At 52.3% G+C, this 70,267-nt stretch overlaps 1 protein-coding gene across 1 annotated transcript; it reads left to right on the forward strand.

The window, feature by feature from the left end:
- Positions 1–16,305: 16,305 nt before the first annotated feature.
- Positions 16,306–54,462, forward strand: MUC5AC (mucin 5AC, oligomeric mucus/gel-forming). Its single transcript, XM_043970575.1, has 51 exons — positions 16,306–16,390; positions 16,707–16,853; positions 17,739–17,802; positions 17,953–18,031; positions 18,900–19,047; positions 19,500–19,615; positions 19,742–19,934; positions 19,985–20,249; positions 20,563–20,677; positions 21,309–21,399; positions 21,632–21,741; positions 21,846–22,059; positions 22,162–22,287; positions 22,965–23,082; positions 23,604–23,742; positions 24,563–24,673; positions 25,076–25,145; positions 25,282–25,419; positions 25,508–25,672; positions 27,140–27,234; positions 28,581–28,707; positions 29,079–29,334; positions 29,442–29,494; positions 29,983–30,083; positions 30,834–30,985; positions 31,369–31,507; positions 32,063–32,176; positions 32,387–32,569; positions 33,473–33,712; positions 34,016–34,172; positions 34,642–34,770; positions 35,641–35,785; positions 36,439–36,482; positions 36,567–36,758; positions 37,397–42,832; positions 43,194–43,358; positions 43,440–43,468; positions 44,159–44,336; positions 45,386–45,636; positions 46,245–46,428; positions 47,202–47,406; positions 47,939–48,117; positions 48,832–48,928; positions 49,192–49,304; positions 49,607–49,641; positions 50,859–50,981; positions 51,059–51,157; positions 52,008–52,127; positions 52,726–52,777; positions 53,025–53,139; positions 54,150–54,462. The coding sequence occupies exons 1-51, from the start codon at positions 16,306–16,308 to the stop codon at positions 54,421–54,423; spliced, it is 12,276 nt and encodes a 4,091-aa protein (XP_043826510.1). The 3' UTR covers positions 54,424–54,462.
- The last annotated feature ends 15,805 nt before the right edge of the window (positions 54,463–70,267 follow it).

Consider the following 70,267-nt stretch of genomic DNA (forward strand, 5'->3'; position numbering starts at 1 on the left):
GTCTGCTCATGAGGTCTGGGCTTTCCCCGTCCAAGCCCAGGCACCCGCTCTAATCAGCTTAGTGCTAGGAAGCAGCTTGGAGGTCAGCTGACCCCAATTGTTCCAGTTGTAGCTGCATCTGTCCCTCCCGCCCAGGCTGCTATGAGCAAGTGCGCATCGGGCGAAGGCCATGGGCTGGCTGGGCGAGCCCTGATAAGTCTGGGTCCTGGTTGCTTAGTGACCTGGGTCTGCTTGCAAAGCAGACAGCCCCATGCCTTGTCCCCTACTTCTCTATCATGTCCCAGGGGGTCACACCCAGAAAATGCAGTGACATTCGATGTCCCCACCAAGGAAGTCTGATTCACTACAGCCTCGGCAGCTTGAAGACTGACGTGAGCTTTTCATCCCTTTGATTAGCTCCAGCCCCAAGTGATTTTTGCAGGTCTGGTAACCGGGAGACTATTCCCCCTCCCCCAGGTTTCATTGTCTGTAGAGGCAGCTAGGGGTCTATAGTTCTCCAGGAAGAGAAGGTGAAGTGGGTGAGAGAGGGCGTGGCAACCTGGCTGGCTTCATTTGGTGGCCTTGTTGGGACAGTGGATGACACTGGGAGGAAGGGCCGTATGTGGCAAGTGTGTAGGTACGGAGTTGAGGTGTTCTCCAGCTCTCCTAGGCTGAATTTCTGAGTCTCTGAGTACCAAGGCTGGGCAGGGCACAGACTCGGTGTGTGCACACATGTGTGTCACATGTGTGCATACATACAAACATGTATTAGCACGTATGTATGCATTGTGTGTACATATGTGTGAGTGTGCGTGTACATATGAGTGTGCAATGCAGGTGTGTATAATGCATGTGTGTATGGCTATAGGCATGCATTCATGTATGTATGTGCATGTGTATGTGTGTATGAGAGTATTAGTGCCAAAATTTGATATACGGAGCGTTATTTGGGTGACTCGCCTTAATATTGGGTTCCTGGAAATAATGAGGGACCTTTTAGGTTTACCCTCCCCTCTGAACTGCCCTTTTTAGATATTTCTCCCAGGCCAATAAGAAAGGAGGCTTTAAGCTTTAATTCACAAAAGGATCAGATTTTATTACTTGGGAATTAATTAAACAACAAAGGTAAAACTAATAAAAATCAAAGATAAGGAAATAGGAAAAAAAAAGAAATACAGATAAATACTCTTAACTCTAAACTTTACCTATGCAATCTCCAGATTGTTTCCAATTAAGCTAATTCAAAGGAATTTAGGGTTTTCTGTAATTAACTCACCAAAACCTGGATAGTCTACTGTCCAGTTGCTTGCGCCACCGAAACAGCAGTTGCCAGAGAGAGAGAGAGCATTCCGGAAGCACCTCTGCTTCCCTTCAGGGAGCGTTCAATCTTTTCTCCCCCAAAAGAGGAGGTCCTTCAAAAACTGCCTATGGAGAGCTCTCCTTCTGACCTCAGTAGTATATGTGACATCAGGGAGGGCCAGGTGTGGCCCCTCCTAAATGAGTCAGTTAAAAACTGCAATAATAATTTTATCACAAATAATTTTTACCACAGTATGTATACATGTGTCTATGTGCCTGTGCATGTGTATCTGTATGCACACATGTGTATGTATGTGTGAGAGTGTGTATATGTACGTGTCTGTGGGTGTGTGTATGGGGTGCGGTGGGGGTCCCCAGATAAATCAGAGAAGAAGCAGAGTGCTCATTTGGAGGAAGAGGAGCTGGGCTTGGGTCCTGCTCTGTTGTGTTCCTTACCCTCTCCATGACAGGAGTGGGTCTGAGGAAGGACCTCAAAGGTTCTTTCCAGCCTGGAGATTCTGAGACTGTGATTGTGGAACTGGGGTGCAGGACTAGGGAGCACGAGAGACTCTGCTGCTTCCTTCAGGCTTGGAGTTAGCCCTGACTTGCATGGACGGCAAATCCAGTGTAGACGGCTGATGATCTGGACCTGGGTGCACACGCACAAACGTGTGCACATATGCACATGTAGACACAAGTGTGCACACACCACACACGTGTGTGAAGCACACACAATGCAGTGCACACACACAAGTACATGTGCGTACAACACACACATGTGCACATATGCATATAGGCATACTTATGTAACGATTGGAATGATGCCACCTGCTGGAGACTTACTGTAGAAAAGTTTCGCCATGAAGAGAAGGCCTCTGAGGGCAAGCCATGCGGTCAAGGTCCTTGGTGTCAGGAAGTGATGTTTTCTAGTGGGTACTGTCTATCAAGGCTACCAACCAATCAACTTGAGGAGCCTCCCATTTCTGGGAGGGGGACACGAAGTAGGAAGTGGATGCTGGCAGAGGGGTTCTTTCTCTTTTGGTTCCTGACCTCGCCATGGTGGGTCGGATAATAGGGTCTCTTAGAAATAGATTTTTACCTTTCTCTCTCATCCTAATGCTCTTTAATAAATACTTAAACACTTAAATACTCTTGCTAACGCTTATAATATATTGGCGACCACTCATTAGATTTTAGATAGTATAGCTAGAATTTTAGTCCCTTACACTTATACACAATACAGACACATGTGTACACATTTGCACACACATGCCCATACCCACTGCCCTATATCAATACTGAAAATCCTGGCAGTGAGTGGTTCTCGGGGTTGGCTCAGGTTCAGGGGTGTCCCAGCGCTGGACTTGGGTTCACATAGCAGGTGATGGAGAGAAGGAAGCGGGGTGGGAGATGGTGTGTGTCTCAGGGAGGTCTCTGGAGAGCCACAGGACCTCAGGACATGGGGTCTGGCCTCTGTCTGAAGAGCGAGTAGGAGGGTGGTGGGTGTGGCATGGGGCCCTCCCACCTCCATCCAGCCGGTCCCATTTCAGGATACCTCGACTGTCAGCAAACGTGTGAACTGGAAAGAAATTAAGAGGATGCCTGCATTGGGCAGAAATCTGCCTCCCCGGCTCCCTGGGCGCCAGAAGAAGGAAGCTGGCCTCCCCTCCCCAGGTCAGATCTTGGACACTCGCAGAGGCCCTCCCCCCCCAACCAAAGTCTTCTCTTCTCCAGGGGTAACACCCCAGGTTCCTCAAGTCTTGCCTCAGGTTTTGTCTTATTTTAGGCAATATGGATAATGTAGAAATAGGTTTTGTAGGACTTCACAGGCATAATGGGGATGTCTCCGTGGTGGAAGAGGGTCTGGAGGCTAAAAAAAGAAGAGTGGCCTTGTGATGAGAGCTGTCCTGAAGCTGAACAGGTAGTGAGCTCCCTGGCAGTGGAAGTTTTCAAGTCAAATTTGACCAACCATTTGTCCATAATATCATTTTGTTGTTCAGTTGCCTCAGTCGTGTCTGACTCTTCATGGCCCCATTTGGGGTTTTCTTGGCAAAGATCCTGAAGTTGTTGTCATTTCCTTTTCCTGCTCATTTTACAGATGAGGAAACTGAGTCACACAAGGTGAAGTGACTTGCCCAGGCTCACCCAGCTAGTGAGTGTCTGAGGCCAGGTTTGAACTCAGGAAGATGAATCTCCCTGACTCCAGGTCCAGTGCTCTTCCCACTGCACCATCCAACTGCCATTCAATAATATTGAAGAGGCCACATGGCCTCCGAGGTCTCTTGAGACTCCAGCCTCTTTTCTTCTTTGGGCCTCAGTTTCCCTAACTGCACCTCCCTTTTGAAATCCCAGTGTCTGCCTCCTGTTCCCCTCCAAAGCAAGGACTGTTATGGATGGAACCCCGCAGCTGCCATGTCTCACCTTCTTCCACTTGAGTTTTCTTGTACAAAATGACCAAGAAGGCAATGTTTTACCTGATTGCACATGTATGACCCATATCTGCTTGCTTACTGCCTTGGGGGAGGGGGGAGGGATGGAAGGAAGGACTGAATTTGGAACTCAAAACTATAAATAAAAATGTCTATTATAAAAAAGAAAAGACATCTTAGCGTCCTCTGCTGCCTGTGTTCCATCGAGCCTGACTGGCGCTAGGGTGTCTGAGTCAATGCATCTGGGCGTCGAGAGGAGTCTCTGGGGCCCCATGCAGCTCAGAGATGCTGCTGATTCCTGGAGTTTACATTAACCACTCAGGCCACTACTTCCCAGAGCTGGGTGGGCGATTAAGACTTTCCCCGGTTGTGGTCAGCTAATCTCCTCTGTAGAGACTGAGTAGTGAGATCCTGGGTGAGAGGATGACGGAGGGGAGGGGTGGAGCCCTGGGCCCCTTTGTTTGCTCACACATTCCATTTCCAGCTTTCTCAGGGCTGTTCGAGCATGTGTGAGAGAGTGGCATGGGTTGGGGGGGGAGTTCTGTTTGCCAGGGTGGGGCTCGTGTCACTCACTCTTCCTTTAAAACCTCAGCTTCCTGAAGCTGCTGTGTACTTACTCCTCCCCCCCCCCCCAACTGGGACTTGGGGAAAACGATCAGAGAAAGGCTTAGGGGCTCTCAGAACCATGCCCTTGAGTGTGCATTCAGACATGTGGCAGGGGAGGGAGGCCAGCCACCAAGCTGGGTTCTGGGTTCGGGTTCTTACCACCTCTGCCCAGATTCCCATAATAGCCCCCTATCTGCCCTCCTGGCTTTTCCAATCACAAGCACCAGCACTTTCTGCTTAAAGCACAGGTCTAACTGTGTCACTCCTCTGCTCAAAAGCCTTTCCTGGTTCCCTTTGCCTCCAGAATAAAACGCATCTTCCTCCATGATCTGCTTGTAGCCTGCCCTTCCAGGAAGGTTCCACAGGACCCCCCTTCATGAATACTGCATTCCATTTCAGCTGGCTGATTTGCTGTTTTCTGATCTCAGCATTCCAGGAGGGGCTCCACATTCCACCTCCCACCTGACCCTGCAGCTCCCATTCTAAGGTTCTACTCTCCTGACTGGTGGGAGTTTCCCAATCTAACCAGCCCTGGACCCACCAGGCTTCCCCTAAGCCACCTTCCTGCCATGCCTCGCCCCTTTCTCTGAGAGTAGTAATAAAATCCACATTTCCATGGCTCCTGGGAAAGGCATCATGACAATCAGGTGTCCCTAGACTCCACTCACATCTTAGTGATCTCGCAGACCAGAATACCCATCCCTGGAAATTCATCCATCCATCCATCCATCCATCCATCCATCCATCCATCCATCCATCCATCCATCCATCCATCCATCCATCCATCCATCCATTCTTCATCCTTCATCCATCCATCCACCTACCCATCCATCCACCCATTTTTTCTTCCCCACATCCCCATAGGCTGTCCTTCATATCTGGAATGCATTTCCTCCTCAATTTGACACCTCTCAGAATTCCTAGCTCCTTTCAAGCTCAGCTCAAATGTCCCATCCTCCCTGAGATTTTCGTCTCAGGGTCCATACCTCACTTCAGCACTGAATTACCTTCTTTATCAGTGTTAGTCTCCCTTTCCCCACCTGGGCTATGAGCTCATCTCCTGCCTCTGATCCTTTCTTTCACCCAACCCCCAGCACCAGTCTGGGCACAGAGGATCAGGGGAGGTCAGTAACAACACTTTGAGTCATTGATGACAAGGTCTGCTTCAGGGGAAGAGAGCTGATCTGTGTAGCTAGGATGTAATGTTCTTTGCCATGGTCAGACCACTGCTTTAGCCATGAGCTCAGTTCTAGGCTGGCTGTGTTGTGATCATTCCAAGCAACTAGGGGGTGCCACAGTACCCAGAGCACTGTACCAGGAGTCAGGAAGACCTGAGTTCAAATTTGACCTCAGACACCTACTAGCTGTGTGTGACCTTGGACAAATCACTTCACTGTCTGCCTCAGTTTTCTCATCTGTAAAATAGTGATGATAATAGTACATATTTCCAGGGCTGTTGTGAGGATCAAATGAAATAATAATTGCAAAGTATTTAGCACAGTGCCTGGCACATGGCAAGTATTTGTAATAAATGCTTGTTCCTTTCTCATCTGGTAATGTGAGCACTAGATTAGACAGACTCTAGAGTCTTGAGTCTATCACTGAGGAATCAGAAGAGTTCAGTAAGTGAACAACATTCATTAGGCAGCCTATTTTGTGCCTAGAGTTGGGCTAGACATTTTGGAAAAGGACGGATATTTATCGTCTAGTTGGGGTGGTGTCTTCAACATGTGAAGTCAAAAAGCCACATGAGACTTATTGGCGGAATTAGGGTTCAAGACAAGGACAGATAAGTGCTTTGGTCAGTGCCTTGGAATCAGTTATCAGTAAAGAGAATAGATGTAAGGGCCAGAGGACTGGAGACAAGTGAATAAGGAGAGGTCTGTCAATATAAGCACCTACTGTCATGCCGGGTGGGAGTGGGGAGAAGCTCCCACTCTATAAAATGCTCCAATAGTGTGCGTCTCAAATAGCCTCTGACAACTGAAGCCCAACTCCTGGCCTTCTTGTGGCAGAACTGTTTCCACTAACAGGAGAAGGGGGCGAAGGTGAGTCACTGGCTCCTTAAAACCAGTCTCTTCGGGCAGGTGGGGCTCATTAGCCTTGGTAGGCAACCAGACTAGGGGAAGGAAACCCTGATTTTAAACCTCAGATGCCTTGCAGCTATACCCACATATGGGAAAGGCTTCGGGAGTTAACCCTGAGGAAAAATCAGGAGTCAGAGTCCCTTAGGCAGTTGGATGTTGGACATCACATCTCTCTGGCAAGTCCTGTGGTGGCACTGGTGCCAAACTGTACTGGCTGTGCCTCTCCTTTGGATCCACCAATGTTGGGGAGAGGGAAAACCTGCTGCATGGGCAACAGCTTGTTTTCCATATTGATCCGCCCAGGCCAGCACCCTGGAGAGGACACTCCGGCTCCTCCTCATGGGGTAGATACAACAGGGGATGCAGCAGTTACCGGTTACAAGTCACTCAGGAGCTGCGGCTCCCGTATCGGACTGCACAGTCACACTGTGGCCCGTGGCTCTTCAAGGCGCTGATCCATGGTTGTCTGAGACTGGTGGAGGCCTACTACTGTGTGTGCTGAGGACACAAAGAAAGGCAAAAAGACATTCCCTGCTCTTAAGAACTTCCAGTCTGATGGGGAGACAACATTAAAACAACCATGTGCATGTGAGTTCTAGACAGGATAAATTAAAGATAATCCATGGGGGAAGGAGGCACTAAAATTAAGAAAGGCATGGGAAAGGTTTCTTGCAGAAGGAGAGATCTAGAAGAAGCCAGGGAAACCAGGAGGCAGAGATGAGGAGGGATCGCATGTTAGCCATGGGAAATAGACAGAAAATGCCTGGAGTTGGGAGAGTGAGAGTTGTGTTTAAGGAACAGCAAAACAGCAGGTGGAACTGGATTCCTGCAAGGGGGGGGGGAAGGGGGTTGAGGAAAAGCGTGGAGCAGTACAATAAGGTACTGTAAAATATGGTAAGAAAGCTAAAAACATAAGAAGGGGTGGGTTATGAAGGGTTTTAAAAGTCAAGTAGAAGGGGCAGCTAGGTGGTGCAGTGGACAGAGCACCAGCCCTGGAGCCAGGAGTACCTGAGTTCAAATCCAGCCTCAGACACTTAACACTAGCTGTGTGACCCTGGGCAAGTCACTTAACCCCAATTGCCTCACTTAAAAAAAAAAGTGAAAAGTCAAGTAGGGGGCAGCTAGGCAGTGCAGTGCATAAAACACCAGCCCTGCAGAGATGAAATCAACCAGAGATGCTTGCAGAGGTGAAATAGACCAGATGCTACAGAGGTGAAATCAACAAGACACGGGACAGATGGACAAGCCTTGGCACCATATTGGATCTGGGGATGGGAATGAAGAGTCAAGGATGATACTGATATTGGGAACTTGAGTGACTGGGAAAATGGTAGTGTCCTTGACAGTGACTGGAAAATTCATCAGAGAGACAGATTGGGAAGAAAGATAATGAGTTCAGTTTAAGATGTCTATATGACAACCAGTTTGAGATGTCCGTTGAGTCAAAGATTATTTGAGGAAGGTTTCATGGTCTTGCAGCTGCCTTAGACTGGGGAGAAAGAAGGGGAAGACATTGCAAGCAGGGCTTTGAGATGTAGCCCTCCATTCTAAAGGCTCATGGTCCAGTTGAGGTTAGATGCCCATATGGGGAATGATCAGAAGATAGTGACAGGAGGGCTTTAATTAAAGGCTGTGTGATATGGGGAGGGTGAGGAGTACCGGGATGTGCTGGGGCCAGACGACCAGCAAGTAGCTGGGTAGGGTAAGTGGTCAGTAAAGCAGAGCAAGGACAGGAAGGGTCATTGTCTGGGTACTCCTTAGGGAAGAGGACAAGAGGGAAGCCGGACACACCACAATTCATAGTCCAGAGAAGAACGGGAGCTTCCTGGCCACTTGGAAGTTCTTGATCCTCTCCCATGAAGATGACACAGGCTGCCCCCTTCACTGTGGGGCTCACTGATCTCTGGACAAGGGACTTACACAGGCCAAGCCAGGCCCCAAAGGCAGCTGATGGGAAGACTGGTCAGTCCATCCACCTCCCAGGATGACTCACTGAAGATATTTCAGGAGATAGACGACCCCAGCATAACTGTATGCAAAGAAAAGTGTTCACCATAGAGTTTAGAGAGGAGGGGAGTGGGTTTCCCAGGGTCTCATGGCTTGTAGGGCTCTAGAAAGTCACACCTCCAGGATCCAATTTCTGAATCCATTCCAGGCCTTGGAAGGAATTCTGTTTGCTGTATGATTCAGAGAAAATGCATACGTATACAAGGGTGTTTCAAATCAGTGAGACCCCACCAGAAAGTCAAATTTACTCTCCATTTGTTCTCCCTGCACTGAAGCAAAGGGCCCAGCATTTTGGGGTATTCTGCACCATTCACCACACCTCCCTCCCTGTAGCTCATGGGTCAAGGTTCTGTGTTGTCTTGGACAGAGGGTGCTCTCCCCCTCCCTGGGCCCTGACCCCCTGATCCCTCAGTGACTCCCAGTAACCCTCTAGTGAACAATGGGGAAATCTGAGCCACCTGCGTGTTTATCAAGGAAGTGGGTGAGTGATAAGATCCACAGACCAGCCCTGCCCCTTCTGTCAATATTAATCCGTGATAATTCCTGCGGGACTTGTCAGCCAAAGAGCGCTGCTGTCCCGTGGGACTTCATCTCCAGCCTCCAGCCATTTCCTTCTTCAGAGCTGAGGAAGGTAGCATGACTTCATGTGATGTTCAAATGTACAAAACCACGGTCCTTTTCCTAAGTAAAAACCTAGGCATCCCAAGTGTGGATTGGCTGCCCGATGGCTACAGGGAAGTGTGCTGCTCCTTGACAGACATACGGTGTAAATGGAGTGTTCTGCATGGGCAGAGGTCTTCCTGAGGAGGCTGGAGGGGCTCCTTGGACAGCTGTAGGTTGAGTAGGAGGTCCCTGTCCTTAGAGCCTGGGCCAAGCTTCCTTCTTTTTTTTTTTTTTAAGTGAGGCAATTGGGGTTAAGTGACTTGCCCAGGGTCACACAGCTAGTAAGTGTTAAGGTCGGAGGCTGGATTTGAACTCAGGTCCTCCTGACTCCAGGGCCGGTGCTTTATCTACTGTGCCACCTAGCTGCCCCAAAGCTTCCTTCTTTTAAAAGATGGCGTGGGGGTGGATGACTCCTGCCCTACTCCACTCTGTGCCAGGGCTGCCTGAAGGCCGCAGGCTTCCCTTCTCCTCTGGACACGCTGTCAGAGACCCAGGATGGGGCCGGGCTCCCGCTGTGTTCCCATTTACATTGTCTACACCAAAGTTAGCACTGAAAGTTCAGCCAACAAGGGTGGGCCTCCAGACATTTGGGTCAAACGTCTCTCCTTCCAGCTCCCACGAGATGACATGAAGCCAGGCTCCAGTGCAATCCCCACATTTGCATGTAAATGCACCACCGACTCCTCTGAGGGATCTGGGATAAAAATGGTGGCCACACCTGGCGGGTTGTCCTCAGGCTCCCTGGCCTGGCATTCAGCGCCACAGGAGGAGACCTGTTCAGCCAGGGATCAGGACACCAAGAGCCTCGCCTGGCCTTGGCTCGGGTCAGAAGGCCTCGCTCAGGCCTTTGCCCAGTAACTCATTTCCACTCCACAGCAGAGGAAAAGAAGGGGCCACAATCTGAGAGCCCCAAAGGCTGATAGCTCTTCCCACAGCTTCCTGAACCATGCCCAGAGCTGGCCCGACCTGCTCTTCTCCCTTGTCCCAAAGCCACACATACTCATCCCTGCTCACACAAACTACACATGCTTACACTTGTCCATCCACACACATGCAGACCCCTTCACATGTACACACAGTTATTCACTCCCACACATGTGCCCTAATCCATTCTTCTGTTAAGAAGGCCCAGCCCTTGAATGATTTTCAGAGGAAGTGTAGACAGAAATCTCTCAGCCTCTGAGCATGAACAGCAGAGCAGAGAAGGCCCTGAGCACATGCCCCAGTGGATGGGTTCCTCTTTCCCCACCCTGGTGTGGCCAAGGTAGGACAGCTTGCCTGTGGCCCATAGCCCTGGGAGGGACAGCTGCTTTGCAGAAGGTCTGGCCTAGTTCTGTTTCCAGAGGGAGCTGTGAGAAGGAGTCAGGGCCCAAAGCTTCTACCAGCCCTCCCCAGAACGCCCCAGCCCTGCCACGGTGTCCAACACATCCCTCTTCCTGTCCCCAGACATACATCTCCACAGCCCCCCATTAGGTGGGCTGGACATTAATCCCCGATGTGGAAATGCACCAGGCTCAGGGGCGGTGCTCCAATAAGCCTCGGGAGCAGTTGGTGCTCTCTCAGCTGCTAGGCCAGTTTGGAGGCACTGGGAAGCAGGAGGAGGGTAGTGGTCAGCAGAAATAGATGGCCTCACCCCTGCCCTTTAGGCAGATTTCCAGTGAGTGCCACCCAGGAGCACTGGGGACATGGAGCGTGCAGACTGGGACGGGTTAAAAAGAAGCCAGCGTCCAGAGTGAGAAGAGCTGAGCTCAGACTCCACGCTTGCTCTCTGAGCCCCAGGGGCCCCCTCTGCACCAGAGGCATCTGGAGCCCCTTCCAGCCTCCGGCCAATCTCGGATCTCAGATCCTGTTGCTTTCTTTCCTTTGGGGTCCTAGTGCCTGCCAGGCACTTGGTGGTTTTTCCAGATCATCCTCAAGCTCCAAGATATGCCAGGCCCAGATAGGGATGAACTCATTCCTCAGCAGATAGGGAGTCAAGGCACAGGACAGGCCATTTTCAGAGGAGAAAATGCAGGCCATCGACAGCCATAGGAAGGATGATTACAGGCCACCAGGGAGTAGACAAGTGCACATTAAAGAAGCTCCGAGGGAGGGTCCACCCTTCGCTCACGCAACTGGCAAAGATTACGGAAGAGGAAATGACAAATGTTGGAAGGGCTGCTGGAAGACAGGCACACTACGGAGCTGTGAAGTGGTTCAGCTTTCTAGAAAGCCATTCAGAACTATGCCCCCAAAGGCAGTAATACTGCTAGGCACATACCTCGCTCAAACTCCTCCTTCTTCAGAGGGGGAAACTGAGGCTGGAGCGAAGGGCAGGGGCTTGCCTGGGTCATCAAGGTGATAAATATGAAGGATAGTTGGAGAGACTCAGCCTAGTTAGGCTGGAGAAGAGGAGATGAGAAAAGAGGAGGGGAGGAAGGGACTGAGAGATAGAGATACACAGAGAGAGAGAGAGATGGAAAGAGGATGTGTGTGTGTGTGTGTGTGTGTGTGTATGTGTGTGAGAGTGAGAGAGAGAGAGAGAGAGAGAGAGAGAGAGAGAGAGAGAAAGAGGGAGGGAGAGAGAGATGGAAAGAGGATGTGTGTGTGTGTGTGTGTGTGTGTGTGTGAGAGAGAGAGAGAGAGAGAGAGAGAGAGAGAGAGAGAGAGAGAGAGAGAGAGAGAGGAGAAATTAAGCTTATTTTGCTTGGTTCTTGGAGAAGAATTTTGAAGAGGTGAATTCAGATTTGATATTAGGCTTGTCTCAGAGTGGGAAGAGCTGCCCACGGATGCCCCTCTCGGGCTTAAGCAGAGACCGGAGGAGCCCTTGTCAGGGATGTCTGGGCTCCCCTGCAGGCCTTCAAGGTCCCTTCCTGTTCAGAAAATTCAGAAAAGAAGGGGCCACCATTAGAAGGTTGGCCTTCCAGCCCTCAGACTACTGCTTGGCTCCTCGCCCACTTCCTGATTCCAGGGGCCGATTGTGAGCCCCGCCAGCTCAGTCTGCCCACCCAGTTATCACAGGTGAACTGCTCAGGGGCTCCCAGAAGCCCAGGACACCTTCCCTTTGCCACAGGGATGGTGCTCTTCGGTCAGGGGATTGGTTTGCTGTGTGAGAAGTGATTCGTGGAGGTTCCCAAAAGACCAGGGAGACTGTGTTCCCTGGGACCCTCCCCCCTTCGCCCCTCTAGCTCTGCCTGGAAGTCAGACTCCAGCCCCTGTGGCCCCGGGCTGTGACTGAGGAGCTGGTCTGGTCTCGTCCACTTCCCAGCTGGCTCCAGGCTGGACTCTCTCGCCCCACCTCGTCCCTCTCTGGCTCTACGCAGTGTCTTCTACCAGACGCTCACTCACTCATCCCCTCTGAGCTCTGTTCCCGCTTAGGGCGGTCTGCAGACTTTAGCTAAGCATCAAGGAGAGCCTCACTCCTCAGCACTTTCTCCTGGGGAGCTCTTCTTCCCAAGCGAATGCTGAGCCATCGGCCATGATGCAAGTCTAGCTAAGCGGGCCATCACCCAGCCCACATTTCTCTGACCTTTTCACAAGCAGACTATTCAAAAAGCGCCTGCTGTGTGCAAGGCATCTTGCTGTGTACTATGGACACAGAGAAAAAGGAAACCTAAACTTTATGAAATACTTGGCTAGAAATCGATGTCCGCCTTAGCCAGGAGATCAATCCATCAAGAAACACTGACCAAGCATTGACTAGGCACTTGCTGTGTTCTAGGCACAGTGCTAAGTGCTGGGGGTAAAAAGAGAATGTGAAAGCCGTCCCTGCCCGCACGGAGCTTCTGATGCAGTGGGGAGACAACACGCAAGCAAGAGGGACAAATTAGGTAGAGGAAGGCACCAGCCGTTGGGGGATGATGGGGCTCCTCGTTCTGTGACCTGGACAAGTCACTTTGGGACAAATGGTTCCCTCCAATACAGAGATTCTCATCGTGAAGCCCTGATCTCACCACTTGGTGAGTGCCTGGTGAGGTCTGGAGACCTGCAGGGAGGACACAAGAGGCATCTGGCCTTCTGATTTCGTGAAGAAGCCCCAAGCCTGGATTTTCTGGGAAAGTCTCCCTTTGAGACCTCGATGTAAAATGATTTATAAAACTCATGAGCCACCACGGGGATGGTCATTCCCCATGTCCCAGGCCACGAGCCAAGGACTCACTTCAAAAGGAATGTGGCTTCAGGGGAGGGGGCTGTTCTGGCTCAAAGTGCCTCCTTTCCCTGGCCCTGGTCCTTCAGAGGAGAAGGCATGTTCAGCCACGCCTCGGAGACTGGGGCTGAGGGCTGGAAGGAACTGAATACGGGTCCGACTTCTCTCTATTGCTGAGGACGCTGAAGTCGCCCAGTAAGAATCAAAGGCACACAGGAAGTGGCAGACTCCGTGGCCATTTCGTGTCCTTTGGCAGCATTGGCCCACCCACAGGCACACGGGGCTACCCTGGGCCACTCTTTGTGCCTCCCCCAAGGTAGCTCATGGTCACCCAGCCTAGGTCTCTATTTGCCCATCCTGAAATGCTCGGGCAGAAGCATCTGGGCTCTTTTCCATCTGAAGGCTGGGAATCCCAGGGCTGAGAAGAGGCCAGGATGCCGGGCCCGATCCCGTGCAGCCTGTGGACCATCACGGAGGAGTCAAGCTTCCTCCTCAGGCATCTGCCAAAGGGAAGGAAGTTGTCCCAGGTGACAAGGGGGTGTTGCCTGGAGATTATCAGTGTTGCCCCAACTCTCCTGCTCAGCCCAGATCAAGCGGGCCCTGATAGTGACTCAGGGGCCAGGTTTCTGATGCCCAGGGTGTGTGTCCAGCAGGCAGCAAGGACAGGGACACTTGGCAAAGCCCTCGGGTCAATGCTGTGCCCCTGCCAGGAAACCCCCGCTGTGCAGCCCTGAAGCACTGAGTGAGGGGATAGGAGAAGCTGGCTTCTGGCTTTGGGAGCCTCAGGGGGTCCCGGGCATGAGCTGTGTCCGGGGCTCAGTATGGTCTCCTTTAGTCCGGAGAACCTGCCCAGGGCGCTCTCCCCCATGTAGCATTTCTTGCCCCTGTCTTGGCAGCCCTGGAAAAAAGTGGCCCTGGAGGTCGAGCTGCTAAAGGGAACCTCCCCCCTCCCTTGGAAATGCTGCCCATTAGCACCTCAGAGAGGTATGAGCAGCTTCAGGCCAGCCCTGAGCAGGTGGTCTCAGTGGATCTATCTCAGGCCCAGCCCTATGGCCCAGAAGCCCAGGAGCTCTGGGCAGGAGGGGGACCTAGGAGGCCTCTGGGCCAATACTACCTCAAGAGTGGCCCTCACAAAAGCTCTTCTGGGGATGGAGAGCTTTCCCCCTCTTGGACAGCTGGTCGGTGCCACTCCGACAGCTTTTATGGGAGGAAGGTTTTCCTAGCATCTGCTGAAGTAAGCTTCCATCCCTGGTCCTGCTTTCTGGGGCCTAACAGAGCCAGCATCAGCCCCCCAACCCTGAACAGACTATATGGCTCCTCATCCCTGAGTGTGACAAATGCCTCCACTTTCTCCCACAGGCCCTCCTCCTAGCCAAGCTGCTCTGAATCTTCAGGACACTGTCAAACTGACTGCAATCTTTCCTGAACTCTGCTGCCTAGAGCCCACTGGTCCTCCAGAAGGGGGCTGCCTTTATGACCGACGTAAGGCCACCTACGACTGCATTGCATTTCTTGGCTGCTCTATCACACCACTGACTTATCTTGAGTTTGTGGTCCACTACAGCCTCCAGATCCTCTTCTGCAGAAGAACTATAGTAGGGATGCTTTGTACGTGGGAAACTGATTTAATTGAACCCAATGATGAGATTACATCTATCCCAAGAACATTTCATCAGATTCTATTTGGCCCGTTATCACATGACCTGCCGAGACAGCTTTGGCTCCTTGGAGCAAAGACAATGAGGTGGCAGAGTTGATGGAGGATGGGATTTAGAGTCAGAAAGACCCAGGTTTGAATTCTTCCCCATCTCCTCTCTGTGCCTCCTTTGTAAAAGGGGGATTGGGCTAGCTGACTTCAACCACTGCACTACGCTAGCCCTTACAGACTCAGATGAGGCAGGACTTGTTCTTGGGTCTACAAAACTGCTAGAAATGAATTAACTTTTGACAATTTGGACTTTACTTACCTGTGGGAGAGAGTAGACCTTCCCCCTCCCCCCAGCCCCTGTGGAGTGGAAGCTCTCTGGGTGGCAAGGGGGGGCCTGGGCCTTCTTGGCTCTCAGAGGTGCTTCCTAAGTGTTGGATTGGACAAACCATTCAGCGCTTCCTGTCTGCCAGGCACCTGGGTTTGCCTGCCCTCAAGGGGCATACAGTCTGGGACCAGAGCAGACACTGTCTAGGAATGACCAGCCCCAGGATGAGTTCAGTGGGGGCCGTGGGAGGGGCACGTCCGGGGGAAGGGATGGAGGAGCTGACTGAAGGCAGGGCTGCTTGGCCAAGCAGGAGGGTGGCTGTCGGCCGGCCGGGGGTGATAGTGCAGGGGTGTGTCTGTGTGTGTGTGTGGGGTCTCGCCTGTGGGCCTGGGCTAAGGCAGTTCCTGTAAGGAGTAGCTTTGGCTAGCCGCCAAGCCTTTGTTTCCAGGTCACGGTGCTCACTACCACCTTCTGGCGCCTATTTTCATGGTGGGGGCCTGTGGACCCCCGAGCCAAGGATGGAGAGAGGAGCAGGAGCAAGCCTGCCGGGACAGTCAGCACAGATCTCTCCCTCCCTGCCAGGCCCTTGTCTTTCCTTGGAGCCCTGTTGCTGGGGAGCTGCGGGCCTGTCCAAGCTCCCTGGTGGAGGGTCCTGCCCACTGCTTTGGGGTGCCACAGGCTCGCAGTGGATCAGGCTAGTGAGCCGCCTTCAGCCACTGGGGTAATTCCCAGGCCCCACCAGAGGCTGCCCGGTGCTGTTTGAAGCCAGAATGAAGCTGATATTATCTGTGGTCTCCAGGCTGCTGGACTGAGGAGGGGAAAACCAGTCTCTGGGTGAGAGATGCTCCCCGGGCTCCACCCCCAGGTGAGAGAGGAAAGGGAAATGGGGGGATCTCCCGTCGGCTATGGACCCTCCTCCCCCTGTGCAAACATGTGTGGCCAGCCCCCACTTCCCACCCCCAGGAGCATCCACTGTTTACCAGAGGGAGGGGCAGAGCCCCACCCTGGCCTCGCCCTCCCAGGACACGTGAGCTGGGCTGGGGACAGAGCCAGCTTCTGGGCCTACATAAGGCTCTTCCTGGGGCAGCCACCCTTGCAGAGGCCAGTCCTTCTCACCGTGGTGGAGCTTAGCCACCATGGGCAGCGGCCGGGGGCGAGCCCTGCCCCTCTGGGCCCTCTTCCTGCTCATCTCCTCCTCCAGGCAGCATCAGCAGCAGCCAGGTAGGGCCCGCCCCCCACGCCCAGCTCCTCCAGGCTCATGGCCTCGAGGGATGTGCCTCCTCTGGAGTGTCCTTTCCATGGGTCAGAATGGCATCTGTGATGGGCCAGCCAGCCCTCCAGGAGATCCTTCCAGGCCCCCTTGTCCCGAGGCTGGGCATGCCAGGCTCCGCAGGTGGTCTCTGGGAGCTCCCTCCTTGACTCCCCAGGATGGTCAGCATGGAGGGTGGGGGACCCAGACGGGGCCCCTGGGGAGTGTCGAGGCTGAATATCTGGGTCCCCCCAATGCTCCACCCCTGCTGATTTCTTCTGCTCTCAGAAAGTGTCCACAGCCCCTCGGACGGCGGGAGCCAGAAGGAGCCCACCCTGCCTCCATCCATCCTCTCTCAGATGAGAGCTTCTGCCCCTTTTGGGAAAGTAGATTCCCACAGCTGTTCCACCTCCTATGTCCATAGACCTGGTCTGGGTGTGTGCACACAGGTGTGTGTGTGTGTGTGTGTGTGTTAGCCCTGGGGCAAGCACCCCTAACCCATCAGCAGAAGGCCCCTCGCTCAGGGAGCTTTGGAGCTGGCTCAGCAGATCCTACCTTGGGGGTCACTTCCCCCACCCCATCTGTGTCTCCCTTGTGCCCCATCTTAGGGGCTCTGGTTGCTCCTTTGGGCTCAGCTTTCTGATGGCCCTCACTCAAGCATAGCTGGCCATGGTCCAGCCTCTCAGGGCTCTGCCTGTCCCAGTGACGGCTGGCCAGTCTCATCTCTGTCACTGTCACAGCCCCAGCTCCATATTCTCTCGATGGGGGCCTTCTGGAGACACTGGCTCCCCCTCTCCCCCAGGGAGATTAGCTGAAGGATTCAGACCCTGGAGGAGACAAGCCCGGGGCCACAGTGGGACTTGCTGGGGCCTCTATAGTCGCACCATGGAGGGGACCACCTGCTCTGGCAGACTTCCAATGGGCCAGAATGCTGGGCATTCCTCCCTCACTGCCCCTTCTTTGGGTCACCTGGTGGGGGGCTGGCACCGCCTTCCTCCCAGGTCAGAATCAGTCCTGACTCTGGCCCTGGACCAGCCTCCCTCCACCCCCAGGCCGGGGTCTTTCCTGGGACCCAGACAGGTCAATAACCTTGTCAGGAACGGGGCATAACTGGGCCGATGGGATGGAAGGCAGGCGGTACAGGGGTCCTGCACCTGCCTGGCTCTCATTCCCATGAGGACCCCAGAGAAGAAAGGCTCAATTTCTCCTCCTGAAACTGAGAGGGTTTCTCTGCTCAGTGGGAGAAGACAAGGGGGCAGTGATGAGATGGCACGGAAGAGGGGGAGGAGCTTCAGATTCTGGCTGTCCCTGTCTGGGCAGGTAGTGAGCTCCCTGTCCCTGGAGGGGTCTCCAAGCAGAGGCTGGATGGCCACTCATTAGGAAGGTGAAGGGAGAAGGCCTGGGTTTGAATCCCACTGTCTCACACTATTTGGGACCTGCCATGTTCTGGCTCTGTCCCATCTGAAAAAGAGGCAGGTCTATTCTGGCCTCTGATGGCCCCGTGGGGCCCTGCCTGGCTGGCTGTGCACCCCAGTGTGTCCGGGAAGCAGAGGTCAGAGGCCAGCCCGTGGCTTGGCCTGTTTGGCACCAGCTCAGCCAAGGCAGGAGAAGCAGTGAGCCTCTGCTTCTGGTCAGAACAGGCATTTCAGCAGTGCTGGGAAGAGAGCAAGCCCTGATTAATCACCTACTGTGTGCCAAGCACTGTGCTGAGCAAATGACTTCTCATTAAGTACTCTAGCCCATAGGACAGAGAAGAGAGTCAGAGTCAGAAGGGACCTCAGAACAGAAAAGGTTGGAACAGAAAACATCAGAGCTGTGGAGGATCCTAAGACACAGAACATGGAACATCAGAGCTGTGCAGGACCCTAGAACACAGAACATGGAACATCAGAGCTGGGAGGGGCCTTAGAACACAGAACACGGAATGTCAAGGCTGGGAGGGACCCTAGAACACAGAACATGGAATGTCAGAGCTGTGCAGGATCCTAAAACACAGAACACAGAATGTCAAGGGTGGAAGGGATCTTTGAGAACAATGGAGCTGAGAAGGACCTTAGAATGCAGAATGCAGGCAGGGAAAGGCTGGCCTGTAGACAGGCGGCAGATTTGTGGCAGAGCCTGCATCAGCCAGCATGGAGGTCAGAGAGGGTCCTAGATCTTGGGGGCCTGGGCCCCATTTTTCACTGGCCCGGTGGCTTGCACAGAGCAGCCTCTGCCCCAGTGGGGGGGCAGCTGGCCTTTCCTGCCCCCCCCCCCCGCCCTGCCCCGGCCCTCACTCGTGGCTCTCACTCTCCATTTCCAGAGGCTGTGCTCTGGCCTGTGGGAATCGATGCCTTGGCCTCTTGGAGCCAATCTAATGATGTTTGTCCCAGCTGAGTTTGAGGTGGGAGGGGAGGTCCAGGGAAGGACCCTGAGAGCTCCTGTGGGGAGACCAGATCTGCTGGAAGCTCTGCTACTTCTGACACATGTGGCCTTGGACAGGTCACCTGCCTCGTGGGCCTCGGTTGGGCTCCTGCCCACTGGGACCCCACTGAAGGAAGGTTCCTTGTCTCTTGGACTGTAGGGCAGGCTCAGTACCATGCAGCAGAAGCCAGGCATGGTCACCAGGCAGCTCTTCAGGAGCCGCATGGTGAGTGGCCAGGGACCCTCTCCAGGCTGTGCCCAAGCCACAGCAAAGGCTGGCTTCTCTCTCTCTGCTGCCTGCTGCCTGGGGAGCTGCCCAGCTCCAGACATGAGCCTGGGGTGGTTGAGGGAGGTAGGGAGGCAGACAGTGGAGGCCCAGCTGCCTCATCGGGGGAGATGGGGTCAAAGAACCAACCAGCATCTAAGCCCTGCCCCTCTGCACTGCCTTGGGGCAGTGGCCTTGGCTGGGCCCCTTAGTGGGACTGGGGACCCTTGAAGCAATTCCAGGACAGCTGGGTGTGTGTGGGCACGTCCGGTATGAGCTGAGGGCTGACCCCACCAGAGAACCCCCACCCTCAGCATGGCACATGCGTGTGATGTATGATGTGTGTGTGTGTGTGCATGCACATGCCATGGGTGGCCTGTGACCCCACACAGACAGGGCCTCTCTTTCCCCAGCTTCCTCAGGCAGCCTGCTCGGAGTCACCATGCCAGTGATGACCACCATCTCATCCATAAGGAGTGAGTGTGGGCCCCTGGGGACAGGCATGGCTGAGGCTCTGGATGGTGGGCTGGTCTGTGGACGTGGCTCAGGGCTAGCCCCAGGGTGTCCCAGGGCAAATGCAGAGGCTTGGGGGGTGGGCTCCACAGAGCTGCTCTCACACTCCCTCTAATGGCTGTCTGCCCTGCGGGGTCCCCAGAGCAAGAGGCAGACAGGTGCAGTGAGGAGTGGGGGCAGGAGGGAGGCTAGGCATACAGACAGAGGCCAGGGCCTGGGTTCAAGGCCCCACTCTGACACCAAGCAGCTGGGCCACTCTCTGCCCACATCTGGACCTCCACACCAGCCGGCTGCTAAGAGAAGGCAGGAAGAGGGGAGTCGGGGCCGGGTGCAGGGTGGGCCTCTGTGTAGGGCCCGCGCCTCACAACCCTTATGGGCCCCCCAGCTCACAAGCCTTCACACAACGGCCAAGTGTGCAGCACGTGGGGTGACTTCCACTACAAGACTTTCGATGGGGATGTCTTCCACTTTCCTGGCCTCTGCAACTACGTCTTCTCCTCCCACTGCAAGTCAGCCTATGAAAGCTTCAACATCCAGATGCGGCGCTCCCCAGGGCCCAACGCCACCACGACCGTGAGCCACGTCACCCTGAAGCTTGAGGGGACTGTGGTGGAAATGAGCCCAGACACCACACTGGTCAACAGCAACCCGTGAGTGTGTGCTCATCTGGGGCGCCATCCCTCTGGGACTGGGGGGAGGCAGAGGCCCAGCTCCATCACACTCAGGAGCTCTGAGGGGCCCCTCCCATCTTGGGCTGCTGGTCAGAGCCACAACCTCTCAGGTCCCTTGCAGCTCCCAGTCTAGACTCCTGTGCCCCTCTCCCTCAACTGCAAAATAATAAGGTTGGGTGGGAGGCCTGGGCCCCTCCCCAGGACAGCTCCAGATAAGGCTTGGCCTGGGAGCCCCATCCCTCCCCTCCCCTCCCCTGCCTCCAGCCCCCTGAAGAAGGTGCCCTCTCCCCAGGGTCCAGCTGCCTTTCAGCCAAGCAGGCATCCTGATAGAGAAGAGCAGCAGCTACGTGAAGGTCGTGGCCAAGCTGGGCTTGGTGTTCATGTGGAACCAGGATGACGGACTCCTGGTGAGAGTGCAGCCCTGCTCTGAGAGAGGGTGCCTCCCTTGGGGGCACGCGGAAGAGGGAGGAGCTGAGCCAGGACATCTGGAGGAGTCACCTCCTCGATGGGGGAGGGTCTGGAGATGGCCCCAGGAGGACGAAGGCTGTCAGCACACAGAGGGGTCACCCCAGAAAGCAGAAGCAGGGCCCGGCTGAAAGGGGTCTGAGAAGGCGAAATTTTCCTCCCCGGAGCGTTTCCAAATGCAAAGGCCTTCCTGTGGAGGCCACTTGCCAGGGAGGCTGTGGAGGGGGGCTTGGGCAGCCAGGCTTGTGTCTAGGGGAGCCCTGGGGAGCTTGTCTGAGGGATGTGATTTGGAGGCTGACGAAGGGTGGGCTCAGAGCTAGAAGGTTTTGTGCCCAAAGCCGGCCTTGACTTGTATGACGAAGTCATGTCAGCACTTTGGTCAGTCTTGGTTCTCTCTTCCAAAGGGAGGCCCAGCTTGGCTGAGGTCCCCTGGGGCCTTGGGCTCCTCCTCAGAAAGCATCTTCTTGTCCACCTTTGCTCTCCACTGTGGCTCACATCTCTCTGAGTCTGGGCCAAGGCAGGATGCTCTAGGACCATAGCTCTCCCAGCATCCTCCTTCCCCCTTTGTTTTAGCTGGAACTAGATGCCAAGTATGCCAACCAGACCTGCGGCCTCTGCGGAGACTTCAATGGCATCCCCACCTACAATGAGCTCTTCTCCAACAGTAAGGAAGCCTCCAGGACCCAAGGCCTCTGTTGTTGGGGAGGTCTGGGAAGGAGGCCTGGGAAGGAGGGAGGTGGCAAGCTAACACCTGACAAATAGGTGGGCATAACTCAGTGCCCATACTCGCTGTGCATCTGGCTGGTGCCATGCACGGCCTGGGGAATGTTCCACGGGTTGCCCTTTTGGAGTGCCCGATATAGAAATGGAAGCTGAGCTCTGCTTGTTTCACACAGATGCCAGGCTGACGGCCTTCCAGTTTGGGAATATGCAGAAGATGGACGGGCCCACGGAGCAATGCCAGGACCCCCTCCCAGCAGCCCTGCACAACTGCACAGCTTCCTTTGTAAGCGCGGAGGGTCGGGCCCCTCACCTGCCCCCCAGGGGCTCCTCTGGGACAGAGGAGGGGGCAGGGCTCTCACCGGCAGGGCGGGCTTCCTATTTCCCCAGGACATCTGTGAGACCATCCTCAACAATGCCACCTTCTCCGCCTGCCACGCTCTGGTAGACGTCAGCAGCTATGTGGAGGCCTGCCGGCAAGACCTGTGCCTTTGTGCTGAAGCCAACGGCGCCTCCTGTATCTGTAGCTCCTTGGCTGAGTACTCCCGGCAGTGCGCCCACGCTGGCGGGCTGCCCCCGAACTGGAGGGCCCTCGACCTGTGCCGTGAGTAGCTCTGCCCCCAGCCCCAAGGCCTGGAACCTGTCCTGGCACCTCAAGAAGGGGATTCAGATGAGAACCTTTTGTCCCCCCTTCCGTCTGTTGCAGCCAAGACCTGCCCCTTGAATATGCAATACCATGAATGTGGCTCCCCCTGCATGGACACCTGCTCCAACCAGGAGCGGTCCCTGCTCTGTGAAGACCATTGCATGGACGGTTGCTTCTGTCCCCCAGGTGAGTCCCCATCCCCTCTCGATGCCTCCCTCTGCCCTCCACGTGGACAATACCTAGAACCTCCCTGTCCTGCACCGAATAAGGCATGGGTCCGCTCATGTGCTGCCGAAGCAAGGGCCAAGGGTGGGAGTGGTCTGTGGAGAATGTGCTCAAGTGAGGACATGGCGGTCTATTCAGAAAGAATCTTGAGTCCGACCCATGCCCGGCCAAGAATGCCCTCTCCTGCGTTCCTCACGAGTATTCGTGCAGCTTTTGCTCAGAGCCCTGGAAGGTGGGAGCTGGCCCCATGCTGGGACAACACTCTTTGTGGGGAGGTTTTCCCTGATGAAAAGGAGAAAGACAGACAGAGATAGACAGGCTGACAGACAGATTGTCAGAGCCTTGATCGGATGCTTACAAAGGGCATCAATGATCCCTCCTGAGGTCAGGCCAGCAGCCCCATGGAAGTTAGTCAGAAAGGATGCCTGTGGGAGTGGCCCTGGCTCCCACCTGCACCAGCCCTTAAGCAGGGAGCTGCTTGGGCTGGGCCTCCTGGAGAGGACAGGTAGATGCAGGCCAAGCGTGTCTGGGACCCCGTCCTGGGGATGGCCCCTTGGTGCCTGCTAAGAGCAGAGGATGGGGGCAGGGGTGGCTCGGCAGAAGGCTCCCAAGTCAGCAGTTATCTCGGCCCTGTTTAGGAACCGTCTTGGATGACATCAGCAGCCAAGGCTGTGTCCCAGTGAATCAGTGCTCCTGCATGTACAATGGACAGTCCTATGCCCCTGGAAGCTCCTACTCCACGGAATGTACCAACTGGTGAGTGAGTGAGGAGTGCCCATGACCACGGTGACGTTCACCCAAGTGGGAGTCCAGAGATCTGGCTTCAAATCCGATGCCAGCAGTGTGACCCCCTGGATTCAAAGATGGTGGGGTGTCAGGTGGCCAGGGCTGCTGCTCAGGCCCCTGTTTCCAAACCCAGGGCTCTATTTTGCCCCCATCTCAGCTCTGCTTCCCCATCTGTAAACTGAGGACAGTCAGGCTCATCCTGCGTCCCCTGCAGGGCCCTCTAGCCATGTACTCAGACAAATTTTGAACATTGTGGGTTTGGGAAGGGGGGTATTTCCCAGCCCCCAGCTGTGATCAGGGCGACCCTGGAGCTGCAGGTTCTCAGATTTCCCAGGGCTGGGGAGGCACGGTCTGACTTTCTCAAAGGCCCCTCGCTCTGATGTGAAGGTCCCCGGTGGCGGGGCTTGGGGGGGGCGGCTCTTGTGGGGATCTGGCAGCACTGCCTCCCCTCAAGGGCCATGGGGCTCCTGAAATCTCCCTCATGCTCGCAGCACCTGTTCCGGGGGCCAGTGGAGCTGCCAGGATCTTCCCTGCCCCGGCACCTGCTCTGTCACTGGCGGCTCCCACTTCTCCACCTTTGACGAGAAGCATTACACAGTCCATGGGGACTGCAGCTACATCCTGGTTAAGGTAAAGGTCTCCAGAGGCCAGGAGCAGCTGCAAGGAGAGGGAACTCAGGCAAGATGGAATAGGGTGGGGGGAGTTCAAGGCACCACAGGAATGGGAGCTCTTCCTGCTGGAGGAATCCCTTCATCTCTCTGAGACTCAGTTTCCTCACTGGCAAAGCCTCAGACAGTGGCCACTAGGACTGTCTTGGCTTCTGTGAGAGTGGCATCAGGGAGGACAGCCAGCCTGTCAAAACTGTCAAAGGTGCTGAGCTGGGGACTGAGTCAGGGCCCCCAAAATCAGAGCAAGTTCTAGCCTGGGCTGGATCTTGGAAGATGAAATTCACCAGAGGGAAATGTAAAGTCTGACACTTGGGTTCAAGTAATCAGCCTCACAAAGACTGCTAGCTAGCCACCTACCTACAAAGTATTTGGGGATTTTTCACCCCACACCCAGGCTAGGACAAACCCAAAGGAAGTGTCCCACAACATACGGGAAGCTCCCCCTGAGCCCCTCAATGAAGCTCTTCTTTAGAAGGAAGTCCTTCACATCAGCTGTGCTCAAGATCTCCCTCTCCTGAAGCTTCATCCCTAGACAAGTTGAGGGTCACTTTGTCCAAGGCACAAGAATTGGGCCCAACAGCATGGGGAGCACCTAGGATGGTTTCCGCTCAGAAAAGTCCTAAGGCAGTGCTAACTTGGGACAGGAGGCATCCCATGGGCTGAAATGGAAAGCCACAAGCCAGCCAGGAGCCTCTCTCCAGCCTAACCTTGCTGCCCAGGCTCTGTGTACAGAGAGGTTTTCATGGGCTGTCCTGGGGCGGGGGGGTCTTTCTACTCTGCAGCCCTGTGAGAGCCAATCCTTTACCGTCCTGACGGAGCTCCGAAAGTGTGGGCTGACTGACAGTGAGACCTGCCTCAAGAGTGTGTCCCTCAGCATTGGTGGTGGGCAGACAGTAAGTGCACCCCAAGCTGAGGAGAGGAGATGAGAGGGGGAGGATGAGGAAGGAGGTGTAGGCACAGCCGCTCTGGGGGAGTGAGGCTTCCAAGCCCTCTCTCATGGAGTAAGGGCTGGGCCCTGGGCACCTTTAACATTCATTCCCTCAGCCTCCAATGGGTTCAGTGATGGCCCTAGGTTAACTTCAGCCATGCTCAGCTCCATCAAACATTTATCAAGCACCTCTCCCTACCGAGCACAGCTCTGAGAGGCCCGGCTGGCAGCCCCCAGAGTGGGCTGTAGTGATCTAGGGAGGCTCTCCTCTGAAGGGATCCATCCAGAACCCCTGCCAAGGCCCAGGAGCCTGCCCGACCCCATGGCCTTCCCTCACTGCGGTTTCCCTGCTCCCTCTCCTACCCAGGTGATCATGGTCAGGTCCACAGGGGAGGTGTTTGTGAACTGGATTTATACCCAGCTGCCTGTCTCCACAGGTGAGTGAGGCTTCCTTCCCTGAGGAGTCCCATCAGCTTCTTGGGAGAACAGGGCCATGGCGGTCACAGCATAAGAGGGCGTGGGGTGTCTGAGGAGCACCCCCCGCCCCATGCTTGCCTTGCTCTCTGCCCACAGGCAATGCCACCCTCTTCAGACCTTCCTCGTCCTTCATCATCGCTCAGACGAACCTGGGTCTCCAGCTGACCATCCAGCTCATCCCCACCATGCAAGTCTTTGTAAGAGTGGAGCCGTCCCTATGGGGGCTGACCTGCGGTAGGTGGAGGACCCCCTCCCTCCAGGCCTTCCCGACTGCCCTGGCAGGTGGGTGGCCTCATGCCCACTGGGCTCTTGCTCCCTCCAGGTCTCTGTGGGAATTTCAACAGCATCCAGGCTGATGATTTCAAGACCATGAGTGGGGTGGTAGAAGGCACGGCCGCTGCCTTTGTCAACACCTACAAGACACAAGGTGACTGTCCCAATGTCAAGAATCACTTTGAGGACCCGTGCATGCTCAGTGCGGAGAATGGTAAGTGGTTGGGGGAACTACTGCCCAGCATGCAGAGCTCACCCTGGGGAGCATGGGGGCCCTCCTACAGGAGCTCCTGGGCAGGAGATGTCCCCTCTCCACACAGGTTGGCACCTTCTTGGTAACCTCTAGAGCACCAAAGATCCCTAAGCGCCTTGCTCAGGCTGGTGCAGCTGGTAGAGGCCAGAGACAGGACTGGAACTCAGCTCTTCCAGCCACCACCCTGTCCCTGCACTAGGGTGCCTCTCTACTCAGTCAATTAATTCCTGAAATACTGCCAGGCTGCCCATCACCCCACATCAAGGCCTGGGGTGGGGTGGGAGAGACGGCTGCTTATTTTACCGAACCACCAACTCTCAGGGCAAGCAGGGCCCTCATACATCTCAGGTTCTGATCTCCTCCTCGTCACCTGCTTGAAAGAGGACACCAAGGGAGCGCAGAGAGAGAAGGGACTTGACTAGGGTCACACAGTGGGGAAGTGGGACAAGAGCCCAGGTCTTCTCTCTCCCAGTCCAAAGCCTTCTCCTCTAGGACCACCCCCTCAACCTAGCCCATTTGTAAGATGTGGGTCCTATACATAGGGTATGTGATGTTCATAGCAGATTCTCCCAGGGCTTGGTGCATGCACATACAATTAAGAGCCATAGATCAGGAAAGAATCCAGGAACTGGGAAGAAAGATTTCTTTACAAATTGCAAAAATTGAATACGGATAACGGTAACATCTGATGCTTGGGTAAAACAATTTAACTTCACAAATATAAGACTAGGAATGAGTAACCCCAGCAGTTCATCTGAAAAAAAGATCTGGGAGACAGTGGACCTCAGCTTAACATGTACCCCCAGGGCAACATGGTGCCACTCTGTCCAAGAGCAGAACTTCTGGGAATTAGGAGGTGGCAGGCCCTCTGTCCTCTGCCTGGGTGAGACCCTATCGGGAGCTAGTTTTTAAATCCAAGTGTAAGGATCGACACTTCTGATATCAAGTTTGTGAATTTAAAGGGATCCTTCTGCCCAGTCTCTGGTGTCTGGCCATATCTGCCCCCTCTTCTGGAGGCCTGTGTCCAGCTCTGGGAGGCCACAGTTTAGGAGGCACTCTGATGAGCCTAGACAATGTCTAGGGGGTGGCCATGGTGGGGGAGGGTCTCAGGATCACTTACAAGAATTGGAGATATTTAGGATTCGGAAGAGAAGATTGAGGGCACACATGAATGGTGTCTGCATGTGTGTGAGTGGCTGTCTTGTGGGAGAGGTATAGCCTTGCTCTGCTCAGCCCCAGAGGGGCTGCTCCAGCAGGGAAGGGGTACCTGGGGAGGTGTCTCCCACAAGCCCATGTTGGGGATAGTGGTGAAGGGTTCTCAAGCAGGTACAGGCTGCACGAGAGGCCTCTGGGATGGAGCTGGGGATCCTGGGGCTCACATGGGCACAGACCCCCCAACACAAAGTCCCCTGTCCTTTTTTTCTGCAGAGAAGTACGCACAGCACTGGTGTGGCCTGCTCCTCGACCCACAGGGGCCCTTTGCCCAGTGCCACGCAGTGGTTGGCCCAGCCCTTTACCATTCGGTAACTACCTGCCAGTCATCAGTGGGCAAAGCCGAATGGCTGATGCTCTCATGGGCTCCAGAGGAAGGGGAGGGAGGGAGGGTGGGCACCATGAGAACAACCACCCCCTCCGTCCTCCCCCCACCCTCAGAGCTCCTCGACATCCCCCAAATCCCTTCCTCACCCAAAACAGCCTGGCAAGGCAGGGGCTCTGGGCACTTTTATCCTTCCATTACACATGAGGATGTGGTGAACATGACATGATATAGCAGAGGGAGAGGGACCTGTCCAAGGTCCTAGAGCTACCAGGGGTTTAAAATGTGTCCCCAAGACCTAAATTCAGAACTTTCCACCAGATCAAATGACAATGATACAGGACAGGCCACGGCTGCTGGATGGGTCTGCCATAATGTATGTTCCTGGATGTCAGCTTCATGCTGATGGGATCTGTACAAACCAAGACTGACACCTCTCCTTTGGGACCAGAGTACTCTCTCTGTCCAAGGAGCCATTCGGGGACCCTCTGGCCCTCCTCTCCCTAGCCTAACCCCCTCTCTATAACCTGGCCCTGGCCCTGACCCTGACCCTGACCCTGACCCTGGTCCCGATCCTGGCGCTGGTCCTGGTCCTGGCCCTGACCCTGGCCCTGGCCCTGGTCCTGGTCCTGGCCCTGGCCCTGGCCCTGGTCCTGGTCCTGGCCCTGACCCTGGCCCTGGCCCTGGTCCTGGTCCTGGCCCTGGCCCTGGCCCTGGTCCTGGTCCTGACCCTGGCCCTGACCCTGACCCTGACCCTGGCCCTGGCCCTGGTCCTGGCCCTGACCCTGGCCCTGGTCCTGGTCCTGGCCCTGACCCTGGCCCTGGTCCTGGTCCTGGTCCTGGCCCTGACCCTGGCCCTGGTCCTGGTCCTGACCCTGGCCCTGACCCTGACCCTGACCCTAGCCCTGGCCCTGGTCCTGGTCCTGGCCCTGACCCTGGCCCTGGTCCTGGTCCTGGCCCTGACCCTGGCCCTGGTCCTGATCCTGGCCCTGACTCTGGTCCTGATCCTGGCCCTGGTCCTGGCCCTTTTCCCTGCCCTAGATCTGAGACCTGACCCTGGAGTGCTCTCACCACCTCCCAGGGCTGCTAATAAGGAACCAAAGGGTTTGGAATCAAATTGAACAATTAAGGGAACAATTAAGAGCGATGAGTCCCTTCCCTTGCCCATCAAACTTCCAAATGAATTCCTTACTCTTGGAATCTTGGAAGTGGCTCCTGTGCTGGTCTCAGGCCTCTGAGAACCTGGTGGAGAGACCTTAGTCTGAGGGATTCCTGGGGTCTCTGAGGGAAGAGAACAGCAAGGGGCCACTGAGGGTTTTCTCTGCTCCCCAGAACTGCATGTTTGACACTTGCAACTGTGAGAAAAGTGAGGACTGCCTGTGTGCAGCACTATCTTCCTATGTGCAAGCCTGTGCTGTCCGGGGAGTGTTGCTGAGTGGCTGGAGAGTCGAAGTCTGCAGTAAGTGTGCAGGGGGCTTGAGCTAGGCCACCCAGGGAGGGAATGATGGAGGGAAGGGGAGGGGCATCCTGCCATGGAGATGCTGCTGTTATTCCCATTTTACAGTGGAGGAAACCGAGGCAGACAAAGGTGAAGTGACTTGTCCAAGGTAACAGCTAGCACGTGTCTGAGGCTGGATTTGGGTTTGGGTCCTCCTGACTCCAGGCCCAGTGCTCTCTCCACTGTGCCACCAGCTGCCCCTGCAAGGAGGACTAGCCAGTGAGGCCAGAGGACTGGATGGGATGGGAAGGGGTTTCCCTAAGGCCGTCCCCAGGATCCCGAGAGCTTTGCCCACATTCTGACAGCCTCTGGCGCCTTCCTTGCCTCTGCAGCCAAGCCCATGACGTCGTGCCCCAAGTCCCTGACTTACCGATACAATATCACCACCTGCCAGCCCACCTGTCGCTCGCTCAGTGAGCCTGACGTCACTTGCACCATTAAGTTCGTCCCAGTGGATGGCTGCACCTGCCCAGAAGGCACCTTCATGGACGACGCTGGCAAATGCGTGCCCGCGGCTAGCTGCCCATGCTACTACCAAGGGTCTGCTATTCCGAATGGAGAGTCTGTCCACCACAACGGAGTCATGTGGTACGGAGCCTGCCCTGCCCATCCCAGCCTTCAGAGTGGGGGGAGGGGAGCCCCCCCCACCTCCCCCCCCCACCCCGCCGAAGCTTAACCAGCTTCTTCCTTTCCAGCACTTGTACTCAAGGCAGACTGAACTGCATTGGAAGCCAGATCCCGAAGCCAGGTAAGCCCCTCTACTGCTGGGTGCTATGGCCTGTGCCACTGCTAGGCTACCATCCAAGGGCAGCCCAAGCCCAAGCCCAGAAGAGCAAGCACACGTCAGGAAGTGCCCTCGAATCAGGGGCCCTGGGGCCAACAGGAGCATAGGCCTTGAGCTGTAAGGGGCCCTGGAGGCCACCAAAGGCCATCTGCTCATTTTACTGAGAGGGAAACTGAGGCCCAGAAAGGGAAGGGACTTAGCTAAGGTCATGTAGCTCAGAAATGGTGGATCTGGGATCCAGTGGCCACTTTCTCCCAGTGGCCTGGTGGCCTTTGGGCATCTGTTCCTGCATCTCAATCTGTCCGTGCACAAGCTAAAGAGAGCTCTTCGAGCCAAGATCACAGAGCTGGGCTCTAGCCCGCCCCGCCCCCACCCATGAGGATGAACTCTACAGAGCCAAGAGGGCCACAGCTCCGGGCCGGCTCATGGCTCGCCTTCCGCTTCTCCTCCAGCCTGTGCAGCTCCCATGGTCTACTTTAACTGCAGCAAGACCTCAGCAGGAGTGACCGGAGCCGAGTGTCAAAAAAGCTGCCACACTCTGGACATGGCCTGTGTGAGTGACCCATGAAGCTTTGCCTCCGCCCCTTCCCAGGGAGCACCCAGCCCCCTGTGTGCATCACCCACCCTACCTCACCAGCACTGCGCATGCGTAGACAGGAGCAAGGAGGAGGTTCAGGCTGTCAGGCAGTTTTGGTGTCTCCGCCCACGGACACAAGCCGATTCGCACACTCACTGGGCACCTTCCTCGGCCAGCAGAACCTCTATTCTCAGTCCTTGCTTGCTTGGGACAGGCCTGGCACACTTCATCATGCCAGTCCCATAAATGGGGGGCCCTCTTTCCCTATCCCATTTCTGTTTTTCTTGCTGCCCTTTCCCACCCTGTGGCACCCAAGACATCTAGAAAGCTTAGAGCAGGAGGAATTGCTTACAGGGGCTGCCATTTCCTCCTGACAGCTTTGGGGCTGCCCTGCATGTGCAGAGGGAAGCCCATGGGATTAGAGCCCAGACTTCTGACTCCAAAGGCAGCCACTCCCTGAAAGTCTACTTAGGGGTCCTTCCAAAACCTTCTTCTTCCCATCGCTAGCTTATACTGCCCACAGCCATGTGTCTGAGCAGTCTATTTTCTCACAGGGCTGATGGTCAAGCATACAATCTATCTAGTAGTCTGCCTGCCTGCCTTCCTGCCTGCCTACCTGTCTGCCTTCCTGTCTGTCTGCCTTCCTTCCTGCCTGCCTGCCTACACACTTGCCTCCCCGTTGCCTCTTCCAGGCTTTTGACAGGAGTTTTCTCTTGCCTACAACAGTATAGCAATAAGTGTGTCTCCGGTTGTGTGTGCCCGGATGGGCTGGTGTCTGATGGAGAAGGAGGCTGCATTCATGAGGATCAGTGCCCATGTGTCCACAACGAGGCCAGCTACCAGGCTGGTGAGACCATTCAGGTGGATTGCAACACCTGGTAAGTGCCCTCAGCTGCCAGGGACGGTGCTTTGGCTCCTCCCTCCACACAGCCAGGCAGGTTTCTGCAGTGAAGCCGTGTAGGAAGGCTCTCCAGGCAGCGAGTCCCATTCAAGGGCCAGGGGCGGCTTTTCCTGGAAGAGAGATGCAGGCAGGTTTCCAAACTCATACTTCCTGGGACTCTGGTGCTTTTCCAGCCCCAAAGAGCTTGCCTGCTGACCACAGAGGAGGCAGAGAGGGGATGGGTTTGAGCTGGGCCTCCTCTGACTCTGTCAGCTGGGCCACCTCCCCAAGAAAGTGGCCAGTCCTGGCAGCCCCAAAGGGAGGAGGCTCTGGCCTGGCCTCCAGCCTCCACCTCAAGTATCCTCCTCCTTGTCCCCTCAGCACCTGCAAGGATCGAATGTGGCAGTGTACCAATGAGTCCTGTTTGGCCACGTGTACCGTGTATGGCGACGGTCAGTATATCACCTTTGATGGCCAACGCTACAGCTTCAGTGGGAACTGCGAGTACATGCTGGTCCAGGTAAGAGGGAGGGGCGTGCTGGGCGTGTTCTCCTCCACCTGTCTCTGGAGGTTCCCTCCAATGTTCCCCTACCTGTGAAGCTGACTCAAGTTATGAGTGCAAGCGAGACCTTGAGCACTCCCGTCAGTGGCTTGTGAGTTTCTTGGGGTCTTGCCCTGGGCAGGGCAGGGCATGGATTGTCCAGCAGGCAACCTGGCCCTGTTCAGAGGCCTGTGCACAGGTTGGCTCCAGTGGGAGGAGGCAGCCAGCCACAGACCCTTTTTGAAGTGGTGGGGGCCACTGTGTCAGAGGGGGCAGAAGGCCGGGTCTCACTCTTTGAGTTTCCAGGCTAGATAGAGGGCAATCTTAGTCATTCCATCTGCCAGGCCCTCGGAGCCCTTCCTACACAGGGAGAACCTGAGGGAGGCACTGGCTCAGGCCGGAGCCCAGGTCCTTGGCAGTGGGGGCCCTGGGCCCCTCCCTGTAGTCCTGGGCCCCCTGGGGGCCCCTCCACTGGGGTGGGGGCTGGCCTTGCCCCTGGAGTCCACTCCAGTGATAGAGCACTTCCCTCGGCAGGACCACTGCGGGAAGAACAGCAGTGCCAAGGGGACTTTCCGAGTCATCACAGAGAACATCCCCTGTGGGACCACAGGCACCACCTGCTCCAAGGCCATCAAGATCTTCTTGGGGGTGGGTCTCTGTCTGGGGAAGAACTTGAGAAAGAAGCTGTCCAAGGAGAGTCTGGGGGAGGGGCTGGGGCAAGCCTTAGCTAGGCATGACTTCCCAGAAAAGCAGGACCCTCTGGGAGGCCTGTGGGCCTCTGGGATTGCCAGGTGCTCTCCTTGATGTCCTGGTGGGTCTGAGCATGGGCATTGAGCAGCCTTTGGCCTTTTCATCCAGAGCTATGAACTGAAGCTCAGTGAAGGGAAGGTGGAAGTGATTGAGAAGGAGGATGCTTCAGGGGAGCCCCCTTACAGCATCCGTCAGATGGGGATCTACCTGATCGTGGACACCAACAGTGGGTTGGTCCTGCTGTGGGACAAGAAGACCAGTATCTTCATCCAACTCAGTCCCGACTTCAAGGTACCGGGGCTGTGAAGCCAGAGCTGTGATTGAGAATGCCGTCTGCCCTGGAGTGGGATTGATGGAGACTCTTACTGGGAAATCAACTGCCTGTGCCTGTGTGTGTGCACATGCTCGTGTGTATGCACAAGTGTGAATGGGCATGGGTGTGTATGCATGCGAATTGTGCACCCAAGGATATGTAGGTGTGTGTATGCACACGGTCCATGGGTGTATGCATTGTATAAGTCTGCATTGTGTGCATGTGTGCAGTTCACTGTGCTTGTGTGTGTGTGTGTGCACTGTACATGCATGGGTGTGCTCCGCATGGGGGGGAGGCTGCGCATGTGTCTTCACATGTGTAGATGCACATTCATGTTTGTCAGCCAGAGGCTGAGGGCATGGATGTTGCCCCATGGAAAGTACCAGGCACTAGGGGAAGACAGATGAGGAAGACACTGCTCCTGACCGCAGGAAAGTGATGGCCAGCAGAGGACTGTGGTGCTAGGCAGACTGGGCACAAAGGGAGACTAGATGGATCGGGCTCTAGAAGCTTGTCCCCAGGAGCCCAGCTCAGCCATGATTTCCAGTAACAAAACACTGTCCTCCCAACAACCCCCTGATACAGAAGGGGGAGGCACCCCCTCATTTTGCAGTTTCCCCTGCTTGGTGGGGTGCCAGGAGAGTCTCCCCAGTGCCGTGCTTCCTGAGGCCATGGATGGGAAGAACGGGCCCTGGGGGCAAAGGGAGAGAGGCTGGGCAGGGCCAGGGGGACCAGACTCACACCAGGGGATAGTCAGGAAGTGAGGCAGTGCTCTTCTTCCCACAGAATGAGGGACACTGGCAGCAGGGCTAGCACTGGTGTCCAGAAACATCACAAGCATGTTCTTCCCACTTCCTGACCTCATCCTTCCCTCTGGACAGGGGAAGGTCTGCGGTCTCTGTGGGAACTATGACGGCAACATCATCAATGACTTCACCACCAGGAGCCTCTTGGTGGTGCGTGACGTGCAGGAGTTTGGCAACAGCTGGAAGATGTCCCTGTCCTGCCCGGACGCTGTCCCCACCAGGGACCCCTGCACAACCAACCCTTACCGCAAGGCCTGGGCCCAGAAGCAGTGCAGCATCATCAACAGCGCCGTCTTCTCCGCCTGTCACTCTCAGGTAAGGCAGAGCCCAGGGGCTGAAAGGAAGGGGGCTTTCTCACAGGACTCTTTTTGTCCCAAAGGATGGGGCAGCCCCTGCCTCTTCTTGGAGCATCTCTGGCATTCGAGCGCACACGAGAGCCTCACTCTCTTCTTGGGGAGAATGCAGCATCTCTATTGGCCAAAGGACCCAAGATGACTTGAGGTCACTCCCCACCTTGCCCCCTGGCATCTTCCTGTTGCAAATAGGAGGCAGGAAGTGAAGCCCCGGCTTACTGTGCCGGGGAGTGAGAAACCCAGAGGTCAATGTTTCTGTCTCTAGGTTGAGCCCACCAAATACTATGAGGCGTGTGTGTCAGATGCATGTGCCTGTGACACTGGGGGAGACTGTGAGTGCTTCTGCACAGCTGTGGCTGCCTATGCTCAAGCCTGCAATGAGATCAACGTCTGCATCTCCTGGAGGACGCCCAGTGTCTGCCGTGAGTCTCTGAGGCTGCCATGGGATGAGCAGCCAGCCAGGACCCAGGCAGGCTTGGTCTGTAGATCTGCCCCTTCCATAGCTCATCTCCAGGGACACAGTGAGGGAGGAGATGCCACGTGTTCTCTCAAGGGTCTGGGGCTTCACAACTATAGGCCATTCCTGGGATGGGCTACACCAAGGGGCACAGTGAGATCTGCTAGTGGCCCACCATTCTAGCTCCCTGCCAAGAGACTCTCCCCACCCCCACCCCAAGCTCTGTGGCTGTAGGAGAGACCTTTCTGCTATCTGATTAGCTGTCCTGTCTGTCACCTTTGGCTGCCATCAGAGGTGACCCTCAAGGTCAGGTGGGCATAGGAGGAGTGTCAATGCCAAGCTGCTCTTACTGTTGCCTGGCCACACACTTTGGCTCCCTTTTAGGGAATCTGACTTTTAGGAATTGGCGCATATGATCAATCTCCCCCTTTTAGCTCTGTTCTGTGACTACTACAATGCCAATGGCTCCTGTGAGTGGCACTACCAGCCCTGTGGTGCCCCCTGCATGAAGACCTGCCACAACCCAAGTGGGAAGTGCTCCCATGACATCCGAGGGCTGGAAGGTAAAGCAGTGGCATGATGCCCACAGCATGGCCTAATAGCATGTTCTGCCTTTAGCCTTTTCTCCATCAAAGTGCAAGAGTCAAGTGCTTTGTCTGAGATCACAAGGAAGAGGAGGGAGAGAAGGGAGAAGAGGGGGAGGAGGGAGAGGAGGGAGAGGAAGGAGGGAGCTCCCAACATCTCCCTGGTCCCTTTGCCTTATCATCCCATGCCTTCACCTTGAGCAGTCCATTCCCTAGGGAGTTAGGAGGAGCTCAGGGTCCCATGACTCAGATATAAAGAACCAGACTGACTCTGATGTCCTGGACAATGTGCATCACCTCTTCCTCACTCACTGCAAGTACTCACCACCTAGGAGGCCACCAGCAGCCAGGCTGCTCCACGGCTCCAGGGATCTCCATTTCCCCTCACACACACCGAGTCACCCATGTACTACTCACTGAAAGTCCGCCTGGCAGGAGTCCTTCCTTTGATGTATCTCCCTTTCTTGCTCAGTTTCTATGTGACCCATCCCTAGAGCAGACTTACTGCACTCACTCATCCTCCTTCCGGGTCAGTGATCAGTCTCCCAGACCAAGGGGAGCCCTGGGACTTCTAGATGCCTGCCTCTCCCCTCCCCGCCCCCAGCAATACAGGTCTCTATTTTCTTCAGGATCCCACAGCCACCCAAGCTCCTGACAGTAGCTCTCCAAGCAGTCCCTGGGCAGGATCCACCTGTCAAATCCTATTGGTCAAGTCACAAATTCTGTTGCTACATAAAATGACCAGGAAAGTGTAGTCATCTGCCCATGAATGTTGGTCAGAGGTGAGGCTGGAGAATAGCCAGTCAGCCCAACACTATTTGAGAGCGAGTCCTCTCCTTGGCCCTGCAGGCTGCTACCCCAAATGTCCTCCAAAGACTCCCATCTTTGATGAGGATAAGATGGAGTGTGTCCAGAGCTGTGCTCCCTGCTACATCAAAGGAAGGTACTTCCCACCAGGCTCCCCAGTACCCTCGGACAAGAACTGCCACTCATGGTAAGAGCCCATTTACTCAGAGTGGTGAGTGAGTGACATCTGCCCCACCTCATTCTGCTGTGATTGAGATTGTCTGGGAGCCTCCAAGTCCAACAACCTTACCCCACCCTCCCACACACACACAGCCTGACTTGGTCCATGTGATCTTAATGACCGCCAGCCAATGAACATAGACAAGAGGGGGAGGAGATGCAAATATGTCCCTCGTAAGAGAGGTGCCACTGGTTTGGAGCCTTTCCCCTAAGATTCATGGAAGGGAACAAGGGGAAGCCTTGTTCACCAGTGGTGGAGGGAGTCCATCCCTAGAGGTCTCATGAAGACGTCAGCAGAGATGCCAGGTGACCATCCCTACAGAAATGGACCCCTTATTTCCCCAGCTCAGTGGTTGGCACCCTGTCTGTGCTTGTCCTTGGCAAACCCAAGCCCTGTCTTGGGGAAACTATTCCTGGCTGGGAGGTGGGCTGGGAGCCAGAGGAGGGGAAGGCTGCCGTTGAGTATAAAATTGAAGAAAATGAAAAGCAGAGCTGGTGGTGAATGAGCCAAATGAGATGGGTGGCTGTGACTGCCTGAACTGATACTTGAGACATACCCAGTAAATGGCTGGGCTAGCCATCCCTGGCTCCCCTTCCCATCCTCCTTCTCTCTGTTCTCAGCTCATGCACCGAGGCAGGAATCAAGTGCACTTATGACTCCCAAGGTAAGAGGTTGGCATCCCCTGGGTTGGGGCTGTCTGAGGGTCTCTCAGATCTTTGATGAGGTCTCTGTCTCTTCTGGTTGTCAGCTTGTGTCTGCACTTATGAAGGAAAGCGTTTTCACCCTGGGGAGGAAATTTATCACACCACAGATGGCATTGGGGGCTGCATCACTGCTACCTGCAGTGCCAATGGCACCATAGAGGGCAAGGTGTATGACTGTGACCTCACCACACCAACCCCCTCAACCACCTTCTCCTTCTCTGGTACCACCACACTGGGTAAGGTCACAACCAAGTCTGCACTTGATCCAGAAGCATTTCTGATCATGCTGCTGCTTTTCTGCACACTGTGAATATGGAGACAGACTCTGTTCCCAAGGAGCTTCCTTTCTGTTGAACACAGCAGCAGACACAAAGTGATTTCGAGGCAGGAAACTCTGGGGCAAGGAGCAGGGAAATCCTTGGGCTCTTCAGAAAATACCCAGCTTGTTTTCTTAGTTCTGGTATTCTAGGAGGATCTGAATGAGGCAGCACCTTATTCACGTGTTCTGGGTGATTTTAGCATCGTAGATCCCCCTATGGCTTCTCCTCCACTGTCCTGTTCCCACATGAGGGAACTCCCTTAGCTTCCTTTCCTAATGGGAAAAAACAATGTACAACCTTGGGATTCAGTATCTGAGATGATCCCTGAGCACAGACGAAACCTACAAAATGCTGATGCTTCCTTGGAATTCCAGCCTCACAGAAAGCATCCTGCTTTCCTGTGCAAAGCTAATGTCACATGAAGGGGGTCGGGGGAGAGAAGACATCCTCATTACTCAACTCATCACTTTCTTTTAAAATTCCAGGTCATCATTCTACATGTCGAGGACACAAAGATACAACACGGGTCCCACCTGTAATAGGCTTCACGACAGGTCCTTTCACAACTTCTTCACCTATTACAGTCCCGACTGTAACCAGGGTGGACAAACCATTCACTACTCCTCCTATACACACCAGTGTTGCACCAAGAATTTCTTCTGGAACTGTCAGCACACCCAGCATGAAATCAGAAACCACCGAGTGTGTTAAAGAGGTTTGCACTTGGTCTCCTTGGCTGGATATCAGCCACCCAGGAATGGGAGCCAGCAGTGGAGACTTTGAAACACTGGAGAACATCAGAGCAGAGGGCTATAGAGTGTGTAGATCCCCAAAGGATGTGGAATGCAGGGCTGCAGAGTTCCCTGCTGTGCCCTGGCAGGAGCTCAACCAAACTGTGCAGTGTAGTAGAACACAGGGATTAATCTGTCACAATAAGGATCAGGCATCTGGGAAATGTGACAACTATCAGATCAGAATTTTATGCTGTGATGCTCAACTGTGTGATGCCCACACTGCTATAGCTCCCACAACAGAACCTCATCCAAGAAGCACTGGTGCTCGTGCCGTGTCAATTTCAAGACCACATACACCAGAAGCCAAAGGAATCTCAAAGAGTCACCCAACCAGATCCACTACCATTCTGTCCACAAAGGAAACTGAGCCAAGAACAAGACCCTCGGCTTCCACAGAAAAACTTAAAACTAGCAGCCACTCTCCTAGTGTGACAACTCCTGGACTAGGGACGGTACCAGTAACATATCCCTGTCTTCAAGAAGTCTGTGAATGGACAGCTTGGATAGATGGGAGTTATCCTGAACCAGATATAAACGGGGGAGATTTTGATACCTTTAAAAATTTAAGATCAGAAGGATATAAATTTTGTGATGTCCCTACAGCAGTGGAGTGTAGAGCTCAAAGCTTTCCCAACACGCCTTTGGCAGAGCTGGAACAGAATGTGACCTGTAGCAAGACAGAGGGGCTGGTGTGCCTGAACAAAGATCAGCTCCCACCAATCTGTTACAACTATGAGATCCGGATAAAATGCTGTTGGCAGGAAAATGCCTGTATGCCAAAAACACAGACTACAAAGACTACACCAAGAAGTAGCAGCACTGAAATATCACCAACAGAGACACCACGACCATATGGAAAATCAACAAAAAGCACAGAAGAAAAGCCCACGTTGAAACTACCCTGTCAGCCTCAGTGCTCATGGACCAAATGGTTTGATGTGGATTTCCCATCATCTGGACCCAATGGAGGAGATGTGGAAACCTACAATAACATCAGAGCAAGAGGACAGAAAATCTGCCACAAGCCTGAATACATCACAGAACTTGAATGTCGCTCAGAGACCCACCCGGAGGTTAGCATCAGTGAAATAGGACAGGTGGTGGAGTGTAATCCTGACTATGGGCTCATCTGCAGGAACCAGGACCAGAAGGGGCAATTCAAGATGTGTTTCAACTATGAGATCCGTGTCCTCTGCTGTGAACCCATGAAGAACTGCCACACCACCACTGCTACATCTGCAACCACTCCCACAAACACCTCAGTCATCTCAAAGCCAAGTCCTGGGACACCCTCCCATGTTGGGACCACCACAATCACCTCCCCTCCCTCTTCCCCCATTCCTGTGACCATCTCAGTTTCCACTCCACCTGAACCAAGAAAACAATCCACTCCTCATACAACCGCAAGCCCTAGCACATCTACCCACCCACCACCACCTCCCAGCTGTCAGCCCCAGTGCTCATGGACCAAGTGGTTTGATGTGGATTTCCCATCATCTGGACCCCAGGGGGGAGATGTGGAAACCTACAATAACATCAGAGCAAGAGGACAGAAAATCTGCCTCAAGCCTGAATACATCACACGCCTTGAATGTCGCTCAGAGACCCACCCGGAGATTAGCATCAGTGAAATAGGACAGGTGGTGGAATGTAATCCTGACTATGGGCTCATCTGCAGGAACCAGGACCAGAAGGGGCAATTCAAGATGTGTTTCAACTATGAGATCCGTGTCCTCTGCTGCGAACCCATGAAGAACTGCCACACCACCACTGCTACATCTGCAACCACTCCCACAAACACCTCAGTCATCTCAAAGCCAAGTCCTGGGACACCCTCCCATGTTGGGACCACCACAATCACCTCCCCTCCCTCTTCCCCCATTCCTGTGACCATCTCAGTTTCCACTCCACCTGAACCAAGAAAACAATCCACTCCTCATACAACCGCAAGCCCTAGCACATCTACCCACCCACCACCACCTCCCAGCTGTCAGCCCCAGTGCTCATGGACCAAGTGGTTTGATGTGGATTTCCCATCATCTGGACCCCAGGGGGGAGATGTGGAAACCTACAATAACATCAGAGCAAGAGGACAGAAAATCTGCCACAAGCCTGAATACATCACAGAACTTGAATGTCGCTCAGAGACCCACCCGGAGGTTAGCATCAGTGAAATAGGACAGGTGGTGGAGTGTAATCCTGACTATGGGCTCATCTGCAGGAACCAGGACCAGAAGGGGCAATTCAAGATGTGTTTCAACTATGAGATCCGTGTTCTCTGCTGTGAACCCATGAAGAACTGCCACACCACCACTGCTACATCTGCAACCACTCCCACAAACACCTCAGTCATCTCAAAGCCAAGTCCTGGGACACCCTCCCATGTTGGGACCACCACAATCACCTCCCCTCCCTCTTCCCCCATTCCTGTGACCATCTCAGTTTCCACTCCACCTGAACCAAGAAAACAATCCACTCCTCATACAACCGCAAGCCCTAGCACATCTACCCACCCACCACCACCTCCCAGCTGTCAGCCCCAGTGCTCATGGACCAAGTGGTTTGATGTGGATTTCCCATCATCTGGACCCCAGGGGGGAGATGTGGAAACCTACAATAACATCAGAGCAAGAGGACAGAAAATCTGCCACAAGCCTGAATACATCACAGAACTTGAATGTCGCTCAGAGACCCACCCGGAGGTTAGCATCAGTGAAATAGGACAGGTGGTGGAGTGTAATCCTGACTATGGGCTCATCTGCAGGAACCAGGACCAGAAGGGGCAATTCAAGATGTGTTTCAACTATGAGATCCGTGTCCTCTGCTGCGAACCCATGAAGAACTGCCACACCACCACTGCTACATCTGCAACCACTCCCACAAACACCTCAGTCATCTCAAAGCCAAGTCCTGGGACACCCTCCCATGTTGGGACCACCACAATCACCTCCCCTCCCTCTTCCCCCATTCCTGTGACCATCTCAGTTTCCACTCCACATGAACCAAGAAAACAATCCACTCCTCATACGACCGCAAGCCCTAGCACATCTACCCACCCACCACCACCTCCCAGCTGTCAGCCCCAGTGCTCATGGACCAAGTGGTTTGATGTGGATTTCCCATCATCTGGACCCCAGGGGGGAGATGTGGAAACCTACAATAACATCAGAGCAAGAGGACAGAAAATCTGCCACAAGCCTGAATACATCACAGAACTTGAATGTCGCTCAGAGACCCACCCGGAGGTTAGCATCAGTGAAATAGGACAGGTGGTGGAGTGTAATCCTGACTATGGGCTCATCTGCAGGAACCAGGACCAGAAGGGGCAATTCAAGATGTGTTTCAACTATGAGATCCGTGTCCTCTGCTGCGAACCCATGAAGAACTGCCACACCACCACTGCTACATCTGCAACCACTCCCACAAACACCTCAGTCATCTCAAAGCCAAGTCCTGGGACACCCTCCCATGTTGGGACCACCACAATCACCTCCCCTCCCTCTTCCCCCATTCCTGTGACCATCTCAGTTTCTACTCCACCTGAACCAAGAAAACAATCCACTCCTCATACGACCGCAAGCCCTAGCACATCTACCCACCCACCACCACCTCCCAGCTGTCAGCCCCAGTGCTCATGGACCAAGTGGTTTGATGTGGATTTCCCATCATCTGGACCCCAGGGGGGAGATGTGGAAACCTACAATAACATCAGAGCAAGAGGACAGAAAATCTGCCACAAGCCTGAATACATCACAGAACTTGAATGTCGCTCAGAGACCCACCCGGAGGTTAGCATCAGTGAAATAGGACAGGTGGTGGAGTGTAATCCTGACTATGGGCTCATCTGCAGGAACCAGGACCAGAAGGGGCAATTCAAGATGTGTTTCAACTATGAGATCCGTGTTCTCTGCTGTGAACCCATGAAGAACTGCCACACCACCACTGCTACATCTGCAACCACTCCCACAAACACCTCAGTCATCTCAAAGCCAAGTCCTGGGACACCCTCCCATGTTGGGACCACCACAATCACCTCCCCTCCCTCTTCCCCCATTCCTGTGACCATCTCAGTTTCCACTCCACCTGAACCAAGAAAACAATCCACTCCTCATACAACCGCAAGCCCTAGCACATCTACCCACCCACCACCACCTCCCAGCTGTCAGCCCCAGTGCTCATGGACCAAGTGGTTTGATGTGGATTTCCCATCATCTGGACCCCAGGGGGGAGATGTGGAAACCTACAATAACATCATCCGAAGAGGAGAGAAAGTCTGCCTCAAGCCTGAATACATCACACGCCTTGAATGTCGCGCACAGGACCATCCCCATGTTAACATTGAAAAAATAGGACAGGTGGTGGAGTGTAATCCTGACTATGGGCTCATCTGCAGGAACCAGGACCAGAAGGGGCAATTCAAGATGTGTTACAACTATGAGATCCGTGTCCTCTGCTGTGAACCCATGAAGAACTGCCACACCGCCACTGCTACATCTGCAACCACTCCCACAAACACCTCAGTCATCTCAAAGCCAAGTCCTGGGACACCCTCCCATGTTGGGACCACCACAATCACCTCCCCTCCCTCTTCCCCAATTCCTGTGACCATCTCAGTTTCCACTCCACCTGAACCAAGAAAACAATCCACTCCTCATACAACCGCAAGCCCTAGCACATCTACCCACCCACCACCACCTCCCAGCTGTCAGCCCCAGTGCTCATGGACCAAGTGGTTTGATGTGGATTTCCCATCATCTGGACCCCAGGGGGGAGATGTGGAAACCTACAATAACATCATCCGAAGAGGAGAGAAAGTCTGCCTCAAGCCTGAATACATCACACGCCTTGAATGTCGCTCACAGGACCATCCCCATGTTAACATTGAGAAAATAGGACAGGTGGTGGAGTGTAATCCTGACTATGGGCTCATCTGCAGGAACCAGGATCAGAAGGGGCAGTTTAAGATGTGTTTCAACTATGAGATCCGTGTCCTCTGCTGTGAGCCAGTGGAACACTGTCGTTCAACAGCTGCCACTTCGAGCTTTCCACCAACTATTTCCATGAATCCATCAAATGCAACGTACATTCCATCTAGTGTCTTCCCATCAGACCATGTTTCTACTACCTTCACTACTTTGTCTCCACATTCAAGTTCATCTTGTTACTGTTTTGTGTCCGGAAAAGTCTACCAGTCTGGTAAGTACCTTCAAAAGTATCCTCATTTCTCACTTCTATTTCGTTCTGATTACTCATTCTTATCTTCCATTTCTCTTATCCATTCATTCACTGGAATCTTAGGGAAATGCCCTGCTTTCCCTCCAAGGCTTATCTTTAGAGCCACAAAACAATTTTGAATGTCCACAGAACCTTGTGCCAGGTCATGGAGAGTCTGTCAACCATCTCGTCTCCTATCTTTGCTGGTCTCTTTGCTTTGACAGTTGTACCGGCACGAATCAAATAAATAACCAAACAACAACAATAACCACCGTACAATGAACTGAATTCCTGGTGATTTTTGAAGTACACTTTCATTTTAAGCTGGGTTTTTATCTCATAGAAACCATCATATACAATCGGACAGACAATGCAGGGAATTGCTACTCTGCCATTTGCAACAAAGACTGCAACGTGGAGAGGGTAACAGAAACATGTCCCACTTCAGCCCCTGCTCCTGTTCCATCCACATCTGCATCTACAGCTGCATCCACAGCCACAACCACAGGCAAAGTCACATCACCATCCACCCTCATATTGCCACCAGCATCTTCATCACTCTCTCCAGTTACCCCAACAAAACCGGGAGATTGTCTGAATGTAGTACCACCCAGAAAAGTTAGTTCGATGTTTTCTGCCTGATTTCTTTTTTGGTATGGCACAGACTGACCTTGGTTGGGGAGGGGGAGGATTGGTTTCAAGAGTAGAATGCAGGAATTTTCCAAAGTTCTCTTAAATTACTCAAGAATTTCAAGCTGGAGCATTTGGAAAGGTCATTACAAGAAACAGTGGAGAGAGCAATTTGACTTTGAGCAAAATGGTAGCTTTTCAATCTGCTGAGTTAGATATAATGGATGAACACTCAAGGGCAAACAGTTATCTCAGGAGGGAGGCCCAGGCCGAAGATCTAGGTATGTTAGTTATCCCTGCGGGGGAGAGCTGGAACTGGGAAGGGTCTCAGGAATAGCTTGGAGCCAGAGAAAGGTAACAGAGACAGCACTAGAGACAGATCCATTCTGTCCCACATGAAGAGCTTTATTACTCTATTGGAATACAAGAGATGCTGTAACAGTGGGATCTGAGACCTGACTTCTAGAGGCCTCCAGGTACTTGGTTACTCTCTTATGTGCCTTCTCTGTAACAGTAACAGTAGGAGTGGTTTACTGACTTCTTTCCTGAACAGCAGACTAGAGGAGAGTTATGATGCAGATTACCTCAGGAAATGCCAGGGGCTCCTCTCCCACCCTCTCTGAGCCTTCACTTGAGCTTCAAGACCCTGATTCCAAATCTGTGTGCACTCTTTCACAGAAAGGAGAGACCTGGTTCATGCACAAGTGCAAGAAAGCCACCTGCGAGGGTGACGATGTGATCACATTGACACCTGTGAGCTGTCCTGCGGTAAAGGAGGTGTCCTGTGCTAATGGCTACCCTCCTATGAAGATCTATGATGACGCTGATCACTGCTGCTACCATTACGAGTGTCAATGTGAGTGAGTGATTTCGAGCATGGAGCCCAAGCTGATGTTGGGACCAATAGAGGATGTGTCTAGGGTGCTGAATCAAGGTTGCTAGCAGCCTTTCAGCAGCAAGTAGACAGCAGAGTTTAGCACCTAATTAGCTAGAATAACTAGTCAAAGATGGGCAGCTAGATGGTGCAGTGGATTAGAGCACCGGCCCTAGAGTCCGGAGGACCTGAGTTCAAATCCTGCCTCAGACACTTGACACTTACTGGCTGTGTGACCCTGGTCAACTCACTTAACATCAATTGCCTCACCAAAAAAAATTTTTAAAAAAGAATAACTAGTCAAAGAGAAAGATAATCTGCCCCCCAAGCCCTGATCACCTACCCTTGTAGCACCTACCAGTGGCTATATGCAGAAGCAGCATCTCCCTACCCTTCTTTAAATACAGCATGCCTGGCATTGTTTGTGTCAGAAGCAGGGTCTGCTTTCAAAAATACTAGTTATTGCTCTGGCTGATGTGAAGAGCATAAAGGCAAGGTCTCCGAATCTTAGAAGGATTCAAGAAAAGGGCACCTGCTGCTTGTTTCCAACCACCCCTGGGATGGAGCACACAGGTACTCACCATAACCAGAAATGTTGTGTTTAGATGGCTAAAGAACTTGTGGAGAGAACCCATATGTCAGGAGAGAGCCTGACTGATGGCTAATGGACAGGTTTGGTGCAGTCATGCATGAAAGTCTTCCTGTGGGGGCAGCTAGGTGGCGAAGTAGATAAAGCACCGGCCCTGGATTCAGGAGTACCTGAGTTCAAATATGGCCTCAGACACTTGACACTTACTAGCTGTGTGACCCTGGGCAAGTCACTTAACCCCCCATTGCCCTGCAAAAAAAAAAAAAAAGAAAGTCTCCCTGTGCACACCAAAGCAAATGCCAGCCAGCAGGGGCCAAGGGCATAATTGCCTACCTTCTTGCCCCTGCAGGACAGCATGAGCTGACTGTGGTCCCTCCCCATTAAGGGTCACTGGGCTTTCATGCTATTCACTGGCCTCCTTTCCCCCTATTCCTCTTGCCAGGTGTGTGCAGTGGCTGGGGAGATCCACATTATATCACCTTCGATGGTGTCTATTACACTTTCTTGGACAACTGCACATATGTGTTAGTACAGCAAATCCACCCCATCTACGACCACTTCCGAGTGCTCATCGACAACTACTTCTGTGATGCCCAGGATGGTCTGTCCTGTCCTCGATCGATCATTATTGAGTACAAAGGCAATCGCATTGTGCTTACCCGGACTCTGGTCCGTGGAGTGAAGGAGAATGAGGTGGGAAGGGATTCTTTTCCTTGGGTAGGTCCCAGCCAAACAAGGGGACCTGCTGCTGCCTGTTTATTTGAGCTGCTTTTTGATGTCCTGGACTCCAGATGAGAGGCAGGAGGGGGCCCAAATCACAACATAGAGTAAGGGTGTAGCCCTGCCCAGCAAGAGAGACTCTCAATGAGGGCCCATGCAAGGCAACATGGCAGAAACAACGTAGAGAAGAGCAAGAGATTATTGGTAGTTCATTTCCCCCCTTCTCTTCTCTCTCCTTGTGGGCAGGGCTGACCCTGGGCCCCTGAAGGCTCTACCAGGGCAGGAGTGAGAATGCCTTCAAGGATGCTCCATATAGACCTGGGGGCTGGGGCAGCACAGGTGCAGAGAGGGTCCCCACATATCCCTGGTGGATGCCAGGGGTGGCGTAACCAAGGGGTTCTGGCTTGGGCAACCTGCCAGGCTCTCTGAGCCAGATCCTTTCCCCAGAAGGTATTTGAATTAGGAACTGGCAGTGGGGTGGGAGCCATGGGCAGTGGGAGGCAGTGGCGGGGGGCAGCCACACTCCTGAGTCTGGTTCCCCTGACTCATTGTTTATCATTTCCTTATGACCCTGCCTCCAGATTATCTTCAACAACCGAACTGTGGGTGGAGGGTTCGAGAAAGATGGCGTTGTGATCTCCACCTTGGGCATTAAGATGTTTGTCACCATCCCAGAGATTGGCGTTCAGGTCATGTTCAGTGGGCTGCTCTTCTCGGTTAAGGTGCCCATCACCAAGTTTGCCAACAACACAGAAGGACAGTGTGGTAAGTGTCTGGGCTCTCATGGCTTCATCCAACAGAGCTTCCACAAAGGAATAAAAAGTCTCAGGGTATCTCTGCCGATGAGTCATCCCTGGCTGCACCTAGGTAGCTAGGTTAGCCGGAGTGCCTATACGGGCTTGGGTCAAACACCTAGTTGAAGGTAAGCTTTAAAGAAGGCCCTCATGCCTCATGCTCTCACCTTCCCCCAGAGTCCCAGGGGATTAGCAGCTGAAGCCCTTGGGAGAACATTATCCTGATGACAAAACAGGGTAACTGAGGGAGATTGGCTTTTTTAAGTAACAAACATTTTTATTTCTAGTTTGGGCTTCCAGTTTTTATCCCTCCCCCCTCCCTGAGGCAGTAAGCAATCAGACATGTGTTCTACATGTACAATTACCTAAACCATGACCATGTTAGTCGTTTTGTACAAGAAAACTTGAATAAAAGGAAAAAATGAAAGAAAGTGCAAAACAGCCTGCTTCAGTCTGGGTTTCACCAGTATCAGTTCTGTCTTTGGAGGTGGACAGTCTGCTTCCTCATTAGTCCTTTGGGACTGTCTGGGATCCAGATGAACTTTCTTAAGGCTTGCAGTAGTACTGAGTCAGGACTCAGGTGTCCTAGCTTCCGTCACGGGGCTGCCTTCAGGCCCTGCCAACTTCTGACAGCCGAACTAGGCCACATAAAAAGTACTTTGCTGTCTCTGAGCAGACATGGAAACCTCAGTTTCTCCTGGGCTCTTGGGGCCACCCTCAGTGATGCCACACACTCTCTTGCAGGGACGTGCACCAATGACAAGAGAGATGAGTGCCGCCTGCCTGATGGCAAGATTGCATCTTCCTGCTCTGAAATGTCGGGTTCCTGGAAGTACCATGTGCCCAACCAGCCTTACTGTGCTGGGCCGTCCCCCATGCCCACGATGCCTTCCCGCACAACATCCAAGCCATGCCCACCTTCTCTTCTCTGCAGGCTGATCATGAGCAAGTGAGAAAGCAAAAAGCACAAAAAAGAATTTGTGGTGAGGCAGGGCATGGAGCATGGGATCCAGCATCAGCTCCCCTTGGGAATGAGCTCTCTAAACCTCGGAGCTCCCCTCCAGAGTGGTTTGTCTGGTGAGGTAGCGAGCCCCCTGTGACCTGTGGTCTCTGAGAGGAGCTGGGCGCTGCGGGGGGGGGGGGAGTGGCAGGTGTCGAGGGATCACTGAGGTTATGTGCACTTCACAGTCTCAGATTCTACAAAAGAGGCACTTCAATCAGATGTTAGTGTGAGGCTGGAAGGGATTTATTGAGACTGAAGGTAGCCAGTGGAGGGAGAAATTAGAGCTGTGCCAATCCCGAGGAGATGCTTAGAGAGGACAGGCCAGGGAAGAGGCTGAAGTCCACTGCTGGACACTTCTACTGTTCTGGCCCTGGACTCAGTGAGACTCATGGGAATCGAGGCAAAGAGTGACCCAGGAAGGCGCTGCATGGCCCCTTGTGCCGCCTCGGCTGCTGACTCCTGGCTCCTCTTTTTCCAGGGTCTTTGCATCGTGCCATCACATCATACCCCCAGAGCCCTACTTTGAGGGTTGTGTGTATGACCAATGCCACATCCCCGAAAGCCAAGTGTGGTGCTCAGGCTTGGAGCTGTATGCATCCCTCTGTGCAGAGCAAGGTGTATGTATCGACTGGAGAGGCGAGACACAGGGGCTGTGTTGTGAGTGATCCTGCTTTGTTCCTTTGGTCGGGCACTTAGTCTGGGGCACAGGAAATGGGATCAGATTGCCCTGGGGGCCTAAGGAGAGGTGGCAGGTTTGGGAAGGCCATCCCATCACCAGATGCAAAGGGGAAGGAATATGAATGGTCCCTTCCATTTAGAGACAAGGGAAGGGTCTTGACCACGGTCCCAAGGTCAAGCTCAAACTCAGCTTGTCTGATTCCAAGTCCAGCTGTCATATCCCCCATCAGCAGCCTCCCTGTCTCACAGTCAGTCAGTCCTTCACTAATGGGCATCTACCAAGGACATGAGTCCAAAACACAAAGGTGTGTGAGAGGTGATGTGGTGACAAGATCAAGATGAGAAATTAGAGTTCAGCCCCCCATTTTAGAGATGAAATGAATGGTCAAAGTCTCACCGGTAGCAGGTGCAGAGCCAACCCTTCTCTGACTAAGCAGCATGTACTGGGGGAGTGGGAAGAGATCTATGAGGTGAGGGTTCTAATGAGGCAAAAGTCTGGGGTTGAGAATCTTGGAGCTGGGGGTTGGCATGATGAACATTGTCTTTTAGGAAGTGCACAGTTTGGGTAGAAGGCACTGGACTGGGGCTTCCCATGTAGGGCACGGAAAGTGGTAGGGCTCAGCTCTTGAGGAGTGTTACAATGCTTCCTGAGTGAAATTTCCTCAAGGGATGGCTTCCCCCCTTCTCCTATAGCTCTTACCTGTCCTGGTGATAAAGTATACCAAGCATGTGGCCCAATCTACCCACCCACCTGTCAAAGTCCTCAGGGAAGCATCAACACCAGCCTGATGTAAGTAGCTGAATTAGGTCCATGAACCCTTGGCTCTACCCTGGTTCCTCCACAGACACACTACAACTTCACATAAGTGGTGTTTCCCTGCTTTTGTTCCCCAGTTAGAGTTTGTCAAAAGATGGGCAGCCTCTGTCTGCTTCCCTTACCACCTCCTCCGACCAAAGAAAACAGCCAGGCAGGCTGATGGCTTCCCCACTGGCTATGCCAAGGAAGCAGAACTGAATGTGATTGCACTGGGATCTGATTTTCTTCTCCCCTAGCCTTGCTGAAGACATCAGCCTAGTTACAGAAGGATGTTTCTGCCCCGTTGGCACCACCCTCTTCAGCTCCAGTTCCGATGTCTGTGTGCCAGCCACACCATCTGAGTGCCACCGTAAGTGAAGGGCTTCACTCCCGGGCCATAATCCTGGAACCCCAAATCCATGGGGTTCAAGAAGGCAGCTAGCTCAGCTTCCAAGCCGGAGGCCTCCAGAGAAGGTGGTTGGTCTCTGGAAGGGTGGGTTTGGGTGCATGAGAGGACAACAAGCTCATCCTCGGGCAGGAGCTCAGCCCTGCTGGGGTGTTTCCAGGAAGTTCCACTCCCCTGTGGACCACAACACAGTGGGCACTGGGAAATCCTGGAGAGTCTTGGTCTGTCTGTTGCAAACGGCCCGCCTCTCTCCTCCTTTCTTCCAGCCTGGTGCATAGGCCCCAAAGGAGAGCCTGTGAAGGTGAGTATTTCTGTGCCACACATTGCTCTTTCCCAGAGGCCCTGCTCTGGATGGCAAAGTCCAAGGAAGGAAGGTTGGGAGAAGCTCCTTTTGCCCTGGGCTCTGCTGGGCGCCTTCCTAGCCATGCTCTGCCCCAGCCTCTGCTCTACTCACTTCAGGGAAGAGCTTCGACCGCACAGCCCCCTTTCCCTCCTGGGGAAGTTCTTCCCATTGTTCTTGCCCCGGACTTAGTGCCTTCTGAGGTCACATGGATGGCATAGCGAGGGGTCCATGGCATGTGAAAGAGAGGTTGATCCCCCCCCTTGCTCAGTGGGGCTGCCTTGGCAGTCAGCCAGGCTGGCCCATGGGGTCTCTCTGTTCTGGGGCAGGGATTCAGGCATGCCTCAGAGTCAAGTGAAGTCAACAAGAGCTTCCTATGTGCCTGGCACTGGGATAAGTTTTAGGGATCCAGATACATGCCAATTCAAAGACAATCTGCCCTCAGGGAGCTGAAAGGGGGTGACGGAGGTTCCTATGTGGGAAAATGGGGATGAGAATCTGAAGGGTGAGGGCCTGGAGAAGAAGGAGAGAGGATTGGCCTGGGTCCTGTTCAAAAGGGAGGCTCTGGGAGGATCAGCAATTGGAGCAGGGGCTGCAGGGGTGGCCAGATGGTCCAGGGAGAGGCCACAGCTTGACTGCTCGGCCCCAGAGAACACAAGCCAAAGCAATGCTGGAGACGAAGAGATTGGAAAGGGGGGAAACTTCCCCACAAAACAAAAGCCATCCCAGCATAGGAGGGGGTGGGCTCCCCTTTCTGGAGGTCTTCAGGCAAAGGCTGCAGAGGCACTCATCACACAGGGTACAGAGCTATGGGCTGGCTCTGTCTTCTGACGTTCCCTGAAAAAGGCCCTGAGAAAGAGAAGCCACCGCTGGGCTCCTCTATGTCCTTGCCTAGGGTAGAAATCAATGTCCGTAGGATCAAGGAAGAAACAAGAAGGGTGCTCTAGGGAAGGAGGTCTTTCCTGGCTGCTGTCCATCTCTGAGTGCTCTCCTCCCTGAGGACACAAAGCGGGAGGGGGGGGCTGCACCTCGGCCTTGCCATCCTCTCCCACCGCAGGGCACCCCTGCAGACACTCACAGCTGGCCCGGTGCCATCTGTCACTGCCCCTTGGGCAGGAGGGAGTAGAGGCAGCGCCCACTGGCAGTAATCAGGCCCTGCCTCTTGCTTCTTCTCCTAGCCTGGAGCTGTGGTGTCCTCAGGTCCCTGTGAAACATGCAGCTGCATCCCTGATGGCAACCCAGGGTCCAAGACGTATGTCATCAAATGTGAGGCCAGAGTCTGTGACCCCCACTGCCCAGTGGTAAGTCTCCTGCTGCTCCAGCATCTTCTCGGGGGCAGGGGGGAGGGGAACCTCCCCTGATCTCCTCTTTGTTGCAGGGCTTTGAGTACCAAAAGAAGCCAGGCCAGTGCTGTGGCAAGTGTGTGCAGGTGGCCTGTGTGGTGCAGACCAACGACAGCTCAGTGCATCTGGTCCAGGTGAGTGTGCAGGATCCCTGGATTCCCAGTCTCTCTCCCACCAGCTGCAGACTCATCAAACTTCTTCTCTGTGGGATCCACAGAGGGATGTATTTCAGTTGCAGGGTGGGAAAAATCAGAGCTCAGAGGCAGAAGCCCACCTGCTGGCCATCCAGGGAACAGATGCCCACTGGGACCCACTGTCCCCAGAGCTCTGAGCGAGGCATGGAGGAGGGCTGGCCACTGGTCCTCCTCCTGGGGTGCTCCCAGTCTTAGGGGAGGGAAATAAGACTATGGTACCTCACATGCCACAATAAGGGCCTGAGGGGTCAGTAGCTCTGATGGGGGAGGGGAGTTCATCAGTCATAGGGAGACTTTCCCAAACTGTGGATGCAAGGAATATGGCCATAGAAAGTGGAGCAGGCAATGGTCGCTGTTGCAGGCTGCCCAGCCAGGGATGGCCCGGCTGTAACTTGTGTCCCCTGCAGTGCAGGAGGCAGGGCTGGCTGGGGCTAAGCAGCTGAGCTGTGAACACTCTGACCCGTGCCCAGAGCCCTTAGGCTTGGCCCAAAGACAGGGCACATGCCTTCCCATCCATACCGTCTCCCCTTGCCATGCTGTGCCAGGAGTCTTCCACAGTCCAGGCTCAGTAAGGGGATGAGAAAAGAAGTAGGATAGGTCCATGCCCCAGAGGGATGCCCAAGGGGACAGTAGAGGGTAAAGGCAGCCTTGTTCAGCTGCTACTGTCCATGGTGGGAAAGTGCTGGACCCAGGGCTGGGCATGCAGGGAGTGCTTCGTAGAGAAAATCTCCCTAACTGGCATGGTCAAGTGTGGCTTGTCATTCCCTACCCCTTCTGTTGTCCCTTTCAGCCGGGGAAAAACTGGTCTAGTCCTGGAAATAAATGTGTTCAGTATGAGTGTGAAAAGGTCAATGGCCAGCTCCTGTTGGTGACTGTGAAGAAGGCCTGCCCCCCTATCCTCTGCTCCGCGGTAAGCTTGTGTGGGCTTGGGAGAGAGCAGACTGCCTTTCTTCCCTGGGAGCAAAGAAGCCTGTGGACAGCAATGTCCAGGGCCTCCTCCCCCTCGATGTGGACCCAGGACCTGTTCTGGCTGAATGGAGAGGGGGTGTCTAGATGCTGTGAGAATCCTCTCCTTCCCTTGGATCTTCCAGGGGATTGTGGTAGACCCCAGCTTGCCCTGTTCCGTCCCTGCCTGGACCCTGGTGGCATCTCCCCTCCTCTCCTCCCCTCTAAATCTCTAAAGCAGGCTTTCTTCAACTTTTCCCACTCACAACCCCTTTTCACCCGAGAAATTTGTGCCCCAGATCTATAGATATATACAATAGATATACAGAACCTTTTGCTGTTGCCAATTTTTGCCACCCCCACATTCAGTTGTATGACTCCCATATGGGGTCTCGACCCACAGTTTAGGAAGCTAGGCTCTCAAAGAAGGAAGCCCGTTAGGGCCTAGCCTTTGGGTAAGAGGAGGGCGGAGAAGGCCAAGCAGAGGGCAGGACCAACCTGCTCCTGTCTGGTGTCCCATTGGCTGCTAGCTGGGAATGACTTTTGTCTCTCTACATGCATAGGACCAAGTTAGGAGAAGTGAAGATGGCTGCTGCCTCGTGTGTCCATCCCAACGTAAGTGAGCCTTGGGCCCCCTTCTCAGTTGCTGACCCTATCTGCAGGTTGAGCTTCCCACAGGAGAGGCTGAGGGGGCACCGGGAGGGAAGGCAGATGGGGAGCGATGCAGACCCTGACCTAGGAGCCTGGGGACAAGGCCCCGCCCACCCACATCAGCTCCCTCAACCTGTACAAAGCCTCTTGCTTGGTTCTGCCTGTGCTTCTGGAAGGCTGTGACCCTGAATGTTGTGTCTCTGCCTTAAAGAGGTGCCTTGTGCCTTGGTCCGCCACACACAAGTCATCCGGAAGGGCAGCTGCAACTCCTCCACCCCACAGGAAGTGACCTACTGCAGGGGGAACTGTGGTGACTCGATGTCCATGTGAGTGCTCCTCCCCACAGACAGTGAAGGGGACAGCCCCGTCACATCGCCCAGGCTCTGCACCAGTCTGAGCCTCAGCCCCTCCCCTCAAGAACTGGACGCCAGTTGGCATCTGGGAACCACTCAGGGATGAGGGGAGAGCAAATCAGCTCAGGTTTGCAGGAGGTTAAATAGGTTGGAAAAGCAGGGCACAGGCAAAGGATGCAGAAAGGTCAACAAGAACCCCAGAAATGAGTGTGGAAGAGGCAGGGGCTGCACGGAGAGAGGCTGGGGACAGATGGATGAGAGCTTTAAATGCTCCCCTGGGCAGGCTGGAGCCCAGGGACTAGCAAGGCATCAGAAGACCAGCTTTGTGACCCTTTTCTAGATCTGGCTTATTCTTGGTACAGGAAAAGGGCTAAGCAAGGGGGTCTCCCAGGTCAATTCTAGCTCTGGGCACAAGGAGGGATGTCTGAGCCCAGGAAGGTGGCAGGACTGGGGAGGGGGGGGGGACTCAGCAAAGAGCTTTCTAATGGCTGGGCTGACCCGGAAGGAAGACATCGAAGGCCTAGACCAGAGCAATGGGAATGGAGATGAGCCAATGCCCATGATGTGCCCAGAAGTGACCTAGGGCTAGGGGTCATCGCTGGGGCTTATGGACATGATCTTGTTGGAACCTCACCAAACCCTGTGAGGGAGTCCCTCTGGCAGTTATCATGCCGTGTTACTGATGAGGAGACAGCCTCAGAGAGGGCCGGGACTTCACATAACTAGTGGGGGAGGGGTCAGGAGTGGAATTTGAACCCAGGGCTTTCCCAATTCCAGGAGCAGTACCTTTCCTTATACCCTATGATGGGCTGACCATGTGTATGCGCGTGCGTGTGCATGATGTGCGTCTGTATGTGTGAACGTGTGTGCATGTCTGCATATATGTAGGAGGCGGGGTGTAGAGGGTGCGCCGCGCTGGCTGCGAGGGCTCCGCGGAGGGCCAGCCCAGGGCCAGAGCTTCACCCCATTGCTTCTCCCGCTAGCTACTCCTTCGAGACCAGCGCGGTGGAACACCGCTGCCGATGCTGCCGCGAACTCAAGACCAGTCAGAGGAACGTGTCGCTGAGCTGCCCCGACGGCTCCAGCCTGGCCTTCGCCTTCACGCAGGTGGAGGAGTGTGGCTGCCAGAGCTCGCCATGCGACGGCGCGGACGGTGGGAGCAGCGAGGAGGAGGATGAGCCGGGAGCCCAAGCTCCCCGGAAGGAGCAGACCATGCGCGGGCCACGAGCAGCCGACGGCTCCCAGCCCCGGAGATAAAAGGGGCATCAGGACCGCTCTGGGGGAGGGCTGCGGACAAAGCCCCCACAGCCCTGGGCCCGGCCTCGCGCGCATCTCGTTCCCTCCTCGTCTCGGCCAGCTCCATTACTGATAGCGCTTACGCCTCTTTGGGGGCCGCCCCGCCCCGCCTGCTTCCCACCTGGCCGCCTTCGGCTGGGTTTGTCCAGTGTAGGCAGGTGGCTGGCTTTAGCTTCTTGGGTAGCCGACAGAGGAAGCCCACGTTCTCTGGGTGTCTGCGGCTCGCCGCCCTGGGCTTTCCCCATGGCTCGTCAGCGTGTCTCCGTGTCACTGGGTCCAGCAGCACTGACTGTCTCCAAGCACTGATCACTCCCCTCCGTAGCCCCCAGGACCTGGCGCTCCCCCCCTCGCCCCTACCCCCCCCCCCCCGCCGCCGCCCTTGCCCAGCAGCTGCTGTACTTCCGCCACCACACCACCGGGGTCCAGCCTTGCTTCCTGAATGGCCCCGATGCCTGCGTGGCCAAGAGCTTCGTGAAAGCTATTCTGAGACCCAATTGAAGTTGGCTAGCGACCAGGGCGGGGGGTGGGGTGGGGTGGGGTGGGGTTGGTCCTAACAGAAAATGGGAGCCCTGCCACGCATCTGGCGCTGGACTCGGTACCAGTCCAGCTCTTCCCCCTGCCCCGCTCCCTGGCCTGCCTGGGTCTCGAACTCGGGGCGCGGACCATCAGGCTCATTTCTTGGCCAGACTGGCCTTCTCTTCATCCAAAAATGTGCATCTGATTGATTAGAAATAAACCTTCAGCATTTTGCAGTCTGGGTCCTGTCTCGATCTACTGGTCTCCAGTAAACCGGCAGGGTGTCTGCGGCCCCCACTGCGATGCTCCTCCCCACACTGCCCCATTTCTCCTCCCCCACCCCAGCTTCAATTCCCTTCCCCTTGAAAGACCCATTGGGGTCCTTACTCAAACCCACCAGAGCAACGAAGTGTCTGAAAACAGTGGTTGGGGCGGGGGGTGGGGGGTGGGGTGGAGGGGTGTGTGAAGCTTAACCAGGGCGGAGAAGGCTGAGAACCCACCGGAGAGCAGGGAAGGGCCTCCGAAGCCCACCGAGGCCCAGGGTGCCAATGACTCCCCTGAAGGCACACAGGCATCCAGGGGCTACATAGGAAGTGGAAGCTGACATTCTCTCCACCAAGTGCTGGAGGGACTTGGGACAGACAGAACCGTGAATTCTCCAGGAGGGGAGGCATGAGCAGGAGGCCTACCCTTGGGAGAGTGAGGAGAATCTCACCTTGCAGAGTAAAGAGAGGATTTTTGAGCTGGAAGGGCACTGGGGGTCACATATCTTCTTCCCCAAGCAGGAATCCCCCTGTCAGAGGTCACTCGGCCTGCATTTCGACATTCCAAAGATGGGGAGCGCACTACCTTGCCAAATAGCTTCTTCGTGTAGTGCTCTAATTGTGGGAGCTCTTCCCTCAACCGAGGGGGAGGGACTATGCCTCTCTGGGACCTCAGAGGTCCTCATTCACAAAGGAGAGAACTGAGACTCAGGCAAAAGGAGGGGCTCGCCCCAGCAGCTGTCACCCAGCTGCTCACGGCAGACCCAGGATTGGGCTCCCAGTCTGATCATTCCGCTGCAGTATCCCCTGCTGGGGCCAGCTCTGTCCTCCGAAGTTCCCTGAAAAAGTCAGATCCTGCCTTGAGATCCTGGGGAGGTGAGGGCAGGGTTCCCAGCCCTCAGCAGAGTGGGTTCCCAGGGGGCGGGATAGCCCTTTGGGCCTGAGAAGGTAGGAGTCCCATCCTGCCGTCCAGGCCAGACCTTCCCAGTTTCTTCAGCCCATTCTTTAAATGTAGCACCCTGCGGGGACAGGATTCGGGCCAGCGCAGAGTCAGGGAGGCTCAGGGGAAGGCCTGGAAGAATTCTCAGCTCTCTGGTCAGCTCCTTTGCAGGAAGGGGCTTGGTCACTGGGAGGCGCTGAGAGCCGGGAAGGACTGTGTCAGGGTTGTCTGCAGGGCCACCCCTTTGTCCACTAGAGGGCATCGAGCCCTCAGTTAAGACAGGGACCTAAGGCTAGGGCAGGCCTGACTTCCTATGCTTGGATGAGTGGTAGCTGTGTCCCTTAGCCTTCCCTGAGGGTATGGGTGCCCCACAAGGTCAGATTGGCACCCATAAGGAGGACGGTATGAAACCTGGTGGCGGGGGCAGCAGCAACACCACCCCTCATCATGCCCTATCCCTGCTTGTCCTGGGACCCCAGGGCTGGACTTTAGAAACTCTTATTGGTTTTGGGGGGGCTGGGAGTATCAATAGACCCCTCGTAGGGCAGCAAGGACAAACAAGGCCCGGGACAGGATCCACTGTACATTTAATCTACGCCTCACCTGCTGTGGCTCCGTGAGGCCCCCTCTCAGCGATGCGTGGAGGACCATTCAGTGGGAGTGCCAGGAGACTGCCCTCTTCCCAAGGGTCATTGGCTGGTCCCGGGGGGTGGGGGGTGGGGAGGGGGGCAGGGGGCGATGTTTAGATCAGAGCTTGCCCAGGCCTCAGAAAATGCTCCATCCAAAGTGGGATAAGACACAGGGGCTTGCCTGCATCTGGCTGGGACAAATGCTGAGCAGGAAACTGGGGTCCAGCAGGGGACCCACTCAGCAGAGACTTCCAGGGGACTTCTGTTCCCCACACCCCCTCCCCCTCCCTCCGGTTATATAGTGGAACCAGCAACCAGAAAGACAGCTCTTGACCAATGCATGAAAGCATGCATGAATGCATGAACGAGTGCCTGAATGAATGAGTGAGTGAGTGATGAGTGAGTCACATGGCAGGAATTCCCCCTGCTGGGGCAAGTTCCCTCCTTTAAGCACCAAAGGGTTCCCATGTTAATCATTTGGTTTGGAAATCCTTATAAAAAGAGGGTATGTGATAAGGAGGGGAGGAAAGGTCTATCCTCCCTGGGTGGGTTGAGTGATTGGGGGCAGTGTACTGGACTTGGAGTCAGAGGAACTGGGTTCAAATCCTGACCCTTGGAACTTGGGACTGCTTCAGTTTCCTCTTCTGTAAAATGAGAAGTTGGTCCCTCCAGCTCTGCCTTCTTAAGCAGAGGAGACTGAGCATAAGGTCAGGGTCATTAGAGGGAGCAGCAGTTAATGCCTGGGCTGAAAACCACTCTGTGCTGGCAGTGCATAAGCCCAGGCTGCTGTGCTTTGGGCTCCTATGGATTGGTTTTTGTAGTCTGTCTCCTGCCTCATTTGCATCTGGCAGCTTCGGCTTCTCTCATTGCCTGTGCCCTCTGTAGCTGCCCAACTGCTTGCCACTTTTCATCTGTCATGGGCTAGGAGATCACATAGCCAAGCTGGTTAGCATTATATGTAAAAGAGGAGTCAATAGGCTCTGAGTAAAGGCTTTGATCCTTCTCTACTTAGACTTGATTACTTCTCTTTTCTGAAACCTAAGTGGTTCTTTTCGGCCATGCCTCCTCCCACTGTACCCTCCCCTCCAGCCCCAGACTAAAAGGCAGAAGGAGCCCCAACTAGCTCTGTGACTTTGGGCAAGCACCTTCCCAGTTTCAGGCCTCAGTTTTCTTATCTGTAAACTGAGGGGGTTGAGCTGGACGACCCCCAAAGCCCATGAAATCTTGAGACTTGTGAGCATCTTTTATTCATTGTTGCCTCTGGGTGCTCAGGCAATGTTGTGGAATGGATAGTTCAGGCTCCTTGGGCTGGGGACCAGCAGCACTCTGGCTTGTCAAGGGCAGCAATCTTCCCCTGTGGGTGGAAGGCTTGGCGGACTCCCATATCTCAGGAACAAGGTAGCACAGCTTAGCCCAGAGCAGTGGCACTCACCCTTCCAGGAGTCTGCGGCTCCTCAGACAGATGGCCTACAGTTAATTAGGACAGGAGGTCCCCGGGTGGTTGGCTCCTCAAGCCAGGGGCTCAGCTTTAGGGTACATATAATCTCCCTCCTTCCTGCCCCAAGCCTGGCCCCACGCAGAGGGGATCCAGTGTCACCTCGAAGCCTCTTCTGTCTCCCCAGTCCATGAGCAGAGGGGGAGCCATAACGTGATGTGCCAACGACCTGTGCCAAGGAGGCACCCCCCAATGTGGATGGGGGAGAGGTGCCCAGAGGCCCAGGCCCCCTCCTGCTATTTGCTTTGGCCTCTCCTCAGCTGGGAAGAATTGGGCCCAGCCAGAGACCCACACAAAGACCTGGTTGATCAGGGAGTAACTGGATCGAGGTAATTCCTTCAGAGAGCCCCTGCGGGCCCCCCAGCTCACCTCTACCTGGCAGCCGGGGTTGCGCAAGCTGGCTTTTCGGGAAACAGGGACAAATCTGGTGCCACTCCCACTCCATCCACGTGACCCCAGGAAACCTGGCTCCCCGGCCCTCCATAGCCGTGGCCCCACAGGTCAGTTGAAGGGGTGGCCTCAGCAAAGGTAGTGAGGCCTCCGCCTTCCCCCTGCCCTTCCCAGCACCCTCTCTAGAAAGGGGCCACTATCTCGGAGGTCCTGTTAAAAGCAATGTGTGCTGTGAAGGCAGCCCTGAGGGGAGGAGCAAACAGGGCAATAATTGTGGACTGGGCCTCTCCAGCCCAGGGGGTGAGACTCTGGTCCTCTGCTCTGCCCTTTGTCCACCAGCAGGGTCGGACCAGATGGTCTCCAGAACTCTGCAGCTGAATGGGCCCTCCTAGGGGCAGGTCTGGATGCCTGGAGAAGGGTTGGGGAGCTGAGAGAGGGAGACGAGTGAGGCACGAAAGGCACTTTGCCTTCTTGAGAACTACGCCCTCCAAAGATAGAGGACGATGATTTTGGAGTATCAGAGTTGAGAGGAACCTTCCACGGGAGACCATGGGGGAACCCCCTTCATTTTCTAGATGGGGAAACTGAGTCCCAACGAGGGGGTGAGGCTTGGCCAAGGTTACAGGCGACAGAAAGAGAAGCAGAACACAGGCATGGCTGTCTTCAGACTGGCCAGGGAGGGAACAGTGCAGCCTCGTCTGTCCCTCTGCTGGGACCCTCTGGCTCCCTCCCCAATACACCCACACTCAGTCCCCAGAGCAGCACCTCCTGAGCTTGCCCACACAGTGCTCTGCCCTCCTCATGGCCCAGGCTAGCCAGGAAATATTTCTGCAAACTCATCAGCTCTCTTGGAGCAAGAGGCAGGAAGTGAAAAAAGAGACCCAGTGGGTTTGTTCGGTGGTGGAAAGATGATCCAGGCTCACGCAGGCTCTTCTCCTGACCTCTAAGGCTGGGCGGTTGGGCAGCTGGGCAGCTGGCCCAAGCCCTGCCAGAGAGGATTAACTGAAAGGTTAGCCACAGCGATTACCTCTGAGTCACAAAGGGATCCATGGAACAGTCTCCCACATTGAGTCACCAAGGAATTGGAGGGGAAGGGGTTCTGGGGTTTCCTTTCTGTGGAAACCCACCCCAACCATCCAGGCACAGGGAGGAAGAGAAGGGCAAGAAGGGAGGATTCCTCCACAGCATGTGGCTCACTCCAGGAAGATGAAAGTGGAGCATCTCTCAGCAGCAGCACATTTGGGGAAAATCAGCAGCTAGAGGAGGCAAGCTTAACCTGGGGACAGTTGTCTTAGCCCAGGCTTGGTGCAAAGGGAGGATTTCTTGGGCTTCAGGGGCACTTGCAGCATTTCAGCCTCAATGACCCTAAGGGACGGAAGCCAAAGGGGATTTCTGCAGAGGCATCCATCCATTTCTCTTTCCCTTTGTTCATCTAGCCACCTGTCAATCTGTCCATGCTTCCCTCCAGCCATTCCATTCCTCTTTCCCTCCCTCCATCCACCTCTCTTTTCCTTTCCTTTATTCCTCCAGACTTCCATATTAGGGCAGCAAGGTGGTGCAGTGGATAGAGCATCCGCCTTGGATTCAGGAGGACCTGAGTTCAAATCCGACCTTAGACACTTACTAGCTGTGTGACCCTGGGAAAACTGCTTAACCCCAATTGCTTTCAACATCTGGAGCCATCTCCAGTCATCCTGATATCTATCTATCTTGCCACTGGACCCAGATGGCTCTGGAGGAAAGAGTGAGGCTGATGATTTTGCACAGCCCTGCCACACTTAAATCCAAACAACAATCATAATTCCTTATATCCATCCATCTCTCCCTCTATCCATTCATCTAATACCTCTCCTTCCATCTATCTGGCCATCCATTTACCCCTCCCCATCCATGCCTTTTTCCCTCCAGCTATCCATCATTTCACCCATCTCTCCTGCCATCCTTCCATCTCTCCCTCCATCTCTCACCCCACATCTCCCTCTATCTAATCTTTCCTTATATGTCCCCTTCCTTCTTTCTACCCATCTATCCAATTAGCCATCCCTCTCTTCACATATTCATCTATTCATCCTTCCCTCCAACCATTCCTTACTTCAACCATCTATCCCTCCATTAATCTGTCCATCTCTGTCCTTCCCTCCAACCATCCTTCCTCATTCTATTATCTTTCCCTTCCTTTCTCCATTTCACCCATCTTTCCATTCATATGACCATCCATATATCCCTCTATATATCTGTCTACCCTCTATCCCTCTCTTTAATCTTCTCTTACTCCCTCTCTCCCTCCCTCCATCCTTTATATTTCCCTTCTGTCCATTTGTCCAAACTTCCTTCTTCCTATCCTTCTATCCCTCCCTCACCTATGCATCCATCCTTTAGCTATCCCTCCAACTTTCTGTCATTTACATTCATCTCTCCATTCCTTTTGATCTGTCCATTTCTCAGTTTGTCCATCCATCCAGTCTTCCCTCTGTCCATCTCATCTCTCCCTCTATCATCCCTCTTTTTACCCATCCCTCCATCCATCCCTCTAATCCTTCTTACTATTACTACAACGATGACAGAGGAAGATGATGAAGATATTAGCTTACATTTATATAATGCTTTGAAGCTTGCAACTCACTTTTAGATATATGATCCCATCCAATCCTCACAGTAGCCCTGCAGAGTAGGTGCTGTTATTATCCTCATTTTGTAGATAAGGAAATTGAGACTGAAGGAGTTTTAGTGCATTGACCAGGGCCAAACAGCTAGGAAATTTTCCTTCCTTCCTTCCTTCCTTCCTTCCTTCCTTCCTTCCTTCCTTCCTTCCTTCCTTCCTTCCTTCCTTCCTTCCCTCCCTCCCTCCCTCCCTCTTTCTTTCTTTCTGTCTGTCTTTCTTTCTTTCATTTTGGAGCAGGAAAGTAACCAGGAATAGCAAAAATAGGGGCAGAAATGAGCAAGATTTAAAATGAGTCCTAGGCATATTCACTAGGTACCATGGAATCCCTTTGTTTCCTTCAAGATTTAACTTCTTTGCCACTTATTGCATGAAATCTTTCCTGATTCCTCTGGCTGATAGTAACCCTTGTCCCTCCCCATTACCATGTATTTATTTTGTATGTACTGGCACAGAAATATGTTTTCTCCCTGAATTGACTTTGAGGGCATGTATGATTTCATTTTTGTCTCCGTGTCTTCAGCACCTAGCACAGTACTGACATATAATAAGTGTTTATTAATTTTTGGTTCCTGAGTGGTACTTCTGGGTCAAGTGGCATAGGCAATTTAATAACTCTTCGGCCATATTCTAAATCTCTCCCCAAAATGGTTGGATCAGCTCACAGATCTACCAACAATGAATTAAAGTTCCAGTTTTTCCACATCCCCTCCAACATTTGTAATATCCCTTTTCTATCATTTTTCTAATCTGATGGGTGTAAAATGATATCTCAAGGTTGTTTTAATTTGTATTTTTCTAATCATTAATGATTTAGAGCACTTTTCATATGACTATAAATAGTTTTTCTTTCTTCATTAGAAAACTGCCTGTTCATATCCTTTGGCCATTTATCAATTGGGGAATGACTCACATTCTTATAGAGACCTTTATCTGAGAAATTGTCAAAAATTTCCCCAGTTTTCTGCTTTCCTTCTGATCTTGGCTAAATTTGTTTTATTTGGGCAAACCCTTTTTATTTTAAAGTAATCAAAATTATCCATTTTACATCTCATGATGCTTTCTATTTGTTGTTTGTTCACAAATTGTTCACCTATCCATAAATCTGATAGGTCCATGTTCTTCAAATTTTCTTGTAATATTTACCTTTATAGCTATGTCATGTGTCCATTTTGACCTTATCTTTGTGGATGGTGTAAGATATTGTTCTGTGTCTTAACTTCTGCCAGACTTCTTTCCAGCTTTCCCAACAATTTTTTAACCAAATAATGAATTATTTTCCCCAAAACTTTAGTTTTTATACTTGTCAAACACTAGATTTCTGCTATAGATTGTATATCTACTCTGTTCCACTGATGTACCTTTCTGTTTCTTAGTCAATAGCAAGTACTTTTGATAATTATTGCCTTATAATATAGTTTAAAATCTGGTATTGCTGGCTCCCAAACTCATGACACGATCGCTCCAAAAAACATCCAAATAAGGTCGTAGGAAAATGCCCAGAGCAGCAAAACTCACAGAAGAATGTGCTGAAATCATCTTCTAGTCAAGAACGGCTTGGAAGGTCAGAAGGAGGGAGCTGCTGTGCTGATACAGGAGTCAGGCCCAACTCCACAGTCACCCTGACACAGATCCAGTCCCAGGAAGTCCTCACCAAAGAAGGAGACCCCCAGAGCCTCTGAATCAGCTGAAGCACCAGTGTTGTCTGGAACTAAGCTCACAGTCTGGTGAGTGGGCTGAGCCCTGGGCAGGGGGGAGACTACAGGGGTCTATGATGTTGCTGAGGCAGGACTTGGATTTTATACCCCTGCTGAGAACCAGGAGGTAGGCTCGAGTAGAAGTGGCCCAGGTTGGGGAGGGGCACAGGCTCGTCAGAGCTAACAACCACCACACACAAGGCTGGTTGATTGGCAAGTTGGTCTGGGGTCATCTAGGACCAGGAAACAGGCCGGGTGAGTGAAGAACCTGATTCTCCTTAAATCATACCACCTGGGACTTCTTAAGCTTGGGATACTGCAGCCTGGAAACAGTGCCCCACTTTAAGGAGCTAAAAGTCTAGTAAAAGAAAGGCAAGATGAGCCGACAGAGAAAGGTGAGGACCATAGAAAGTTTCTTCAGTAACAAGGAAGACCAAGGGGCACCCTCAGAGGAAGATGTCAACATCAGGGCCCCTATATCTAAAGCTTCCAAGAAAAATACGAATTGGTCTCAGACCATAGAGGTGCTCAAAAGGGACTTTGAAGATAAAATTAGAGAGGTAGAGGAAAAAATTGAAAGAGAAATGAGGGTGATGCAGGAAAGACATGAGAAAAAAGTCAACAGCTTGAAAAATCAAATGGAAAAGGAGGTACAAAAGCTCTCTGATGAAAATAATTGCCTAAGAATTAGGATTGAACAAATGGAAGCCAGTGACTTTATGAGAAACCAAGACACAATAAAACAAATCAAAATGAATAAAAAAATAGAGGGCAATGAGAAATATCTTCTGGGAAAAACTGCTGACCTGGAAAATAGGTCCAGGAGAGATAACTTGAAAGTTATTGGTCTACCTGAAAACCATGATCAAGGAAAGAGCTTAGACACCATCTTCCAAGATATTCTCAGGGAAAATTGCCCTGAAATTCTAGAAGAAGAAGCTAAAATAGAAATTGAAAGAATCCACCAATCACCTCCAGAAAGAGATCCCGAAAGGAAAACTCCTAGGAATATTATAGCCAAATTCCAGAGCTCTCAGGTCAAGGAGAAAATATTGCAAGCTGCCAAAAAGAAAGAATTCAAGTACTGTGGAGCCCCCGTCAGGATAGCACAAGATCTAGCAGCTTCTACATTAAAGGACCGGAGGGCATGGAATATGATATTCCAAAGGGCAAAGGAAATGGGATTACAACCAATAATCACCTACCCAGCAAAACTCAGCATTATCTTTCAGTGGAAAAAATGGGACTTCAATGAAAAACAGGACTTTCAGGTATTCATGATGAAAAGACCTGAACTGAATGGCAAATTTGACTTTCAAATACAAGACCTTAGAGAACCATAAAAAATTGGAGCTGGGGGACATACCTGGGGTAGTACAGTGGGCGACTGTCTTGTGTTTGAGGCTGGGTTTTGGCTGGGATCCCCATGGGTCCAGGGGTGATGTTTTGTCCACTGTGTCACTTAGCTAGGTGATGACATCTTTAGGGTTAAATCGAGGGGTGAAGGGAATTAATTGGGAGAGGGGGAAGGGCAGAAGTGAAATCCTACATAAAAGTAAGAGGAAAAGGCTTATGTACTTGGGGAAGAGATGGGAGAGGAGCAGGGCAGTAAATGAATTTTACACTCATCAGAAAATGCTCAAAGACCTTAAATTCATCAGAGCTGCCTCAAGGAGGGACTAACAGACACACCCAACTGGGTGGAGTAATTTATTTAATCTGGGCAGTAAATGAGCCTAACACTCATCAGAATTGGCTCAAAGACCTCAATCTCATTAGAATTGGCTCAAGGAGGGAATAATGTACACACTCAGTTGGGTGGAGTAATCTCTCTAACCCTGCAGGAAAATAGGAGGGGAAGGGGATAAAGAGAGAGGGGCAAAAGAAGGAAGAGCAGAGTGGGGGAGGGGACAGACAGAAGCAAATCCCTTTTGAAGAGTGATAGGATGAAACAAGATGGATAATAGAATAAATATCATGGGGGAAGGAATAGGATGGAAGGGAAACAGTTAACAATAGTAATCATGAAAAAGAGAAAAGGGGGGGAAATTGTACAAAAAATATTTATAGCAACTCTTGGTGGAGGCTAAGAATTGAGAATCAAGGGAATGTCCATCAACTGAGGAATGATGGAAAAAGCTGTGTTATATGATTGTAGTGGAATGGTCTTGTGCTACAGGAAATGACAAACAGGATGATCCCCGAAAAACCTGGAAAGACTAATGAACATCGATGTATAGTGAAGTGAGCAGAGCTGGGAGGACATTGTGCATAGTGACAGCAGTATTGTTCAATGAGCAATTGTGAATGACTTAACTACTATCAGCAGTGCAATGATCCAAGACAATCCCAAGGAACTAATGAGGAAGCTTACTATGCACCCCCATAGAAAGAACTGATAAAAAGAACATTTGTGGATTGTACATATATAGCCTGGTTGTGATCTTGTGGAGGCGGAGGAAAGGGAGGGAGGGAGGAAAATTTGGAACTCTGAATCTTATTAAAATGAATGTTGAAAACTACCCTTACATGTAACTGGAAAATAAATGTTTGTTGCAACACACACAAAAAACAAAACAAAACAAAACAAATGGAAGCTAGTGACTTTATGAGAAACCATGACACAGTAAAGCAAATTCAAATGATTAAAAAAATAGAGGGCAATATGAAAACAACTGATCTGGAAAACAGATCCAGGAGAGAATTTGAAAATCACTGGACTACCTGAAAACCATGACCAAAATAAGAGTTTAGACAGCATCTTCCAAGAGAGTGTCAGGGAAAATTTCCCTGATATTCTAGAAGCAGAAGATAAAATAGAAATTGAAAGAATCCACAAATCACCTCCTGAAAGAGATCCCAAAAGGAAAACCTGCAGGAATATTATAGCCAAATTCCAGAGGTCCCAGGTCGAGGAGAAAATATTGCAAGAAGCTAGAAAAAATGAATTCAAATACTGTGGAGCTCCAATAAGGATAAAACAAGATCTAGCAGCATCTACATTAAAGGACTGGAGGGCATGGAACATGACATTCCAGAGGGCAAAGGATCTGGGACTACAGCCAAGAATCATGTACCCAGAAAAACTGAGTACAATCTTTCAGAGGAAAAATGGGACTTCAATGAAAAAGAGGACTTTCAGGCATTTGTGATGAAAAGACATGAATGGAATAGAAAATTTGACTTTCAAATACAAGACCCTGGAGAAGCATAAAAAGGTAAACAGGAAAAAGAATCCATGAGGGATATTAAAAGATTAAACTGTTTACATTCCTACATGGGAAGATAAGAACTTTCTCAGTAAGTAATTCACAGAAGACACAGGTCTGAACTGAAAATGAAGGGATGATACCTGTAAAGCATTTATGCTTTGTTCTTTGTGGAGCAAACAGGGTGGGGTGTATTATGTCTGGGGCCCGGATTTGGGCTCAGGGTCTCCTGGATCCAGGGCTGGTGCTTTGTCCACTGTGCCACCTAGCTAACCCATGATGACATCTTTAAAATAGGGTTGAGGGGTAGGAGGAATAGACTGGGGGAGGAGGAAGGGGAGAGATGGACTGGGGTGAGGTAGTTCACATGAAGGAAACAAGAAAAAAGATTATGGAGGGGAGGGGAAGAGGAGGAAGGAATGGGGGAGTGAGTGAACCTTACTCTCATCAGAATTGGCTCAAAGAGGGAATAACATATGTACTCAAGTGGGTATAGTAATATATTTTTGCCCTGAGGGAAATTGGGAGGGAAGGGAGATAAGGGTGGGGGGGGGGGAGAGGGGAAGGCGGGAAGGGCAGATTCAGGGAGAGAGCAGTAAAAAGAAAACACTTTCTAGGAAGGTGAAGATGTTCTGCTTAACTGCACAAGTATGACGTATTGAATTGCTTGATTTCAAAGGGAGGGCTGAGGAGGGAGAAGAAAAATTTAGAACACAGAATTAGCTCAAATACCTTAATCTAATCAGAATGGGCTCAAGGAGGGAATAACATTCACACCCAATTGGGAGGAGTAATCTTTTTAACCCTACAGGAAAGTATGAGGGGAAGAGGATAAGCAGGGAAGGGTGAAAGAAGGGAGTGCAGAGTGGGGGAGGGGACAGTCAGAAGTAAAACACTTTTGAGGAGGAATAGGATAAAAGAAGATAGAAAATAGAGTAAATATCATGGGAAGGGAATAGGATGGAGGGAAATAGTTATGATGAATGATTATAATGGCAAATTGTATGGTACCTACTTTGCTGGGATATTGTGAAGAAAATTCTTTGTCAAGTTTAAGGTACTATATACAGATTATGATGAACAGGATACTATCAGAAAAACCTGGAAACACCTACATGAACTGAAGCAGAGTGAAATGTATTGTATACAAAATAACAGCAATAGTGTAAAATGATCTGCTGGGAAGCATGTGGTTATTTTCAGCAAAGCAATGATCCAATATAACCTTGAAGGACTTATGAAAATTGCAACCCATAATACAGAGAATGAACTGATGGTATCTGAAAATAGATGGAAACACATTTTTCTTTATTTTTTTCTCTTTTACAATTCCTTAATCTGAAGTTTTGTTTTTTAACTGTGTTCTCTCACAACCTAGCTAATGTAGGAATGTTTTCCATGACTACTTATGTATAACTTATATTGAAATGCTTGAGTTCTTGTGGGTTGGGGGTGGGAAGGGAGGGAGGAAGAGAAGTTGGAACATAGTTTTAAAAATTGATGTCAATGTGTGACCCTGGGCAAGTCACTTGACCCCATTGCCCCGTAAAAAAAAAATTAATGTCAAAATTTGTTTTTACATATTTTTTTGAAAATAAAATTCTAAACAAATATTTCCACATTAGCCATTTGTATAAGAAGACTTGAATAAAAGAAAAAAAAGAAAAAGAAAAAATAGCATGCTTCAGTCTGTGTTCCATCAATATCAGTTCTTTCTTTGGAGGTGTATAGGATCTTTCATTAGTCCTTTAGGATTGCCTTGGATTACTGTATTGTTGAGAATACATAAGTCTTTCACAGATCTTCATCAAATGATATTGCTGTCTCTGTGCACAACGTTCTCTTGGTTCTGCTCACTTCACTATACATCAGTTCATACAAGTCTTTCCAGGATTTTCTGAAATCATCCTGCATGCCATTTCTTAGAGCACAATAATATTCCATCCCCATAATATATCACAGCTTGTTTAGCTATTCCCCAATTGAAGGGCATTCCTTTTATTTCCAATTCTTAGCCACCACAAAAAGAGCTGCTAGAAATATTTTGTACAAATAGCTATTTTTCTCTTTTTGGAGATGTCTTTGGGATATAAACCTAGCAGTGTTATTGCTGGGTCAAAGGGTATTCACAGTTCTATAGCCCTTTGGGTACAGTTACAAATTATTCTCCAGAATAGTTGGATCTTTTCACAACTCCACCAACAATGGATTAGCATCCCAGTTTTCACACATCCCCTCCAACATCCAATATTTTCCATTTTTGTCATATTTGCCACTCTGATAGGTGTGAGGTGATACTTCAGAGTTTGATTTCCTCATTACATATTTTAATTCCTTTAATTTCTTTTCCTTCTCTTATTGGTATAGCTAACATTTCTAGTGAAATATTAAATAACAGAGGAGGTGATAATGGGCATCCTTGCTTCACCCCTGATTGTATTGGGATGGCCTCTAGCTTATACCCATTACAGATAATGTTTATTGATAGTTTCAGATAAATATTACTTATCATTTTAAGGTAAGCTGCTTTTATTCCTATACTCTAGTGTTTTTTAATAGGAATGGGTGCTGTATTTTGTCAAAGGTCTTTTCTGCATCTATTGAGATAATCATATGATTTCTGTTGGTTTTGTTATTGATATGGTCAATTATGCTGATAGTTTTCCTAATATTGAGCCAGTCCTGCTTTCTTGGTACAAATCCCACCTGGTCATAGTGTGTGATCCTTGTGATGTACTTCTGTAACATTTTTGATAGTGTTTTATTTAAAGTTTTTGCATCAATATTCATTAGGGAGATTGATCTATAATTTTCTCTCTCTGTTTTGGCTCTTCCTGGTTTTGGTATCAGCACCATATTTGTATCATAAGAGACATTTGGTAGGATTCCTTCACTTATTTTCTCAAATAATTTATATAGTATTGGGATTAATTGTTCTTTAAATGTTTGATAGAATTCACTTGTGAATCCATCTTGTCCTGGGGATTTTTTTTTCTTAGGAAGTTCATTGATTGTTCAATTTCTTTTTCGGATATTGGGTAATTGGAGGTAGGTAGGTGATGCAATGGATAAAGCACTGGCTCTGGATTCAGGAGGACCTGAGTTCATATTTGACCTTAGACACTTGACACTGATTGTGTGACCCTGGGCAAGTCACTTAACCCTCATTGTCCTGCCCCCCCCAATGGGTAAGTTAAGTATTTTATTTCTTCTTCTTTTAATATGGTTAATTTATATTGTAGTAGATAGTCACCCATTTCATTTACATTGTCAGATTCATTGGCATATAATTGGGCAAAATAGTTCCTAATAATTGTCTTAATTTCCTCTTTGTTTGTGGTGAGTTTACCCCTTTCATTTTTGAAACTAGTAATTTGGTTTTCTTCTTTCCCTTTCTTGATCAAATTAACCAAAGGTTTGTCTATTTTACTGTTTTTTTTTCATAAAACCAACTTCTAGTTTTATTTATTAATTTGTTCATTTTCTAGTTTTCTTAGTTGCATGCCCAATTCATTGATCTGCTTTGTCTCTATTTTATTGATGCAAGAAGTTAAGGATATAAATATTCCTGTAAGTACTGCTTTGGTTGCATCCAATAAATTTTGATATGCTGTCTCATCAATGTAATTTTCTTTAATGAAATCGTCAATTGTTTCTAAGATTTGTTCTTTGATCCACTTGTTTTTAGGATACTTTTTTCATATGACTAAAGATAGCTTTGATTTCTTTGTCTGAAAACTTCCTGTTCATATCTTTTGACCTTTTCCTTCATATCCTTTTATCAACTGGGGAATGACTTGCATTCTCATAAATTTGCCTCTGTTCTCTATATTTTGAGAAATGAGTCCCTGATTGGAGAGACTTGTTGCAAAATTTTCTCCCAGTTTTCTGCTTTCCTTTGTTAAGGGTTAAAATTCTAGCTAAACTGTCTAAAATATCTAATGAGTGGTCGCCAATCAATTACAAGCTTTAGCAAGAGTTAGACTTTTAAGCATTTATTAAGGAGA

Source organism: Dromiciops gliroides, chromosome 6 (genome assembly GCF_019393635.1).
Source record: "Dromiciops gliroides isolate mDroGli1 chromosome 6, mDroGli1.pri, whole genome shotgun sequence".
Taxonomy (NCBI): domain Eukaryota; kingdom Metazoa; phylum Chordata; class Mammalia; order Microbiotheria; family Microbiotheriidae; genus Dromiciops; species Dromiciops gliroides.

Bases quoted from the DNA above. Each gene is read 5' to 3' on its own strand.
- MUC5AC (XM_043970575.1), top strand. From the start codon at position 16,306: ATGGGCAGCGGCCGGGGGCGAGCCCTGCCCCTCTGGGCCCTCTTCCTG. The intron at 34,771-35,640 runs GTAAAGCAGTGG...TTGGCCCTGCAG, and splicing joins TGACATCCGAGGGCTGGAAG to GCTGCTACCCCAAATGTCCT. The intron at 48,118-48,831 runs GTGAGTGATCCT...CTTCTCCTATAG, and splicing joins CGAGACACAGGGGCTGTGTT to CTCTTACCTGTCCTGGTGAT.